At 43.5% G+C, this 72,089-nt stretch overlaps 2 protein-coding genes across 2 annotated transcripts; both read right to left on the reverse strand.

Moving 5' to 3' along the window:
* Positions 1-5,300: 5,300 nt before the first annotated feature.
* On the reverse strand, positions 5,301-37,487 carry Ercc4 (ERCC excision repair 4, endonuclease catalytic subunit). The gene is made up of 11 exons (XM_036195515.1): positions 37,257-37,487; positions 35,670-35,850; positions 28,159-28,354; positions 27,139-27,346; positions 25,009-25,189; positions 23,947-24,075; positions 22,842-22,952; positions 20,063-20,660; positions 17,913-18,005; positions 12,242-12,354; positions 5,301-9,299 (listed from the first exon to the last, which is right to left on the reverse strand). The coding sequence occupies exons 1-11, from the start codon at positions 37,461-37,463 to the stop codon at positions 8,566-8,568; spliced, it is 2,751 nt and encodes a 916-aa protein (XP_036051408.1). The 5' UTR covers positions 37,464-37,487; the 3' UTR covers positions 5,301-8,565.
* A 15,493-nt stretch (positions 37,488-52,980) lies between these two features.
* On the reverse strand, positions 52,981-53,553 carry LOC118590312 (jupiter microtubule associated homolog 2-like). Its single transcript, XM_036198223.1, has one exon. The coding sequence runs from the start codon at positions 53,551-53,553 to the stop codon at positions 52,981-52,983; it is 573 nt and encodes a 190-aa protein (XP_036054116.1).
* Between the last annotated feature and the right edge of the window lie 18,536 nt (positions 53,554-72,089).

Raw genomic sequence — 72,089 nt, forward strand, 5'->3', positions numbered from 1 at the left:
CTTGTTCTCAGCCACCCTTACCTGATGAGCCATCTTGGTGGTCCAGCATCTTTTTTTTTTTTTTTTTTTTTTTTTTTTTTTTTAGTCAGCTTTGTTCTTTCATCTTGGCCACCAGGCAGCAAGACTGCCTTTGCACTGATGTCTACTCCATCCCTTCTTTTGGCCCTCTCCCTTCCCAGGGTTCTCAATCTCCCAAGAAGTGGTGTCCCCAGGTTCTCCCCCTGTCACCCACACGGTCACTCACCCCTGCCTGTTTCTGATTGCCTGGCACTTCCGGCGAGACCCTCCGGCATTGTAGGTGCTTGCTGGTTCAGTGCCCCCCACCCCCGGCCCCGCCCCCGAAGTAGCGACTTTCTAAAGCTGGTCCTCTTGTGCTTCTTTATACTTATCAGAGGTCTACAACCCTGTTTCAGTGCTAGTGTCTGCTACATCTCCATACGACACTGGCTCGTCTCCAACTTACAATTAAATAATCAATAATCAAACTGTTCTTCCCTCAACAAAACCAGACCCTCTCCAGACTTGCTTTATTTTTGTTAGATATCCTTATCATCTCTCTAGTCCAGCCCTTACACTGGACATCATTTAGGTTTCCTTAGACAGTTTGCTGCACAGACTGGCGTGCATGCATGCGTGCATGTTTGTGTGCGTGCGTGCGTGCGTGCGTGCGTGCGTGCCTCTGTGTGTGTGTGTGTGTGTGTGTGTGTGTGTGTGTGTGTGTGTGTGTAATGCTTGCATGTGTGGAGGCCACAGCAGAATGTCAGGTGTCTACTGTTCTTAGCTTTACTGCCTTGAAACAAGGTCTCTCCTGGAACAGAAGGCTGAGCTCCACCCCTGTGCTGGGTTTCAGGCATGCAGCCACGCCTAGTTTCTTACATGGGTACTAGGGATTTGAACTCTCAGGAATCCATGTTGCTTTTACAGCAAGGGCTCTTACTTACTGAGTCTCATCCCAGCCCATAATACTTCTTCAGTTTATATCTTCCTCTCCATTTTTGAGGCCACATATATGACCCTCATTTCCTATTGTTGAAACTGTATGGTGATTCTGGAAGTAGTCTCACCAGCCCCCCTCCTCTAGTGCCCTGGAAAAGGATGGAAGAGAGATGAGTTTTGCAGTGGGTTTTTTATGTGGGTGTCCGTGGCTTTGATCTTAAAAAATCTCTTAGAGATTTAAGATGATTATCAGTGTCTTAGTTAGGATTTTATTGCTGTGGAGAGACACCATGACCATGGCAGTTCTTATAAAGGAAAGCATTTAGTTGGGGCTGGCTTACAGTTCAGCTGCTTAGTCTATTATCTTCATGGTGGGAAGCATGGTAGCATGCAGGCAGACATGGCCAGAGAGGCAGCTGAGAGTTCTACACCAGGATCCACAGGCAGCAGGAAGTGACAGTGACACACTGGCCAGGCTTGAGCTTCTGAGACCTCAAAGCCCAACCTTTAGTGACATACCTCCTCCAGCAAGGCCACACCTTCTAATGGCCTTGGGGCCATTTTCATTTAAACCAAAATCAGATACCCAGCACATCAAGTATTCAATGTTAGTTCCTTTCCATTTCAAACCCAGCTTCATTTGATTTTGTTTTGAGACAGTGACCAGGGTGGTTTAGAACTCACTAGTACCTGAGGATGATCTTGAACTTCTGATCCTCTTGCTTCTACCTCCCAGGCGCTAGGATTACAGTGTGAGGCACAATGCCCAACTTCAATTAAAGAAAGAGTGTAGGGGTGTTTTGTCCTCATGTATATATGTACACCACATGCATGCCTGGTGCCATAGAGGCCAGAAGAGGGTGATGGGTCCCCTGGAACTACAGATGATTGTAGCAGGCTTCCTTGGACTGCCAGGGCCCAAATCATGACAAGGAGGCATTATTAATTATGAATGCTTGGCCTTAGCTTAGGCTTGTTTCTAGTTAGCTTTTTTTTCAACTTAAATTACCCTATTTCTATGTGCTGCCCCAAAGGCTCACTTACCTCATCTACACACTGTCCATCCTGCTTCCTCTGTGTCTGGCTGTCTGGCCCCTGACTGGCTGGCTAGTTCCCCTTTTTTCTCTGTCCACCAACCCTGCCCATCCCTCCTCTGCCTAGCTATTGACCATTCAGCTTTTTATTATACCAATTAGGTGCCTTAGGCAGGCAAGGTGAAACAGCAACACATCTTTACATAGTTAAACAAATGCAGCATAAACTAATGCAATACATCTTTACATAGTTAAACAATTATTTTATTCCACAACAGATTGTGAATCACCAAGCTGGGAATTGAACTCAGGTCCTCTAGGAGAATAGCCAGTGCTCTTAACTTCTGAGACATTTTCCCAGCCCTTGCTCCTACTCTTTTAAGTCAGGATCTCCCTATGAAGCTCAGGCTGATTTCAGACTTTCTCACTGTTAAGCAGACTGGCCTGGAACCTGTGTTGTGTCTGTGTCAGCCTCCTGAGTGCCTCCAGCCTTCTGAATGAGCCACCAGTGGGAACCTCCAACCTCAGTGAACAGAGCTGTCAATGGCACACTTTTCTACTGAATAAGAAGCAGCCCCTCCTGCTAGCCCTTCTGGCAACCCAGCCATGCTGCTCCTACTTCACTGTTCATAACTCTTCAAACAGCACAACTCAATTCCCATCCACTCCTTTGCTAATCTGGTTGAATGGACCAAGTGCACCCTCCAAATCTGTCTGCAAAACCCTAGCCATTTGCCCACTCAGCTTAAATTCTACATCTGCTCTGATGCCATGGCCACTGATCCTTGGAGCCCTTGTGGCCTTTTCTGACTTTGAATTGCCTTTGCTGCAGGGCTGAGTGAACCTTGATGACCTGGACAGTGACAGCAGAAACAGAGGGGGCTCTGTGCCCTCTGTGATAAGTGCCTGATGTAGAAGGAAGACTTGGCCAGTCATGCTTCCCACAGCTCTCTCCTCAGCTGCTACTGGATGTAGCTCTGCCCAGAAATAAAGCTGCACAGGGAGACAAATCCCTGACTAGACAAGAGGTGCTCTCTTGCTGATAGATTCTGGACCTCAAAATGATAGGAGAAGGATCCCAAGTGTTACGTCAGATAGGCTGGGCCAACATTTCATTAGCCCTCATTGTTAACTATTTGAAAATATTTTGAAGAATTATATTTATTTATTTTGTGTATGGAGGTCAGAAGACAGCTCCCAGGCATTGGTTCTCTCCTACCACGTGGGTCCTGAGGACTCAGGTCACCAGGCTTGGTGGCTCTTATTTGCCATTGTCTGGAACCCAGGAAACACCTTTTGTCTAAGAGCAAGAATGGGTTTTGTTTAGTCTCCAGCCCTCAGTGAGCTATGTTCTCTAGTTGAACTAGATCCTTGTCACCCATGAGTCTGTCTCTTTAACATGGCTTCACAGAGAAGAACCTCTGTTAAAGCTAAGTTCTTGCAAACAGAGTGAGACAGAGACCCTACTGACACTTGCCACTGAGTAAGCACTACGCTGGAATTTTAAAACAAACTATAGTTCTTAAAGTTGGCATCACTGGGGCTGCAGAGGGATCAGCAATTGACAGCAGGCATTTTTTTTTTTTTCCCAAGCTGAGTCTGGTTTCCAGCACCCATGTCAGGCAGCTAACAAGTGTCCAGAACTTGTGTCCAGGGGATCTGGCAAGTATCCTGGGGGATCTGAGGCCATTTTCTGACCTTGGGCACTACACTCATGTGTACACACACACACACACACACACACAAAAAAAAAAAAAAAAAAATAAATCTTTAAAAATAAGCATTAACTTGTAGTTTTAAATATATTAACAACTTAGTACCAAATTATACTTATAGAATACTGATGGTCACACAGAAGGGGGTTATCTTGGGGAGGGAAGAAGACCCAGATGGAGGAAAGACAGATGTGGTACGAATATGAACAAAGTACCATGATATATATGTATAGCAGTGCTGTAATGACATTCTATATGCTAATTAAAACTTTACAATGTTTTTATTTTGTATATTTGTTTTAAAATTACGTATATTTTGTATGTATTTTATTATATAAATATATACACTTATGTATTTATATACTTATTCTGTTTATATTATTATACATGCATTTTACATAGTATATATAAGTAAACTTATTTATGTAAAATTTTATTTATATTATATATTATATAAACATCAACATAAATATAAAATATATAATTATATATCTATTAAAAATTCAGTTTGTGTATATATACACACACACACACACACACACACACACACATATATATATATATGTATTCAGCATATGTACATGCATCCTCTTTTTAAAAAGTGCATTTTTTTTTGTTAAATTTTATGTGTCTGGGTGATTTGCCTGCATGTATGTCTGTGCACTACATGTGTGCCTGGTGTGGAACAGGGTGCCAGATCCTCTGGAACAGGAGTTACAGATGGCTGTGAGCCAACATGTTAGTGCTGGGAATCGAACCCAGGTCCTCTGGAAGAGCAGCAGTGCTCTTGACTGCTGAGCATCTCTCCAGCCTACATCCTCTCTCTTTTTTTTTTTTTTTTTTTTAAATGAGGTGTAACTACTGGATGTATGATGCTGGAAACAGGCTTTATCCCTGGGAGTCATGGGAGCTAATGCTGTAATACTATTAAAAAGTAGTTTTCAAAAATTAAAACCACGATTCATAGAAAAGAAAACAAATAAGGTAAAGACTTTTTCATGAAATAATTTTTAATGTATGTACACATGTTCATGTCCATGCTTGCAGAAGCTGGGGGAGGACACAATGGGTGTCCTACCCTGCTGTGCTCCACATTATTTTTGAGACAGGGTCTCACTGGACCTGAAACTCAGTTTCAGATCAGCTGTTTTCACCCACCAACACGGAGGTTACAAGCACATGGAGCTATGCCCAGCTGCTAATTGACAGCTGAGGATTTGAACTCAGGTCCTCTTACTGGGGCAGCAAATGCTCTCACTCACTGAAGCTATCTTTCCAGACCTGGATAGCCCAGAGACCTAGGGTAGACCCAAACATGACTGGCAAATAAATAAACACATAAATAAATCAATGAAATGATTCCTAATGATATTCTGCTATACTCTAGATCATTGCCTTGCACAGTCATCATGCTTTGTTATAGCTCTGAAGTCAGACTGTATAGGCTGTATAGGTTTTATGACTACCTACTGGATGACACTGGGCAGATTGCTCAAGCTCCCTGGTCTCAGCTTTGTCACCACAAGGGAGGCTTACACACTGGCACCTTCACGGCTTTGTGCTGGGGTTAAATGGGGTAAGGCAGGAATGGCTGATCCACAGGGGCACAGCAGTCTCAGAAAGAAAAGGTTCAGCAGTTTGCCAGTGTTTATTCAAAGGGTAAAGCATCAAAAGAGAGCCAGTCTCCATACATTAGAAAGGGCTATGCAAGGACAGTCAAAGCAGAGGCAGAGACCAGGACACCACACTGGTGACCCAATTCAATCTATAATTAAACTTGTTTAAGAAATCATAAATCCCATTGCTATCAAAAGAACAATTTATCACTTCCAACTTTTGAGTTAAAATGAGTAAAAATACAGGAGGTGACTCTGTTTGGATGCCCCAGACGCCACACACTTGTTTTCAACAAATTGGTATTTCCAGAGGACAAGAGGACAAGAGTTTTTCTTCTCCACCTCCTTTCATAAGATGTTGCAGCCTGTGAAGAAGGGAACAACTGAGGTTAGTGTGTTGATGACCTAGAATGTGGATTACTGGGCACCAGACAGAAGCAGCAATTCAGAGCAAACCCACTTTAACCATCAATTCTGTATAATGAAAACCTTTTTTTTGTCCATGAAGCTGAGGAAGAAGCTGAACACACACACACACACACACACACACACACACACACACACACAAAACACACACACACCCCTCTTGAGATGTTCTCCAAGGCAACATGAAATCAAATTCTGCTGGGAAAACAAAAAGGCCGGAGTCAAGCCTCCTTCCTTCTGGTCCCTGCATCTCACTCAATACTTCCCAGACGTGATGGGGCGGGATGAGATCATTTCCAGTTCCTTGTGAACTAGGAAGGCACCATGAAGCACTCAGACATCTGCAGACCTACAGTCTGGTGATCGTTCACCAAAGGGACAGTCACTACTTGAGGACAGTATTGATGGTCACCACTTTTTGTTATTTGAGATCCACCTGCCTCTGCTGCCCCAAGAGCTGGGATTAGGGCTGTGTGCCACCATGTTTTGCTTGATGGCTATTATTAAGTAGGATATCTGCTCATATTATTTTAATAAGACACCAAGAGAGGTACTAGGATTTAAGCAAGTAAACTCAAAGGTAATTCTTCATAATTTTTAGGTGCAAGGCTTTATATAAACAGCTTGTAACCATGATGCTGACCTAGCTTTTGAAGGTCTTTTAAGAGCTACTCAGTAGCTCATCCGTAAACTGGGTAACTATGATTTTGAACAACAAGAAAGTCAAAGGCAGCAAAATGCTGCTGGGAAACAGACTTTCTCTTTGCAGCTTCCTGTTCCTTTAGCAAAGATTCTAAAAAAAAATAAACCCTGAGAAAAACCAAACAACTGATGGATGTACTGAAAGGGTTCCACACCTGGAAACAGGTGATACAGTCAGGAAAGGTGGTGAGTCTCTTCATCCAGGACAACAGAAACCCTCAGACCTTCATGCCCACTGCAGGCTGTGGCTGCTTATTCCCACACGTGCCACAGTGGACAGCTGACATGGGGAACTGAGGGACACTGGAAGTCAGTGTGTTAAAGACATTAAATGGTGGCTTTGAAAATTTAATTCTGAATGAAACACCCATCATAGCATGTGCTATGTTACAATTTTTGTTTTATGGGACAAACAACAGAAAGGGGTGGAGTTACACAAAGAGACTGCACCAGGAGTAGAAGTGACCATGCACCCATGTCAAGGAGGTGGGAGCCACAGTGAACACTCGGGTGTGTGCATCACCAGGCATTCTGTCCTGGTCCAGAAGGCAAACACATTTTTATCCCTGGGATGAAGCAAGTAGCTCAGATTCCTTTTCCACCTTAAGCTAACAACTTTCTAACTCCTCCCTATTTTCCACACCACATAACAGAAAGCTCCAATAATCGACTGGGTCTTGATACTCTAAATTCATTCAGGGCCCTGGACAGGATGACAGATCCTCCTGAGCTGTCCTCTACATCCTCCGATTTAACCAACCAAGGATTGGAAATACAGGAAACAAATGCATCTCTACTAAACATGCAGACTCTTATCGTTACCCCTAGGGCAACACCACCTGTCCTGCATCAGTTGCTGTAAGCCACCTAGAGGTGGCCTGAAGTTCACAGGAGGCAGAGGTTATAAGGAGGACTGCAGCACTCAGACTTTGCAACATCAGAGGATCCTGAAAGCAATTGCCCATGGACACTGAGGGACAACTGTACTCTTAAGTACCAATAAATCATGACGTCAACAGGAAAGCTCAGTTCAAAGTGCTTTTGATAAAGTCAGAGAAGACAGTATTTTTGCTACAAGGTCCACTTTTTAATCAGTTTAACATGACAAACCACAAGATGCTGACACTGAGGAAAGTTATGTGGTGTGGCATCAGCTCTTGAGGTAGAAAATTTACTGCTTATTACTGAACACCTGAACAGCTAGTACTTAAGTATCACAGTTTGCAAATGGCATGAAGATGTTGTGAATTCCGTGTTAGCACAGAAAATCCAATAGAAATCAACCATTTAGATTGGTTTGTGGGTCTTAAATATCTATGTATTTCTTTTGAATTATGCATTCTCTGCACTGATCTCCCATTTATCTACAATCGTTTAATGTGAAGGAGAAAAAACTACATCTAGAAAACACCTAGGCCTCCTTCGATCTCGTCTGGTCCTCATTTAGGCAGGAGAGCCAGTCAGCACAGGAGTGTGGGCACGACAGGGATGGTGCACTTCTGGTATGACGCTGGCGTCACTGACGTGTGAATGATGTCAGTGACATGTGGGGTGGGAGGAGGTCTGAAGATTCTTTGATGTGATTTGGGCTTAGAATAGGAATTTGGAGGTCAAACACTGAGAAAACCAAGAATTCTGGGGAGTCCTTCATGACCTCATTAAATCTTGTCAACAAACAATTTTTGCCAAAGCACTGGTTTAAACAACCAAATCATAGTACATGCTACATATACGTGATGACTAGGAGACTAGTGGGCTGGCTTGTCCCTGTGAGTGGGAGGTGAAGAAGCTAAACATGGCTGGAGAGAATGTTAGGAACAGCAGCCCTGTCTCAGCTCTACCATACCCTGTGTAGACAGTGCTAGGAACACAGTGTAATATTTTTGACCAGCCTGAGTAGCAAACATTGGCTCTGCCTGCTTCACGTGGCATAATCCCACCACACTTTATTTAAAATGGAACACTGCAAACCTAGCATAGACAGGGCACAGGGAGCGAGAACCAGCAGGGGGAGGTAAGGGCACATCTCAGCCCAGAGCTCTGGGGGAAATCATGGGGGATAGAGTGCTCATCCCAAAAGCCCTGGGGAAGAATGAACTGCTATGCAGTGATTAATGAACAGCAATCTGAATGCGGTCACTTTCTCACTCTGCCTCCAGACACCACGTCTACATAGGCAGTGTGGAGGAAGTCATGCAGCTGCTTGGCGTTTCCGGCATGCCCCAGGATGCTTGTGAGCCGCTCCTGGGACAAGGAGACCAGCTCTGCGATGTTCTTCACTTGATTCATCAGAGAGCGACAGTTCTTGGCGTTGATCCCAGGCATCTTTAACACGAAGTCTTGGGGCCCGGGGTTATACTTGTCTGACTCAGGCAGCGTTTCCGAGTCTGCAGTGATGGCCATGGCCGTGGCCGCATCAGGCTGAGGCTTGTTGTGCTTCAGCTCCTCGAACAGCTCCGCTGTGGCATGAGGCGAGGGGCACCAGAGCAGCCGCAAGCGTGGGAAGTGCAGGGTGAGGAGTGTGAGCTTGGAGCTCACATCGCTGCTACTCATATCCTGGAAGAAGGCACCGCGTGGCACCAGGGAGAAGGGCTTGCCCGCATCAAACTCGATGAGCAGCACTGGCCGCCGGTAGTAGCGTGACATGGCTAGGCACTGGCTGTACAGGCGGCCGCTGTGAAGCGAGCCAATGAGGTCGCTCACGCTTTTGCGTTCCACGCACAGCTCGGGTGTCAGGATGTAATCGCCCACCTCCAGCGTCACTGGCTCAATGTCGATGCCCCTCCGATGGATCAGGGACGGCAGCTCACTCCGAAACTCACGCATGTCCACCACAATACTGGGCTGTGTGCCATTATGCTCCTGGCCACCTATGAAAAGGGTTATTTAGGTCACGTCAAGAGATTCCATTTCTGTTGTTAAACTCGCATGGATGACTGGAACACTTTCTAATATTCAAAAAGATAGCTTTTATAGAGAAAACAGAAGTAGTTTTCCCCAAATTAAATGGAACCGATAGGAAAGCTAGACTGGGCTGGCAATTCATGACTTACAACGGCACACAAACACCTCTGCTCTGGTTCCTCTCTGGTCCCTCACGGGAACACTGACCACATTTGTACTGGTCTTTCTATCTCCAGGTCTTATGCACAGTAGGTGCTAAGTGGCCTTCTAAGCTGTGGTCATCACCTTTACGAGCAAGGGCAAGAGGCTTGGAACAGTTTCTTACACACTGAGGTGCACACCTAGGGCCATGGCTAGATTCTAAATTCAACAGGTGTGAGATGAAAGGCTCCAAAACTTCATTTCCAATGATCTCCAGAGATGATAACACTGTTGCTCTATGGACAACTTTATTTGGGTATGTGTGGTCTAAGTGTATGAGTGTGTGTGTGTGTGTGTGTGTGTGTGTGTGTGTGTGTGTGTGTGAGTGTGTGTGTTATGAGTGTGTGTGTGTGTGTGTGTGTGTGTATGTGTGTAAGCCCTTTGTGGAGGCCAGAGGAAGGTGATGAGTGTCCAATCTGTCCTTTTCTTCCATCTTATTCTCTCCAGGCAGGGTCTGTCACTGAACCTGGCATTAGGCCCAGGGATCTTCCTGCCCTTGCATAACACAGCAGTGTCCATGCAGCCCATCTGGCCATACTCAGCTTTTAACATCAGTGCTGGGAATTTGAACTCAGGTCTTTATACTTGAACAGCAAGCATTCCTACCCACTGAAGCATCTCCTCCACTTCAAGGGCACTTCTAAGTGTTAAAAGCTTTTATAGGCAGAATTATGCCCCCCAAGCACCCACACCCTAGTCACTGCTCATAGGGTTACTTAGCATGGTAAGAGGGCTTTGTGAATGGGAAGTTTTCTGAGGCTGGGTCACCCTGGGCCACTTGATGTTATGATTTGGATTAGAAGTGTCCATAGAGGCTCAGTGTGGAATCAAGGCTTGCTCCTACAGTCTTGCTCAGAGGGCTCTGACTTCATCAAGGACTAGTGCACAGATAAGTCATAGCTGAATGGACTGCTGGGAAAGAGGGCCTAATCAGAGGAAGCAGACCACAGGGGCATGCTACTGAGGGGTGTCTTGCACGTACCCTCTGGTTTTCTGTGTTTGCTGCCATAGATGAACAGCTTCCAGTTGCACACCCCTTCCACCATGGTGGCCTGCCTGCCTCATCACAGGCCTGGGAACACGAAGATGGCGGAGTGTGGACAGACACCTCTGGAGAGCAGGAGCCCAATCAATCCTCCCCTTAAGCTGCTTTAGCAGGTGTTCACCAGAGAACTGACTAAGATACCTGGGTAAACCCAGAGGCCCACAGGAGAGGAAGGGGGAGACACTAGGGTCAGAGAAGACAGCAGTGTGGTTTTGAAGACATAGGGAGGCCATGAGCCAAGAATGCAGGTAATCTCTAAAGCATTGGGACACACAAGGAAAGGGCTCTTCTGTGGAACCTAGGAAGAAAATAGCCCTGTGAATGTCCAACTCAAGGACATCCAGCTGGAATTCTGTCTAGCCTGCAGAACTGTAAGGAGGGCAATGTGTGTTTCCAAACACCATATTTGTGTACTGTTTTACAGCAGCAATAGGAAACTCAGAGGCTTCCATATGGCAGGCCTCTAGGAAGCACCTTATGTGCGGTAGGTACCTATGGCTTGACCTCCGTCCTTCACCCTGTCTTATGTAGTTCTTCCCAAACGGTCACCAAGGCAGGTAGAGTTAAGAATCTGCCTTAAAAAATAAAAAGGCACAGGTGTTCTGAAGCAGTACTTCATGGGGTGTGCAGTCCAAGGTCCTTCACCATCAGACGCTCCCACCCACGGAAGCAGTTTCTATGTTTGAAGCCAGCAGGCCACAAGTACACAGGACATGTGTGGAGAACAGAGGATAATTCTCAATAGGGGCTTCTTCTCTCCTGCTACCTAGTGGGACGGGACACGGACTCTGTCAGGTCATTATGCAAGAACTTCTAACTTACCTCTGAGCCATTTCTCCAGCCCTCTCTCCCGGCCCCTGACAAACACCTGACAGAACAATGTTCTTTGGCTCAGGGTTTCTGTCCACAGGCAGCTGGCTCCATTGTTTCTGAGTGTCACAGGGAAGGCTCGGTCATGAAAGCTATTCACCTGAAGTCCACTGGACTCTGAATGTATTTGACCGCATCAGAGGCTAGATCAACTTTAACCCTCTCATGTTACTTGGCTGACAGCAGCTGCTATGGGAAATGGAAGTTCTTGTGAATAAAGGTACACTTGGAATCCAGCAGGCCTTGGTGGCATGCCGAACATCTGGGACCAGAGAGATAGCAAGAAGCAGAAAATACTGCAGGGCAAGGAGGGCGCCCCAAGAAGTCCTGGCAACGCGTGACCCTGAGAGAACAGGCAGAGGAAGTTTGGGAAAGCTCCCTTCAGCTACTGTGTGAGTCTCCTGGCTTCCCTGGGTTACAGAACTTAACTTATCCATCTTTCCCAAGGCTTCACTGGTAGAATTCATCTGGAACCTACCCCAATAATTTCCTTTTCTTTATATTTATTATTTTTATTTATTTGAATGTGTGTGTGCCTGCATGAGTTTATAACACCACAGAGAGGCCACAGGATGGTGCTGAAGTTACAGGCAGTTGTGAGCTCCCTAATGTGGGTGCTGGGAACTGAGCTCAAGTTCTCGGCAAGAACAGTCAAGCGTCCTAACAGGTGAGCAATCTCCCTAGCTTGATCTGTGCTTTTAAGAACTGATCTAGAAAAACTCAACTATGTAGCTCCGGGGTTTCACAGCTTCTTCGAAGGGCAAAAGTGGCGCTAGGCAGGGCAGGGCTTACCGGCTTTTCGAGTGTCAGTGGGAGCGTCTGTGGACATTGTGCCTCTTGCTAAGTCCAGGTTGGTTTCATCTCTGCCTTCTCGTTCTTCGGGAACAACCATGCTAGCCTTTTCCCTGGGGGAACAAATATCATAAGCATCACTTGACTAATCTCAGCATTCTCAATGAATATTGTGGGATGTCTTTCTGTATGCTATGAATATGTACTACTATGATTGGTTAATAAAGGAGCTGCTCTGGTCTATGGCAAGTCAGGATATAGACAGGCAAGAAATCCAGGAGAGAGACAGGAAGAAGAAAGGAGAGGCAGAGGAGATGCCATCCTATCATTCAGGGAACAGCATGTAATGGCACACAGGTAAAGCCATGGAAGATGTGGCGGCATATAGATTAATGGAAACGGGCTGAGTTTAGTTTTAGCAAGAAAACTGAGCCATAGGCCATGGCCATGCAATTCATAATTGATATGTTTACTTGGGTCTGAGTGGCTGCAGGACTGGGCAGGACACAGGAAAACTTCCAACTACAGATGAATCTTTTGAAAAGTCTAATCTCTAAGGTGATCTACACGCAGGCACCAGGGGTGCATACCTGTAATCCTAACACTCAGAAGGCTGAGGCAGGAGGATTGTCTATGACACTGACTGTAATCATAAAAGTGAATGTAAGAAATGCATTAGAAATGAATAAGCACATGGGAAGAACTGAGCAGGAAGAGTCACTCTGCTGGGCTTTCCTTTCTCACCCTCTGGAATTCAAGTAAGAAGCTCTTTTGGTTTCTATCTTGTGACTGAGCTTTGCCTGGGCCTGCTGCAAGGCTAAGGCATTATCAATATTGAGAAACAAATCACTGAAGGTCAGACATTTTCCAGGGTCCTAAGTAGGGAGGGTTCAGTCAATGATTAAGAAAATGAAAGCAGACATGATAGGCTCTGACTGGACACCTCCAGGTGGGAGCCCCCATCAACACCATCAGTTTCAAAGGAGAATCAATGTCAATATAAGAATAAAACTTCTGTCAGGGACCAGAACAGATAACCAGCATCTGGGTAAAGAGACGGGAACAGCAGCCATTTCTCATGGATTTGCTTGAAAGCATTACGAAGTGCTCCCTGCTCTGTGTTAGGAGGTCAGGGTATAAAGGTGATCACTGGGCTGTCAAGATGGCTCAGTGGGTAAAGGTGCTTGCCACGAGGCCTGACTATCCAAGTTCAAGCTCCAGAACCCACTTTGGTGGAAGAGAACTGACTTCTGACCCCCACATAGTACACATGCACACAAGTATGAATACAGACACAGACATGCATGAAAACAAGTAAACAAATGTAATGAAGATGACCATATAATCCTTCCAGTCTTCAGAGTAACCCAGTGTCTCACACACATGGGTAGGGGGACTGTGTCACCTGCCAAGACTTGGCAGACATCATTACGTCAACTAAGTGCCCAACTCACCATACTGAGCTGCAGGTCCTCTATCTTTGAAACCACTGGACATGCGACAGTTAACTCATGAGACTGTGTACTAACTGTCTGATATATGCCTGATGTGACAGAACATGCACACCTGGGCCTTTTCTCTCAAAGCTTGCAGCAGAGTTGAGGAAGAAAAGCAACTATGAACAAACCCACAGAGCTGACAACTTCAGCAGAGACTGGGGCTAGGGAAGACAGAAGGAGCTGCTGAGACGGATGTGTCTGCACCAGGGTCAGAACAACACTCACTTCCCAGAGACGAAATAGAGCGGGACTCCACTTAAACACTATGAAGAACAGAATGTACGTGATCTATGTGGGCACAAGTGTGCCACAAAGTATAATTTGGAAACCTACATGGTATGGAACAACACTTTTGCTTTTCCATTTTTATTTCTACCACTTTCACATGTTAAGCTACAAGTCATATGGGGGGGTACACCCCAACTTCCTGATGAATCTGCTATATGTAGGTAGACAGAGATCTAGTTCTTATTGGCAGTGTGACCTGGAGTGACGCAGTGGCTCCTTGCCTCAATCTTTTTTTTTTATCTGTAAAATGGGGATAATGCCAATAGTCTACTTGAAAAGGCTAACTACAGGATGCATGGGATGTAGAAGTAATTCCCAGTTATCCAGGGTCACACTAAGAAGCTAAAGGTCTGTTTTCAAAGGAAGTTGGCACTGTTTCCACTTCTGAGAAAATTTACACCCCAGAAAGGAAATGTTAACCATAAAGCAAGCAAGTCTTGCTGAGCAGGTGCAAATTCGTCTAAGAGACATCTACTGCAATCACAAGCACCTGTCTCTTACCGCGTCGTCAATACAGCTACTCTAGCCGCCCTGGGACAGAGTTAAAATTCTAGACCTCTTTCCACATTTTCCTCGGGTACTGACATCTTCTATTGTTGCTTTAATATTTCCGATGACATTTTTCTTACTATGTAGCCCAGGCTGGCCCGGAGTGCTGGGATTTTCAGTGATATGTGAATCGCTCTAATAACGATGTAATGTGGGAAGGAAGAGTCAAGGAGTCTCTGGACGGTGTCTAGGCAAGCCCTCTTCGGCACAGTCAAGCAATCTCGACCCTTCACTGTGAACGGCTGACCCGTCCAACATCTTGCCCATACTCTCCAGCAACTGAATCTACATAACTCTAAGCCAGCTAAGCAGACCTTGTTTGCTGCCAGTCCGCCTGACTCATGCCTCCCTGGTCACTTTAAACAGCAGCCCAGCTTTTGTTCTTACACCCCCAGGAAGGTCTTGGCAAGAGTCTGTTCTCCTCCTGTCACAGTAAATTTTCTCCTGGTTCAGGCAAAGTGCAAATGCCCTGCTGGCAATGTACTCCAAATGCTGATTTGCGTTTTTAAAAAATAAACACTCAAATTCCTCAATCTTCTGGGAAAGTAAGAGTCCTAAGATGCTGAAGAGTGTAATCACTTAACTGCTGTGCAAAGTAGAAGATTATTTATACTGAATTTAGAAAAAAGTGATGCTAAGTTTTAGGTGAAATGCCATTAAAATGGATGTGTATTTCCTGTGGGCTGGGAATTAACTCAGGACACATACATGCTACACAAATCCTCTACCCTGATGATGCCCCCATCCCTGATGAACAGAATCATTTGTACAAGCCAGGAGAGACACAGCGGTGCATAACACATTGCCACTATTGACTCTAAGAACCCTTTTATCAATTAGGCTCCTTGATGAACCAGGCAAGCGGCAGCAGCTGCAAGATCCAAGTCTGGAGCACAAAGCCTAGGGGACTGTAGTCTCATAGCCTATCAGCTCCTTGGCGACAACAAGGTGTGGGAGCATTAACTGAGCAGGGTACAGTTGCTAAAGCTTGGCAAAGTTCCAAGAAAGGTCTGCATGCTCAAAGCTGGGCCATCGCTAGGTCCTGGAGACGAGCACTGAGCCTATGGAACAGTGCTTGGTGAGACTGTTGCTGTGCCTGAGGCTTTGGGTCAGAAGTACAAGTGCTGACTGTGACTGGTGGTCAATGCCTGACGCTGCTCTGGCAGACTGCAGTGGAGAGACGAGTGCCAGTCACATGAGTGCTGTGTCTATGGGACTGAGCCTCAACGAAAACGAGTGTCCCTGCTGCCATGTCTGCACGTACTGAGACACACGGAGGCAGGGTTGAGTGCACCTCCATGATTCCAGGCAACACCGTTCCTGCTTGTTTCCTTAATTTCACTCTTGGCTTTTCCCTGCTGAGTCTCACCTGTGTCCTTCTTCTGTGACAGACTTAATTGTGAGTCCTTCTAAGCAGATCATTGACTGGAGAGTGACCTTGGGGACCTTGGCACAGGAAAACCAATGATCTAATAAGGATACTTCAGCTCTAGGTGTTCATTTGTGGTTTGGTGACAATTACTTTGATCAGAGAAAAAAAAAAGATAAAGGATACTTTTATAACAATAAAAGAACCATAGGCAGGTGCTGGCCCTTACCTGATGGTGCCACATCTCTGACCTGTCTCCTAAACATCTCTCACATCTGTCCCCTCCTCTTCATTAACCTACCTTTGCTGCCACCTTCTCCCAGCAGACAAACTGCATTTCTCAGTTGTTTTTCTTAGACATCTCTACAAATGCATGAGCCTCATGCTACCTAGAATGTGTACTACTGCCACAGAGTCCTAAGGCTCCAGGCCTTTTGAACCTCTGGGCTCTCCCATACACCTGCTCAACGTGATCCCTTTCTCACTGAATTTGCATGGACTAGATGCGCAATATGTAACTTCACTGTTGGAGACTCAGTAGCTGAAGGTCTAGAGAACAGAAAGGAGGCTCTGTGAACTGTGACTAAGAAGAGGTTGTCTGTATAAAAGCTGTTGTTGTAATATTATATCTGAAATAGCTTTTTAACACATACACATACACACACCCCACAATACATGACAGACACAATCCCATGGTGCATTCCCATAGGCTAAGAGGACCGAGTAACAAAACCGTATGGCTAGCAGTTTCAAGGAAACACCACTACTTAGAAGACAACAAAGGAAGGGTGCTATCTACATACCACACTAAAGTCCTTCAGCGGGACCAGAGGCAGCAGCTTGTAAGTACCCACTTCAAGATATGCCTGTGCTGGGCTACCCAGGGTACACAGACACTGAGCACCCACAGCCAGCCTTGGAGGACACTGTCCACTCTGAGACTCTGTCTAGCTCAGTGTCAGGCTTACTGCCACTGTCTACTGCCAACGTCCAGGACACAAAAAGATGTAGGGCATTGTTTTCTCTGGCTTAGGCTTTCTCTGGCTCAGTTCTACGATGTCCAGTCTAACTGGCTTCTTAGTCCCTTGGGTCAATAGTCCACTGCAGTCTATTGATATGGCTCCTGGTCAGTCACCTGATCTCCCCAGGTACTTAGGGGTGAGAGGTCGACAGCCAGTATGTGACTATTCCATAACCAGCTCCTGTTAAACCAAAAAGCATTTTCTACCAGGATTGGCAATATGACACCCACTCTCAAAACCATACACACATTGAGGAAAAACAGCACACTCTTAAAAAAAATACCACCTTAGAGTGATTCTAGTTATAGTGGTCAGAAAGATTTTATAAGGAGGGAAAACCTGTAATTCAAAAAGAAGGCCCCTTGAGCAGAGGGTACGGGGTGCAGAGCTTCCCTCCTAGAACAGTGTTCTGTGGTGCGTCTGGTGCTGCACACTATGGGTAAAAAGCACTTTCCCTCACATATTTCTGATATGAAAAATCTGAAATTGAAAATGTTATGAAGTGCAAGTGTTTGGCTAGTCAATGCAACATCACAGGGGAAGATTCATGTCCAGCCCCATGCTGAAGGAACCTACAGACATGCCCAACTTGTCGCCTTCTACCTACCACATGTTCAGGATTGGATCCAGTCACTAACACATCTTATCACATACATGAAAATGTTACAGAATTTGAAATACTTCTAGTTCCAAGGATTTCAGGTAAGGGATACAACCTAGAGTCTACTCACTAAACTCACATTAAGCAACTGCAGGGGTAAGGGAGAGGGAGGGTAGTGTGTGTGAGGCAGGCCCCAAGTATCAGCCATCCCTAGCTCGAGTCTTCTCCCTTCCCCTTTTTCCTGCCCTCTCTTCCTGGGGGGATGTCCCATACTCCCACCCGAGAAGCCACTGGCCTGGGAAGGGCTAAGCTAAGCAAGGCTCCTGTGGGCCACCGACCTCACCTTATGAGCTTTTCAAATGCCTCCTTTTCTTTCCGCAGAGCGGTCAGGTAGCGCTGTTCTTCTGTGGAGCCTCCATATATAAGAAAGTAAACCCTGTGGGTAAAGACAGAGCTTTTTTAGGTTGCTAAACTGTAATTCTTAATCCTTGGAAGGGCTGCACAGTGATTGTCCGACAGCAGTAGCCCTGGACACTCAAGTACAGCAACCCGAGGAAGAGTGAGCATACAAGGCTCAGATGGAGCTACAGGAAGCCCACCTTAGCCCTGCTACGGGCTGTAGGGCTATTACCCAGTGAGCCACTTTTTCTTTTCACCAAATAGAGGAACACAGTTCAGGTAAATACTGAAATATAACTAGAGGACAGAAGAATTCTTTCTTCATAACTGTAAACACATAGAAAAGAGAACTACAAATCTCTTCGAGGCTTCTTTTTTCAGCTTTTTTTTCTTTGTACTTCTGCCAAACCGTAGCTTAGAAGTTGGATAGTCATCACGAGCACCAGCTTAGGGAAATTCAATGCTAGTGACAAGCAAACACATTAAATATTTAAGACCTTCACCTCACAGTACTTTCTCAGTTCCCTTTATTCATGTCACAGCAGAGTGGAGTCAGAAAGGTTTTATACAAACACATGGGTAGTCTCAGGAATCTCATTTCTTTTAAATGTATTTTGTCTCTAAAGGGCTTTGCTCTGGGGCTAGAGAGATGGTCTGTTCGTTAAGAGTGTTTCCTGCTCTTCCAGAGGACCAGAGTTCAGTTCTTAGCAACCACATTGGGTGGTTTATAGCTGCTTGTAACTCCATCCCTCACCCTCCATCTCTGGTGACTGGTGCACACATATACATACATCATTAAAAATAGTGTTTAAAAAACCAGAGAGCTTGCTTTTTCTCATTTGTGGCTAAGGCTGAGCTAAGTGCTCCACGCTACCTCTACTTTACTCCATTAGAGATATTCCCTTTAAGCCTGTTTTATTTTTAGCACAAACCCTCCCAGACTACCTTACTTTGAAGCATACGGGGGGGGGGGGGGGGGAGACACGAGTTAGGAGATTTCAGCTGCCCCATTGAATGAAGCCAAATCAACTTCCATTTCTGGGCCTCAGTTTCCCACTGACAGAGCAAACAGCTGAATCCCCAGGTCTCTTTTGCTCTTGACATTTGATTTCAAACAGGACAGTGTTCTGTTCTTAGGCAAGAAGTTTGGTGCACGTACACTACCCGGGAGCTGATGGCTAGCAGGCTGAGCAGCCCACCAAGCAACAATGTTTTTGCCAGGGCCTTCATCCCTGGGCTCCGTCTGAGCCGGCCTCTGCTCTGAAAGGTTGCCTGAGTTACCCTGCTACAAAGGTTTCTCTTGGCTCTGTTTCTGGTTCAGACTGAGTTCAGGATATTAATTTTGATGTTTATTTCCCCTTAGCTAGCTAGAGAGTAGCTGGAGAGTGAGAACACTGTATTCTTTGGGAGGCATCACTTTCTCATCTGAAAGATTGGTAAATTTTTAAGAGATACTCCTAGAAACCCAAGAAAACTTGGTATAGGAATTCCTTACTATAGTTTTATAAGAATGAAATCGAGAGTCACTTCCTAACAGCTGTAAGTTTTGAGATGGTGAGATGGCTCAGTAGGCAGAGGCTTCCTGTCCTAACATCTGTAAGCTGTGAGGTGGTGAGGTGGCTCAGTAGGTAAAGGCTTCCTGTCTGGGTGTGATCCCTGGAGCCCATAAAAGGAGGGAAGGCATTAACTAACTCCTGCAAGTGTCATGGTGTGCACACAGCCACACACATAATGAAGAATGTTTAAAACTTGACAGAGTGTTTTAGAAGATTAATAACATTTGGCTAAGTCATTAGCATATTACCTTTGATATTACACAGGACGTTATAAATTTCCCAGACTTTACAGATATCGTACCCTGTAAGAGATACACTCAGACATAAAGAAAGAATATGAGCAGGGCAGGAAAAAACGCCAGGGCTGCTGGAAGTTTGCAATTTAACAGGGGTGGCCAGACTTCCTCACGGAGCACTTCCCCCATTCATCACAAGGCGGTGTCAAACCAACCTCACGAGGGCCTGAAGATAAGAAAACCACCACGCAGGCCAAACACCTCTTGTCCTAAAGCCCGCAGAACCGCCAAGCAGGACTTGCCTCAGCGGTTTTCCTGGCCTGCTGGCCCTGTAGATCTCCAACTGCCTAACAAAGGTGAGCTCTGCATCATACAGAACCACGTATCTGGGCTCCACCTCGTGCAGTACCCGCGTCAGGGCATAGGGGTCGCTGCACCCCAGAAGCGGATGGATGATGGTCAGGGGCTCTTTCAGGATGCCATAGGCCGCATCAGATGACAAATTTAAATCGAAAGCTTCGTGCTCAATCTCTTGCCAGCAGCCTTCTAAGCTACTGGTGGCTTGTCTGTACCGGCCCTCCTCCGCAGCCCCATCCTCTGGCGGTTCCTCAGCAGCCCCCATCACTTGCGTCAGAGTCAGCTCTCGCTTCTTCCTTTTGGGGGCCCCTTTTTTGGTGCAGATGCGCTCTTTGTTTTGAGCGTCTTTGGGTCTCTTGTCAGATTTCATAGTTCTCTTTGGGCCATCCCCCTTCCTAAAATTCACCCACACTTCTTCGGCTTTGCTGTCCTTCTCAAAGGTTTTCCTGTACAGCCGCAGCAAGAAGGCGCCTGCTCCCATGGCCAGGTAGTCCCTTAGCTGGCAGCATGTGCGCTCATCGCTTGCACAGATCAGCACCTGGCCTGCAATCAGAGAGAACGCATGCTTGCTTGTTTATTTCTCGGCTCCTTTGGGTCGCCCTGGGTCCTCTGTCCCCTTCTATGGGAAGGCATCTTGCCCTTGTTAAAGAACCCAATGTACAAATTGTTCAAAAGGGGTCTTGGGCCCTAATCCCACACTGTCACCTTGGACTGATTCATGGAATGACGCTGAAGCCAGAATTGTTTAGTCTAATGGAAGCAGAGCCAAGGTACAATGGAGGCTTTAACGAAGCTTCTAATAACTGATTTTCTAGAGGCTCCTAGACGCCAAAATACATTTCAAATGGATTATATATTCAAATGTCAAATCTTAAATCAAAAGAAAGGATGGCCTGTCTTCACCCCCAAGATGGAGGTGATTTTCTAGTCTTAAAAGTGGAAAAATAGTTCTCAGAGAAGATTGTATCTAATGGTTGATTTTTAGAGCCACAAAAACAGCATTAGAAAGTCTGGAGACACAATCAGCAGATCAATATCACTATCCTAACTAAGAAGGAGCAGAGAAACCGGTGTAGTTTAAGTTGGCCAAAGCCACTAAGACACATGCGTTAAGAGAGACAGCTGAGAGCAGGGGCTTATTCATAACAAAATGTATGATGTCTTAAATTAATAAAATTGCTGTGTATGTGTAAAGCATGTATAGAGACATACAAAAATATAGAGAATTTCCAGTTAGTTAGCTAAGTAAAATGAAAATGAATTATATAAAAACCAGTGTGCAACAAGCCTATAATCCCTACACTTAGGAGGCAGCGGCAGAAGTTCCAAGTTCAATTACAAGACAAGTTTCCAGTTAGCCTCTTGAGAACTGTGTAATCAAGTTATAAAGATGCCATAAACACCCCTCAGGTTTTTTAAAGTTTTGATTACATTCATTTTATTTATTTAGTGTGTGTGCATAGGTAAGAAACCCTGTTCTCTTCCTCCATCATGTGGTTTCCAGGGAACGAACTTAGGTTCTCTAGTTTGGCAGCAAAGGCCCCTCCTAATGCTTTAAGTGTAAGTTTTTAGGAGCCATATGCCTGGCTCGCAGGCCAAGGGCTGGGCACATCCAAATGGCTTTAACAATGTAAAACAGAAAATGTGAAGAAACCCGGAGGGAAACACACTGATGTCAGCATCACATCTTCTGGTGTTGGGAGTCTGGCCCCACCCCCACCTCACTAGTCCTCACTTATCTAAGAGAACATGTGACCTTGGGTGTCAGACCACAGTGCTCTAAGTTCTGGGGAATTATCACCAGGATTTACTAATATAAGAAATGCCTTTTCAAAAAGATTTACTTTTTTATTTGTGCATGTGCCCAAATTCGAGTGTGAACATGCAGATGCTTTGGAGGCCAGAAGGCACTAGGTCCCTGGGGTTGGAGTTACAAGTGGTTGTGAGGTGCCTAACATGGATGCTGGGACTGAACCTTCAGCCTCCACAAGAGCAGTGAGTGATTGTAACTGCCGAGCCATCTCTCCAGCCCCTTCAGCCACGTTAGACACACTGAGCACAAATAGCCGGTTTCACTGTGGCACTCCAGAGTGTCATGACACTTTGTCCTTCTTTCCCATGTGTTCCATGTCACTCCGCTTGCCTTTATTACTTGGCAGTTCAAAGATTCAGTCATTTTCAAACATGTAGATTTACTCTTTCTCTAGTTTTATTCTGAATTTACAGTTCTGGCTTAGTCTACTGTGCTCATCTGTTAGCATGTTCCTGTTTGAAGGCTTCGAACCTGGAATTGTTTTTCTAGGGCTCAGTCAATAGAGGCATTTAAGCTTCTTTGGAAAGACACTTGGCTGGGGATATAAAACAGAAAAACCACCAGATGATTCCTTGGAGATTCTAGATTTAAAACCTGGTGAGTATACACATGGGAATTAGCTGAATCTTAAAGAGAGGTCCCAAGAAGCCAAGCAGTGAAGGCTGTGCTTGGTGAGCATGCAGAGACGCAGTGGAAAAAAAGCACAGCAGGGTGAGGCAGCCTTGGGAGCTGGTCGGTTGATGGACAGCTAATGTCGGGGTGCTGTGTGGTGGCACCTGCCTGGAAAATCAGAATGTCAAGGCCAGTCTCAGAGGCACAGCAAGCTCAAAGCCACGGTGGGTCAATAAGATATTGTCTCAGAAACAAAAACAAAGATTCAGCCAATGCCACCATCTCCCCTTTGTTCTTACCTGGGCCACCAAGGGCTTCGCTCTCCTTGTTCTCCGCTTCGATTTCTTTCAGGACTTCACTTAACGCTTCCCACTTGGGGTTGCTTTCTAGGACCAGCTCCTTTTTCGTTTCTGTACAGAAATAAAACATAATCGCATCCTGTGTGATGTTTAGTCAAAACCATGCCAAAGGCTTTCCCACAATAGAAAACTAGCACCGCCGGGAAAGGGCATGTCCTTGGGCCTCCACCATGCTACTCAAGAGCTGCTGCCCTGGAAACGCCTGCTGACAGGTCTACTGGGATGTGCAAAGGTGACGGGATGCACGGATAGGCTATGTGCATGGCCGACAGGGCCGGTGCTCCGCTGCCATGTGGGACACTGCACATAAGCATGGAATAGGTGACATCAATATTTATTATTTCAAATATGCCTGTGCTTTCTACAATCCTGAACATGGCTAAAAACAGGTAACAACTATTTTTTTCTTCAAGTATTCAAACAGATTATGAACACACTGTTTTGAATAGATCTTTAGACGAGGCAGAAACAAGCATTAACTATCCCATCCCAAGCCTCAGACTCTTCCTAGGTAGAAACAGTTACTTCTCTCTAGTGTATTTATAATATTTAAAAGTTGCAAAGAGGGCTGGAGAGATGGCTCAGAGGTTAAGAGCACTGGCTATTCTTCCAGAGGTCCTGAGTTCAATTCCCAGCAACCACATGATGGTTTATAACCATCTGTAATGAAATCTGGTGCCCTCTTCTGGCCAGCAGGAATGCAGGCGAACACTGTATGCATATTAAATACATAAATAAATAAATAAATAAATAAATAAATAAATAAATGTATGTTTCTTAAAAAAAAGTTGCAAAGAATGCTAAAATGTTTCATTAAGACTTTACATGACCCAAATAGTAATGGTTGAAATGTTTCTTATGTAGCAATAAGAACACTCTTGCCTTTGACACTAGGGTGCTCTGGTGATGGATCACATCTTGGTTTCACTGCACATACCTCCCATACACTACATGCATTTATATGCGGAACAGAAGATTTTAAATTGGCTTTAAGCTGACACCTGCTTCCACACCAGTGTGAACAGAGAGGTATTTAAGACCCGACCTTGCCCTTCTGCACTCGACACCTTTTCAGACATTTTGACCTTTTTGTTCAGTCTGGCATCTGGAACACGATAAACTCGTGCACGAGCATTCACGAACATGGAGGTGCTAGCATCCAGGAAAAGCCAACCTAATACAATGGTTAAAAAAAGGGGCTTCAATTAGTGGTAATTTTAAACACTCTAATGGGCACAAAACCCACATAGACCACTGGCTGCCATCTTGCTTTCACAACAACTGTGCCTCAGTTTCTTTTACTGCTATGGCTTCTACTTGACTAGACCAGTGGTTTTCAAAGTATGGCCCAGGGACTCCTTTAGGACTCCCCAAGAGGTTTTCATGGGGAATGAGATATCAAGACTTTCCTTATAATAACTCTAAGACAATTGTGTTGACATTTCCAAGGATGGTAGTGGGAAACTCCATTGGTAACTCTGAATAACCCAAGGCAGTGGCACCAAGTACCACCAACTAATGAACCCCTTTCTCGTGTGCCTTTGTAGTTCATTACTTTTGTATGCATACAACGCTGGGGAATAGTACATGTGCTAGGTATGTGCTCTAGCATGGAGCTCTATCCCCACTTCTGTATTTTGTTATTTAAGAAAGTCCCAAAGAAGCAGTAAAAATTAATTGCATATAATTTGACTCTAGGACTCAAGGGTCTTAAGTAGTTAGCCTGACAGTCACTGTACATGCATATACTTCTAAGCAAATCTCTTAAGTCTTTGACACTAGCAGATGAAATCCATCCCCTGGGGTCTCTTTGAGTAAAATTAATTTTAAGTTCCTAACAACTAAACTTCCAGAACATAACCTATTTCCAAGTTGGAGACTGTACTACAAAGTCTTTTCTGGAAATAAAACTGCCAGGAATGGATATGAATATTTATTATACAGGACAGAAGTTAAGTAGGCGGGAACATTAGCTTTCAATAAAGCTCTACGTCCTTGTGCAGTAAAGATGAAATGCAATTATAACATGCAGTTGAGTATAGCACTCCTCCCACTGACACTTACTCCAACCAGCTCCTAGAATAATATTAGTATTTTTATCTCACACCTGAATTCTGACCAAACGCCTTCTCTGTTGCTCTCAGAGAGTCCAGAAGATTCAGGAATGTGACACAGTCATACTGAGAGAGGTACTGCAGCAAGGTCCTCAGTATCTTCAGATCCTGCACCAAGGATTTAGTCTTGGCTCCAAGCTGGTGCCATAAAGGGTCCAAGTAATGGCGGATTGTCTGAGAAAGAACACAATTTACTACTGCTAAAAATATGTTCATTATAGCTTTTCTTAACACAGCCATACATTCAATAAGGGTTATTCACTGGATATGTAAAAACACATTTAAAATGCTAAATGCTTTGTTATTTATATTTTACTACAATAAGATTCCCTAAATATTTCTTTCCAAGAAAGTGGCTAAAAAGTTTCAGGTCACCAAATCCTAATAATGTTTGAAAAGCATAATCTTTTATTACTACAATTTGTATGACAGGATGGAGTTAATCTCCCTTAATTCTTATTAAATGACTGTCAGATGGCTCGGTGGGTAAGAGTATCCACTGTGCTAGCAGGAGGACCTGAGTTCAAATCCCTAGCACCTACATAAAAACACAGGCATGTGCCTATAACCCCAGAGCTATAGGCAGAGACAGAAAGATCTCTGGGACATTCTAGCTGTCAGCTTAGCTCTAGGTTCAGTGGAAGACCCTTTTCTCAAAGAAATGAGGCAAAGAAGTGATAGAGAGGTCACTCCACGTCCTCCTCTGGCCTCTACACATTCAGGAGCATGTACAACATCCACACACACGTGTACACAGCACACACACATACATAACACACAGTTGTGCATATACATGTGTGCAGACATACACAAACATGCATTCAACTCTACACTTTAGACAGAAAAGGCCTGCTGTGTATCAGAAAGCCATCAACTTGTTCTTATGAACAGAAATGGTAGCCTCCTGGGTCTCTCACCTGACAAGTGCACACCGAGCAGAAGTGGCACCTGGGTGACCTTATAATTCATGCTCCAGATTAGGATACATGTGACAAGGAAACATTCTACAACAGCAGACCCCTTTTGTTAAAAGACACATGGAACCTCAAGTTTTTCAGATGCAAGCTCTGTCTATATGTAGATGTGATTAATGCAAGAGTGTCCAAAACAACCCTTGACTCTTACCAGCCAGCGACATCAGACAGAAGTCAGTGTTGAATAATGCATTCTGCTTTTCTAGGACATATCTACTCTATTAGAACAATATGAAGATTTGTCATCCCCATGCTCTAAGCTGTACACACTCTAAGACAAAGGAAGACAGGACAGGACACACAGGAGCCATCCTGCCTATGAGTATCTCACGGCAGTCGAGCCTCTCCTGCACGGTCACCACACTGTTCCCAGTGACACCAAGACTGACTCAGAGTTTAAAAAACAGTGGCATGTTCTAAAAAAAAATGTGACCTGAAATTTTTTAAAGGTAGTATTTTGGATTTCTACAATTCACTACAGGACTGAATACTTACATATCTAATATTAAGCTATGGTTACACACACACACACACACACACACAAAAAAAAAAAAAAAAACCCAAGAAAAATTCCTTGAATTGAAGACTTGGCATTTTCTCAGTTCAGAATGTAATTTTGAGACAGAACAGAGGTCTCAGTAATGAACTGCCTTTAATTCAAGCACTCAGGAGGCAGAAGCAGGCATATCTCTGTGAGTTCTAGGCCAGCCTGGTCTACACAGTGAGTTCTAGGCCAGCCAGGGCTAAACAAGAGAAAAACTGTCTCAAAACAAAAACAAAAATACCCTCCACCAAAAACCCAACTTTCTATTTAAAAAAGACGTTAAGTTTAGGAATGTATAATTATGAAACATTCATGTATAGATCTGTGTCTCCAGATACCAAGACCCTGACATCATTTTGGAACCAAGACGACATCGGTTACACTCACAACTAGACGTTTACTCACTATGAAACTGAAGGAGTCAGCCTTGGCAAACACTGATGCCACTGCGAATTACCAGTTCCTCATAGGTAAAGCAGCCCCACTTTAAATCACCTACAGTTTAATCCCTACAAAGGACATGGTGACCATTAAAATGCCTTGCATTCTTTACAATGACATCTTAACTAGTTGTGCTGCAGAAGGAAGAAAAAGAGGAAGTGGACCTTGTCAAATGGCTTCCCAAGAGCATTTTCTAATGACAAGTCTTCCACTTCTAGTGACGGGTTGTGGCATTTCAGTTCCTTCAGACACGCATTTAAGATGTCTAGTATGGCTGTTTGAATGGAAAGCATGGCGGGAGTCATGGACACGTGAATCTCTACGACTTCAGGCTTGTGTTGTTCTAAGAACGAGTTGACTGCTACATGGAACCTAAGGAGACAGAATTTCCAAATTAACAGCTACAAACCAAATGGAAGCAAAATGACATGCTTAAGAACACACTGGGCCTTTCTGAGTAAGAGCATCACCCAAGCAAGGCAGGCTCAGAAAACCAGTGTTGGCCCAACTCAGGACCTGCTTTCCTACAGTGTGAGGGATACAGCCCCAGCCACTGAGTTCCTGCTACCTATGGCTGCTTTGTGTTCTTATAAAACAAAACAACCAAAAAACCCCTTATCACACATATTTTGTGTGTATGTGCCACAGTGCACGTGTGGTGATCATAGGACAACCATGTGGGTCCTGGGATTGGACTTGCGTCATCAAGGTTAGTAGCCAGCACGTACACTGAGCCATCTTGCCACCCTTACTCCAATTCTTAAAGTTACATGTTTTTAGTTACTTGTGGTGTGTGGTGTGTGACAGCCCATGGGCAGCTCTCTCCTTCCACGTGAGTCCTCAGGATTGAACTCAGGTCCTCAGGGTTTGGCGGCAAGCCCCTTTACTCCTTGAACCATCTTGATGGCTCTGCTTTTGTGCTTCTAACAGCAAGGCTGGGCTAACTGTGCCTTACTATCTGGTCATTTATAGACAGGTTTTACTTCTGAAATAAGGAATAATCAAATAAAAGAATAATTGTACAACTAGTATTCTTCACAAAATTGACACACACATGCACAAATGTATTTTTAAAAGGTCCTTATGGACAGGATGGCAAGTTTCACATGTGTTCTATCAGCTACACTAAAGTGCAGCTAGGTTAAGGCTCTTCTGCTCACAAAGCTGTCCCATGATGCCGTTACCTTGGCCACAGGTACAACTTCCTCACAAAAAGGTTCCTCATCACTCTTTCCACATGACAAAAACCAGTGTCAAAAGCAACAGCATTGTCTGTGAAAGCTTTGATGAAGCCACGCTTGTTCTTCTGGCGGAAGAGACGCAGGATGAAGGCTTCTTGGCAGGACTCGATGATCCTGTGTGCTCTGTACACGAGGATGCCTGTGGGAGGTTGGATTAGTCAGGCTTCTCTAGAGTAACAGAACGTATAAGATGAATCTTTATGTATATAAAGGGGATTTATTAGAGTGCAACAGTAACCCTAAAGAAGGCAGGGGCTGTGGACACAGGTGACTCCCACACTCACTCTGGCTCATTCCCCTTTTCTGGAACACCTACTTGAAAACAGGCAGGCCCTGCTCTAGGCTGGGTGCAGATGTAAATCCTTATTCTTCTGCAGAACTTGAAATAACATGGGTAAAATGTTTAATGTTACAAGTGCTAAGGAGAAGAAAAATCAGAGGGAGGAGTGTGCACAAGGGTGGTGTTCTAATCAGGGTTTCTGTTGCCTCGATGAAGCACCATGACCGAAAGCAAGTTGGGGAGGAAAGCAGTTACTTGGCTTACGCTTCCACATCGCTGTTCATCACTGAAGTCAGGGCAGGGACCTGGAGGCAGGAGATGATGCAGAGGTCATGGAGGGATGCTGCTTACTGGCTTGCTCCTCCTGGGATGCTCAGCCTGCTTTCTTACAGAGCCCAGGACCAGCAGCTCAGGAGTTGCACCACCCACAATGGGTACCACCCATACTCCTCCTCCTCCATGGACCACTAAGAAAATGCCCTACAGGCTTGCCTACAGCCCAATCTTACTGAGGCATTTTCTCAGTTGAGGCTCCCTCCTTTCCAATGACTCTAGATTGTGTCACATGGACATAAAACTAGCCAGCACAGGTGGTGACCTATGTCTTAACTTCAGTGATGAGTGTGCACACGGAAAGTGGAGGTGAAGGAGTGAGTCTCCTGAGTCATTTGGACTGTGAGTGTCTGGACCACAAAGGGAGCAGGCTGAGAGAGAGGAAAAGAGCAGAGGTCTTGAGTGGCACACAGTATGAACAGATGGGTCACATAAAACAGCTCCATTTTACAAGTCTGGGTAGCATCTGCATGCCATTAGATAAAGTCAGCTTTGAGGATACAGTCAACAAAGAGGCAAATTACACTATTTAAAACAAAAACCTTGACCAAGCAAACTCAATACAACTTTTTATTTTGTATGTAGAGGCAGGAACTTGATATTTAACTTAGCCTGGCCTTAATTAAATTCATGATCCTTTTGCTTCAGCTTCCTGAGTACTGAGATTACAGGTCTGCACCACCGTGCCTGGCAATCCATGACTTTTGTGGTCTGTGTGTATGATGACTCTGAATCTTAAAAACGAGAACAAGGGCTGAAGAGATGGCTCAGTGAAGAAAGCATTTGCCATGTGCCCTTAGAAACCACGTAACAGCTAGGCAAGTGTGGGGCTACCTGTACCCAGCACCAGGGAGGCAGAGGCATGGGATCCCCTGAGCAAGTTGCTAGCTAAATTAGCAAGGAGTGGAAAGCTCCAGCTTCATCAAGTGACCCTGCCTTAACAAATAAAGAAGAGAGATTGAGGAAGACACCTAATGTCAACTTTGGGCCTCCACACACATGCACACCTACACACAAGTGAGCACACACACATACATGTAAGATAAGAGATAATTATGTGTTTCTTAATTTAAATATAAGATACTAAAACAGGAGACCTTTAATGCACTACCATTCTTATTACATTTATTTCTTTAGTGTGTGTGTATGTGTGTGTCTATGGCACAGACTAGGTGGAGGTCAGAGGACAAATTCTGGGATTGGTTCTCTTCTTCCACTATGGAGATTCTGGCAAGGAACTCAGGTCAGGCTTGGAGGCGAAGTACCTTTACCCCCTGAGCCATTTTGCTGTTCCTGTTGGTACCATTTTGATGTTGTATGTTTAGTGACACATTAGAGAGAAGCAGGAGATCTAACAGAGGCCAGGTCGCACTCACCATTCTATGATGATTCACAGTCGTTTAGACCTAAATCAAGCTAATATACATTAATACATCCATGTACACACATGCACTTGTTTTGATATACATTAATACGTCCATGTACACACATGCACTTGTTTTGATATACATTAATACGTCCATGTACACACTTGCACTTGTTTTGATATACATTAATACGTCCATGTACACACATGCACTTGTTTTGATATACATTAATACATCCATGTACACACTTGCACTTGTTTTGATATACATTAATACGTCCATGTACACACATGCACTTGTTGGGGGCTCTCCTCACTGACTGGGTCCTGAAAATGATATAGTGATCCATGTGCTCTTCTTGTTATTCAATAACTCATTGCGGATCCTATTACTTTATTTTGAAATTCTGGATAAGGTACCTGGCTGGCAGTAAGATTTACTCTCCCTAATCAACAAGCAAGTGTGTGAAAATTCATTTACGAGTTCATGGACAAAGAACTTCCAATCATACTGGTGCACCCGGCATACTCACTTACTGCTCAGAAAATATTCTAAACTAAGTAGGTGGCTTTCCCAAGGATCCACGGGCCACATGTAGTTAGCCTGTGTTGAAACATTATACAGGGAGCTGGCATGGCCATCCTGTGCATACCAGTAGCTCCAGAGCCATAGGAGACAGAGACAGGAGGACCACTGGGGCTTGCTGGCTGCCAACCTGCCTCCAAGTTCAGTGAGAGACCCTGCCCCAAGAGTGTAAGGTACAGATCGAGCAGGATGCTCAATATCCTTTTCTGGCCCATGTAAGTACACAGGTGCACACAACTACACACATATACATGTGCATACCACACGCAAAAGAAACAGCACATACAATTGAAAACAATAAATCTGGACTTCCAAATTGTATGTGAGCCTTAAATTAGGACAATGTACCCTAAGAGGTTGTCATTGTTTTGGAATTCAGAAAAAAGGAGAAAACTAACCCTAACTCTAGGCACAGGCTTTGTGAACAGGATTCAGGTAAGCTTTCTGAGGCTGGGTCACCATGGGCCACTGATGTTATTATGATTTGGACATGAAGTGTCCCCAAAGACTCACTGTGCAATCAAGGCTTGCTCCTGCAGCTGTATTCAGGGGGTTCTGTGTGTTTTCATTTAATGTAGGGATTATTTTAAGATTAAAAAAAGGGCAGGGGGGAGCAACCTGACCAAGGTCATCCAGAAGGAGGGTTGATAGGCTCTACCATGTGCTTCCTGCTGAGTGAAGCCACTGGGGGTCCTTGCAAACCAGCATTATCAGTGCACAGTGTGTGTGTAGAGTGCTATGGGAGCCTCTCAGGAGACAGGACAGCATGGACCAGAATGGCCTTGACTTTGGAAGTTTCAGTCAAGAACTCACCTGTAGGCTGAGCTGGGAGAGGGTGTGATTCAAACTGTGCAGGCCTAGTGAGGGCCACTGACACGGTGCAATACTGACATCTAGTGGTAGTTTCTAGACAATGTTTTCATGTTAGCAACTTAAAAATCCATATTTACACACATAAAGCAAGCTTTGGATGCACGGATATCTCCAGCTACAAAGGATGACTATTGGTGCAGTTTACTAGAGTTTCATCCTAAGAGGCACTGTTTTTTAATAAAAACTACACACACGCACACACCACACACACACACATACACACACATACACGCACACACACACCACACACACATACACACACAAACATACATATACACACACACATACATACACACACACACGCACACATACACACACACATACACACACATACACACACACACGCACACACCACACACACACACACATACACACACATACACACCACACACACACACATACACACACATACACACGCACACACACATACACACACATACATACACACACATATACACATACACACGCACACACACACATACACATACGCACACACCACACACACATACACACACACACCACACACACACATACACATACATATACACACACACATACACACATATACACACATACACACACACATACATACACACACACACGCACATACACACATACATACACATACATACACACACACCACACCCCCCCCACATACACACACACATACTTACACACACACACCACATACACACATACATACACACGCACACATACACACCACACACACACATACACACACATACACACCACACACACATACACACACATACACACGCACACACACGTACACACACATACATACACACATACACACGCACACACACACACACACACATATACACACACCACACACACATACATACACACACGCACATACACACATACATACACATACACACGCACATACACACGCACATACACACACACATACACACATACATACACACACATACACACACATCACACACACATACATACACATACACACATACACACACATACACACACCACACACATACATACACACATGCACACATACACACCACACACACACACCACACACACATACACACACATACACACACACACATACACACCACACACACATACACACACACACATACACACACACCACACACACATACACACACACATACACACATACACACACATACATACACACACACATACACACACATACACACACACCACACACACATACATACACACACATACACACATACACACATACATACACACACACATACACACACATACACACACACACCACACACACATACATACACACACATACACACATACACACACATACACATACATACACACACATACATATACATACACACGCACACACACACCACACACACACATACACACACACACACACACATACATACACACACACACACACACACACACCACACACATGCACACACATACACATACACACATATACACACACATGCACACACACCACACACACACACACACACACACACACACACACACACACACACACACACACAGTGTATGGGTGTCTTGTCTGCTTGTATGATAAAGATGCCAGAAATACACATTAGAAAAAAAGACAGCCCCTTCAACAAATGGTACTGGTCAAACTGGATGGCTGCATGCAGGAGAATGCCAATAGATCTACATTTATCACTCTGCACAAAACGCAAGTCCAATGATCAAAGACCTCAACATAAAACCAGTTACACCGAACCTGGCAGAAGAGAATGGGGAACAGCCTTGAATGCACTGTCACAGGAGACAACTTCCTGAACAGAACACCAATACAGCACAGGCACTAAGATCAACAATTAATAAATGGGACCTCATGAAAACTGAAAAGCTTCTGCAAGGCAAAGGACACTGTCAATCAAAGAAATGGCCTACAGAATGGAAAAAGACTTTTACCAACTCCACATCTGATAGATGGTTAATATCCAAAATATATAAAGAACTCAGGAAACTAGATATTAAAAAAAAACAATCCAATTAAAAATGGGGTACAGATCTAAACAGAATTCTCAATAGAGGAATCTCAAATGACTGAGAAACACTTAAAGAAATGTTCAACATTTTTAGCCACCAAGGAAATGCAAATCAAAACTACTTTGGATTTCTTTTTGTTTGTTTGTTTGTTTTTTGTTTTTTGAGACAGGGTTTCTCTGTGTAACTTTGCGCCTTTCCTGGAACTCACTTGGTAGCCCAGGCTGGCCTCAAACTCACAGAGATCCGCCTGGCTCTGCCTCCCGAGTGCTGGGATTAAAAGTGTGTGCCACCACCGCCTGGCTGAGATTTCATCTTACATCTGTCAAAATGGTTAAGATCAGTAACAAGTGACAGCTCATGGAGGGGAACACTCCTCCAATGCTGGTAGGAGTGAAAACTTGTACAGCCACTATGGAAATAAATATGGTGGTTCCTCAGAAAATTGGAACTCGACCTATCTCAGGACCCAGCTATACCACTTTTGGGTATATACCCAAAGGACGCTCCATCCTACCACAAGGACACATGCTCAACAATGTTCACTGTGGATTTATTCATAATAGCCAGAAACTGGAAAAAACTGAGATGTCCCTCAACTGAAGAATGGAAAGAAAATGTGGTACATTTACACAATGGAGTATTTCTTATCAGTTAAAAAAAAAAACAACCAAAATAACATCATGAAATTTTCAGGCAAGGATCCAACTAAAAAGAATCATCCTGGGTTAGGTAACCCAGACCCAGAAAAACAAATATGGTATGTATTCACTTTAAGTGGATATTAGCTGTTAAGCAAATAATGAAGCTACAATCCATAGACCCAGAGAGGTTAGGTAAAGAGGAGGACTATGGGTAGGGGGGCATGGATCTCCCTAGGAAGGGGAAATAGATAGGTGGACTGAGGGTGGGTGAGGACAGGAGCAGAGGGGTCAGGAGGAGGCAGGGGTGGGGTGAAGGGGGCTCTACAGCTGGAGTGGGGGGCTTTAGGGGTAGGAATGGAAACCTAGTGTAATGGAAACTTCCTGGAATCTGTAAGGGTGACCCTAGAGGACTCTAGGAATGGAGGATACGGAGTCTGAACTGACCATCTTTTGTAGCCAGGCAAGTCTTCCAGTGGTGGGACTGGATTACATTCAGTTGAGATATTGGCTGAGGATGTCCTGTGGAGATCCCTAAACAACCCAGACTGAGCCAAGTGGTTGTGACACATGTCTTTAATCCCAGGAAGACAGAGGGAGGTGGATCTTTGTGAGTTTAAGGCCAGTGTGGTCTACAGAGCAAGTTCCAGGACTGCCAGAGATGTTACATAGAGAAATCCTGTCTCAAAAACAAAACACAACAAAACAAATATGACAACAGAAGAAGAACTCAGACTGATGCTAGGACAGAAGGTAACCCTCTGAAAACTGACAGCAGGGTCTCAGCCCACTGAACGTAGAGAGGTCAAGCTGGTGCGAGCTTGGAGCCTCCACTCCTACATTCTAGTCTCTTTAACCTGAGAAGGTACTCTGCAGGCTATGGAAGAAGAAACCTGGACACCAATCCAGGGCCAAAAACCTTGACCTACAATCTGTCCTGCCTGTAAGCTGTGCTGCGGCAATGGTGGTGCAGAACTTGTGGGAGTGGCCAACAATGTCTGACTTAACTTGAGACCCATCCTACTTAAATGGCTGGAAACTGGAGACTGGATAGTCCAGAGACATGCAGTAGAACCAAACACCAATGGTCTTAAAAAAAAAAATCAGTGAAATAATTCCTAATGATATTCTGCTAAACTCATAGACTGATGCCTTGTCCAGTTGTCATCAGAGAGGCTTCCTCCGGCAGCAGGTGGGAGCAGATGCAGAGACCCACAGCCAGACATGGGGAGAATCTAAATTGGAGGTCTTCATAACTACATGCTGAATAATAAGAACCGGTTTAGCATTCAGCAGAGGAGATAGACATAAATAGAAATGTTCACTTTGTATATAAGGAAGGTTTCAAATTCTCACCAGTTATTAAATCTGAAGGTATTCTATCAGTCAAGAAATCAACCACAAGTATTCGACTTGTTGCGAATATAATACCACCTTCTGTGTACACTTCATAACGACTGTTACTTGTGATTTCATTTGTCACACGTCGAGGGAGGTGTTCAACTCCTTCTATCTTCAACTGATTGATGAAGTATTCCTAAATAAGATTAAACTCATTAGTGAGCTGTTTAATACAGGGCAGGACACTTTTAAAATAGGCTGCAGAGATTTCAAATGACGTCTCCATTATCAGATTTGTGACCATCACAGTGAATATACAAACTAAGTTATTCCTTTATACCAATCAGCCTATTGGGTTACTTTCTGTTTTGTTGTGCTTTGGTGTTTACACTACAAAATAATTGTGTTTCAGTCATTTTTTGCATTCAACACCAAACCCCAAACAGAACCTTTTAAAAGCTTGGGTTAAAGGTGTTCCACTACCTAGAAACTACCCCACTAAAGCCAGGTTTTTCAGCCAACCATACTCTGTGAGGTCAGGGATTCCTCTCTGCAGACAATGCTTTAGACTGTTAGTGCTGCATTATTAGTTACTGCAGTATTAACGCATCCTAGAGAGATTTCAGAATTTCCACAGGTCCCATGGTTGATAGGCTCTCAGTTCAATGCCACTTTCCCGGGCATCTTGCATTGCATAAAGTCCCATGCCAAGCACTGGAGATACCAAGGGGAGTCCAATAACGCCTCTTCTCAGCTGACACTTTCTTCTTGGCCACTCTATCTAGAGGATCACCCATCTCTTAACATTTCCCAGCAAGGTGTGCCACATTTCGCTGTCCTCGGGATCACCTATTCTCCCTAACCTGGATTAACGTCTTCCAATACCTTAGCTTCCAGTCCCTTCTCTTCCTAACGTTATTTCCCTAGTCCGTCTTCTTTTGTGCAACATTAAGGTCTACTTTCCTTTTTGTACCCCTCTCAGAGACCCTGCCATCCCCATCATTGTCCTTTTATGGACCCCACTCTTCTGTCCCCGAAAATACCCTTTAATGCTTTGCTTCCAGGCTCACACATTATTCCTACAGCTTTATTCTGTATTATTCTAACAGCTTCCCGCCTTTGAAGCGCAATCCATTTCACTCCCCTACCTCAATGTGTACCCTAGTCACCCTCTCTTTTTCACTATCAGAGTGTGTGGGAGCCGCATTCTTAGTGTCCTCAAGCTGTGGGCCCTGTATCTCTCCCAGAGAGCTCTATTCAGTGCCCTCCCTGTCAAGTGAGAAAGCCAAGACTTCCCGGGACGCGCTCCCTCCTACGCAGGGTCCTCCCGCAGTGTCAGAGCCCTGGGTCTCCTTCAAGGACCAGCACTCAATGCCCTCCCAAGTCGTGGCAACCACTTGGACTTCCTGGGGTTCCCTTCCCTCCTTCGCAGCGCCCTAGAACTATGTAGATGCCCTGAATCTCCCTTAGGGACCTCCATTCATTCCCTTTCGTGTCCCGTTTGAGACCTGCGCTGGCTCGGGGACCCTGCAACCGTACAGCTTCGCGCTCACGCCGCGCCGGTAGCGGCCCAGATGTCCCCCACCCATCTCGCAGTCGCACCTCCTCGGCCGGCTGCGTGTTGAGCACCAGCACCAGGCAGGCCGGGTGACAGTGCAGCCGCAGGAAATGGTAGAGGAGCCGGTCGGCGCCGAGCCCGCGGGCGCACACCACCAGCCCGTCGCTGTCGAGCAATTCCAGCACCAGCTGCCTCTCGTACTCCAACAGCGGCGCCATTGCCTTGCATAAGGCAAGGAAACCCCGCTCCATAGGAGCTCTTCCGGGGCCGCGGCCCATGAGGACGGAAAGAACCGAGCCGAGCCGAGCCGAGCCGAGCCGAGCCGAGCCGAGCCGAGCCGAGCCGAGCCGAGCCGAGCCGAGCCGAGCCGAGCCGAGCCGAGCCGAGCCGAGCCGAGCCGAGCCGAGCCGAGCCGAGCGCTGGCCGAATACAGCAAATGAACGCCGAGGTGGGAGGATCGACCGGCGAAGATAGCAGCACCAGTTTGAGTAGGCGGGACGTAGCCAGAGAGAGCCGAATACAAGAAGAGAGACAACCAATTGTAGCCGAAGAAGAATCGAGCTGAGCCCGAGGGCCGGAGGCAGCCGAACTTAGCCGGGAGGCGCTGAAAGCCTTGAAGGCCTTAGCGCGCAGAAAGCTGTCCTGTTTAGGCGGTAACCGGGTGGCTTCGAGTTTTGGTTCTCTAGACCCAGAACATAAACTAACAAAATGCCAACAGAGAAGTCTATTTATCGTAACCCTCCAATATCGACAGTTCAGAGTGTTATCTGTCAATATTCCAAGCGCACTCAGAATCAGCACCTCTTTCCCAGCGTGCGGTTTAGTCTCTACTTTTGTAATTATCTCCTTCAAAATTTTTGAATAAGCACAATACTTTATGCATTTCTGCTTCTTGTTTGCAAAAATCTTGAATATGCTGTTTCTCAAAGTCACAATCAGGTGCCAGCTGCAGCCGCGTTCTGCCTTCCACTAGAGGGACCTCTTGGGTCGTGTTTGTAACTGCCTACAAATGCTAGGTAAGCAAATCTAGGAGAACGTCTCTCTCAAATCCCCTACCCCCCTTTATTGTTAGTCCATAAGAAATACAAGTGAAGCGAAAATATGACTGTTCTATTACCCAGGAATAACCTCGGTTAACATCATGAAACACACACACACACACACACACACACACACACACACACACACACACATTTTTATCTATAGGAAGTAATAAATGACCTGATTTGAAACCTGAGTTTTGGTTTATACAGGTGTCAGAGGCTGTAATCCTCGCTATTCCAGATGCTGAAGCAAATTCAAAGTCAGCCCGAGTTACAGATGTGGACCCTCCGACACAAAGTATAGAGTGCTGGGATATAGTTCAGTGGTAGACCACCGAATTTGTCACTAATAGTTCACAAATCTCTGATGTAATAATCTTTTAAAGCCCTTTATGTGGCGGAGTTTTCTGTAATGTGGATGCATATGTTTGTTTATCTAATTATTATCTGAGAACATTCAGCGGCTCCCACTTCTCTCCACAAGCATTATACATAGCATTTCACTAGCTGTTTTGTAGAGAAGTTCAGCCAGACCCTCGAGGTACATTCCTGGAAGTGAAAGATTAATGGGATAAAAGGAAACATTTATCTGAGTTTTCGTTACCTTTATTACATTGCCTTCCAAAATGTCTACCAGTCCCTTCAAGTCAGCAGCCTCTAGAGGATCTGTTTCTCTTCCTCCTCTGCTTCCTCCAGCATTTACCTTACATTTAGTCACATATTCCCAAATTCCCCTCAGGTGGAAGGGGTGCCTGCAGACACTTTACATGCAGCATTTCCTGTGAGCCATGCAGTAATTCCTGTAGTTCTGCAAGTAGGTTATATAACCAGGCAAGGCCACAGAGCCAGGTGATTTATTTCTTAGCTTTTATTCTGAATATAGTAAGTCGGGATTCAACACACATTCAGAGGTAGGTGGGTGTGTGGGCAATAATGCTGATATTTACACCCAGTTCCTCTCATACTGTGGCAGGCAGAATAATGCAACCCAAAAGATGCCTGTGTTGAATTCCTGGAACCTTTTATGCTATTTTTCATGGCAAAGGGGACTTTGTAGATGTGATTAAGCTAAACTCTTGAGATGGAGAAATGATGTCAAATTATCCAGGTGTACCCAATATAGTCATCAAAGTGTTTAAGGGCAAAGAGAGATGTAAAGGGGGAACTGAGGTCCCTGGAACCTCAAGAAATATTACAGCCGCCTCTCACAACCCATTTTGTACATCAAGTGCCTAGAGCTGGGAGAAACTGCATTTGTGTTATTTTAACTTCTGTAATCTATCACAGCAATACTGGAAAATAAATGCACAAGAGTGCTGTGGATATCGCTCTGTGTAAATAAAGTTCTGATTGGCCAGTGGCCAGGCAGGAAGTATAGGCGGGACAAGAGAGTAGAGAATTCTGGAAAGTAGAAGGCTGGAGAGGGACACCGCCAGCCGCCACCAGGAGAAGCAACATGTAAAGACACTGGTAAGCCACGAGCCATGTGACAAAGTATAGTTAACAAAAATGGGTTAATTTAAGATAGAAAAGGTAGATAACAAGCAGCCTGCCACGGCCATACAGTTTGTAAGTAATATAAGTTTCTGTGTGCTTTATTGGTTGGGTCTGAGCGACTGTGGGGCTGGCGGGTAAGAGAGATTTGTCCTGACTGGGCCAGGCAGGAAAACTCTTAACTACAAATGGCGCCCAACGTATTGGCAAGAATTTCCACCTAAAACATGAGAAAAAAGATTCTAAGATGGAGCTAAAAACAGCTTCCTAATTGTCTCTCTCAAGTTAGCAGCAGCCTGCCGGTTTGAACTACTATGGCGGGTTCCTGGCGTGTGCGTCTGACCTGCAGTGTGGCGGGAATGAGGAGTCTACAAGCGGCACTTTACTCTGCTGTGTGGTAGATTTAGCCTTTGCCAGTTTAAAAAAAAAAAGTTTCTGGGCTATGCACTGCTTTGATAGAACTGCTTCTGATAGTTGATGGTATACATGGCTCCAGACCCAGAGCTGGCTGTAAACTGTACCACCGCCATGTTGGGAAGCAGGGGTGGGCGGAGCCAGCAGCCACAGCAGTGTTTCAGTCTTACAAAGATGGATATTACACAGAGAATCTGGTTTGTGTTGTCTTTGGGATTTTTAACTACAGAAAAAGATTTGATTGTAAAAGCTGTTGAGTTAAACAAATATGTAAATTTTAAAGGTACTTTGACTTCAAAATTTGGATATAAGGATATGTTGCTTTGGAAAAGAGTCTCTGCTTTTGTTTCCACAGAAAGCCAGAGGCTGTGGATTTGTTACAGATTAAGATATATCAGGTTTGATCAGCCAAGACCACCGGAAAGGTCTCCAATGACACCATGACCCAGATGATCTGACATCCAGAATGGTTTCAAGACAACTGGCTCAGAGGTTCACCCTAATGGACTACTCTATAATCCTAAAATTTTCTTTGTATCCCCATAAGATACAGCGCCCCCCTCCAGCAGGAAGTAGTAAGAGAAACTACGCCCACAATCCCAAAATTATCAAGCTGGCTTTGGAGATGGAATTGGCTCACTCCTTCTCTAAACCCAGACATATTGCTAAAAGAAAAGGTTAAGAGATTCTTGTGTCCCAAATCAGAAGAGCCCTCTGGTGTGGGACAGAGAAAAACCAATATTTTTCTTTAAAGCAGGTTGATTGTAAATGAGATCTCTTTCTAAAGAAGAAAAGGGGATAGGATATAGATATAATAGGATAAAAGGGTAGATTAATGAACTTCTAAAAGAGCAACAACTCATTTAAAATGTTTTACATTGGTATAGATTTTAGTCTATTGATACAAACTTAAAGTTAATTTTGTTATACTGTGTGTATATTTCTACTCTTGTTTAAGATATTATGTTTATATAGCTCATTTAAAATTGTAATGGATAATTAAAAATAGATTAATAATTAGTCATCTATGATAATCATACTTGTAGCCATGTTAGTTAAGTCTTCTAGATATACATAGACATATTTCAGATAGATAGGTAATCTTCAAATACTTCAAAGACCTACAGAATATGGCATTTAAAATACTTTTAAAATTTAGACTTTCTGGACAGTGAGACATGTCTGCTCCTGGCAGCACCGATTTACTTCAGAGAGGAGGATGGGCACTGAAGACATTTCATATGGAGTTTATCTTCACCTTGGCAAAAATAGCCATTTGGACAAGAAACTGTTCTTGCCTGGACTGCTTGATCAACTTGACATGCAGGACCCATAGAAAGGTGACCACTAAACTTTGCTTGACAAAATGGTCCTTCAGGTTCCTGCTTCGCAGAGGAAACTGCCAGACATTCTACAGGACACTGGGAGAAGTGACCAAGAGACTCTAGCCCTGTGGGCTGAAGACAAATGCCCCAACTTTATAAAGAAACATTAGGTGACTGTCCAGGCTGCCAGCTGTCTCTGTCTACTCTTGCAAGACTCCTGAAAAATGCTTACATCCTTCTCCCAGTTCTCAGGTAATATTATATCCTTCTGAGGTCTTTGATGTGGTTGAAGGCTAGATAGTTATAATTTCCTCAGTTATGATACAAGATAAGTTAGATATAAAACCGTAGACTCACAAATATAAGATAGGATATCTTCTTTAATATTGAAACTGTATTTCTTGCTAGATAATTGTTTTGTTATATGTAATTGTACTATGTAAAAGTTAAAACCTTCCTTAAAAAAAAAAAAGAAAAGGGGAAGTGCTGTGGATATCGCTCTGTGTAAATAAAGTTCTGATTGGCCAGTGGCCAGGCAGGAAGTATAGGCGGGACAAGAGAGTAGAGAATTCTGGGAAGTAGAAGGCTGGGAGAGACATCGCCAGCTGCCGCCATGAGAAGCAACATGTAAAGACACTGGTAAGCCACGAGCCATGTGACAAAGTATAGTTAACAAAAATGGGTTAATTTAAGATAGAAAAGGTAGATAACAAGCAGCCTGCCACGGCCATACAGTTTGTAAGCAATGTAAGTTTCTGTGTGCTTTATTGGTTGGGTCTGAGCGACTGTGGGGCTGGCGGGTAAGAGAGATTTGTCCTGACTGGGCCAGGCAGGAAAACTCTAACTACACAAGAGTTTCTTATTTTGACTACACTGAACTTTAAAGATGAGGTTCCTAGCTTATCAAAACAAACCAGCAAACAGCATGGATAGGGTGCTGGAGAGATGGCTTGGAGGTCAAGAGCACTTACTGCTCTACTCTTCCAGAGGTCCTGAGATCAATTCCCAGCAACCACATGGTGGCTCACAACCATCTATAATAACATTTGGTGCCTTCTTCTGGTGTGCAGGCATACATGCAGACAGAACACTGTATACAAAATGAATCTTTTAAAAACACACTATAGACAGGAATATATAAGGAATATAAGCAACTGTCCAAGCATATCTATAGAGTGGCTGGGGTGTAGCTAGTAGGGAAAGTGCTTTCTGTGAAAGAATGGGCACCTGTGTGTGGCCCTAAAACCAATGTGAAAGAACTGGAGGATCCCACTGCTGGGAGGTAGTGACAGGTTGGTCCTGGGGCTTGTCATCCAGGCCAGTGAGACAGCCTGTCTCCAACACAAGGTAGTTGTCAAGATGTTTGTCACTAAGCCTCACTACTTGAGTTTGGTCTCAGGGATTCACATGCTGGAAGGAGAGAATTGACTCCTGAAAGTTGTTCTTGGACCTCCACATAGCTATAGCATGTAATTAGAAAATACAACCAAGGTGGACGATTACTGAGGATTGACATTCAAGGTTAACTTCTGGTCTCCCTCCACATGTGTGCACACAACACATATACATGAACATATGTGTGAGCCCACACATGTTATACACAATAGCCATATAGATATATAAATGCATTAGTATTTACTCTTCTAAAGAATGTTAATTGGGCATACAATTGTCCTGTACCAAGTGCTAGGGTCTTATTAGGGTACAAAGCAGGCAAAAATCTCTGCCTTATGTTCTTCTGAGGAACTAGTGTATGAAGGAGCCTATTGATCATATCATTATGTTAACTGTGGTTCTTAATTGTCCAATCATAAGAAAGTACTTGAAAGATTTTCATGCAGACTATTAGAGAGCTATTAAATTCTGAATGTGGAAAGGGGCCAATATCTAATATATGCTGAAGAAAGAATAAATTGTAAAGCAAAAATGGATAACATAGTCCCACTTGTCTAAAAATATCAGTAATATTTTCACAGGGCTGCACGGAAAGTGCTGAAAAGAAAGCAAATCTCTCAGCACAAGCTGCTGCCTTTGGGAGTTAAGGCTGGAGGTCAGCATTGCCTTTGAAACTTTGCATTTTCTGTTTATTCCCCTCTGTTCTGTTTGCCTTCCTTCCCTTGTACTTACATTGCATTTATAATAAAAATGAAAGGAGAATCTTCCCAGTTACTGTGTAAATACTTCATCAGCACCAAAAATTTTACTCTGTGAAGTCTAGATTTAACGTGTGCCTGGTGGGTAACAGCTATTTCTCATGCGGGCATCTGAGGAGAGGTGGTGGATCTTTGTACATTTTGACTGTTGGATTTACAGTTCACCTTTAGTCCTTCGTAAGCAGAGCAATGGTTTTGCTCCCATGCTACTATCACAATAATTCTCTAAGCCTTTATTTCTTAGCCTGCTTTTCCTCCTCCCTTCCCACTCTCTCTCTCCTTCTTCCTTTCCCTCTCTCCCCTCATCCCTTTCTCTTGCCTCTCCCTCTCTTCATTCTAAACAGACCCACATCTTTCTTATTTTGCCCATGAAGATATAGGCAGGCCCTTATTGGCCTTTGACATAAGGCTGGCAATGAGATTAAGCATCATTTTTATCTTACACATCCCAGGCTCATCTCAGCAGCCAGAGCCAGGCCACTGACATCTCTCTCACCATGTAGTCTTTCAAAATTTCAAAATCCCTTATCCATGGGGATTGGCTCCATTCTCCCTCCCCACACACTGCTGTAATATGCAGATGCTTAAATCCATTATATAAAGTGGTGCAGTGGGCCAGAAACATAGGCCATATGCTTACTGAGCATGTGCAAAGCCCTGGGTTCAGTTCTCTGCCACAAGGCAAAGATGTTAACTTGGAATGGCGTGGTCTTTGCATAGACCCTCCGCAGTCCTGCTGCACAGTTTTGACCATCACTGGAGACTTGTAATACCTAACACAAGGCACATGCTGCTAAACATTTGCTATAGTGCATTGCTTGGGAGATTGTTCTGACAATAAAATGCCTGTTTGTGTCCAGTACAGTTGCCAGTCTTTCATGTCTGTGATTGGTTGGATGCATGGATGTGCAGTTTAGAGATACAGGGCAGTGTAACATTAAAAGCTCCTTAAATCTGGACCCTTCCAGGATGGTCACTCCTGGAGTTCTCACTCAAAAAGAAGGTGCTAACCAAATGTTTTAATTTGTCTCTGTTGCTATGATAAAATATCCTATCAAAAACTAATTTAGGGAGAAAGAATTTATTACAGCTCACAATTCCAGGTCACAGCCCACCTCTGTGGGGAAGATAAGGCAGGAGCTCAGTTACATCACACAGTCAGGAGCAGAGCATAATTAATGCATGCTCATTTGCTTGCCTGCCTGCTTGCTTATTGTACTCAGCTTCATTTCTTTACTCACAGAACCCTGCCTATGGAATAGTATCACCTAAAATGGGCTGGGTCTGCTCACATCAATTAACTTAATTAAGATCAATCTCTCATAGATACCCACAGCCAACCCAGTGTAAATAATCCTTCTCTGATACTCTCTTCTCAGGTAATTCTAGATTTAGGATGTTTATGGAGGCAATAATGTCACAGGGTGGTGTTTGTGTCAAGTTGACCAAGTTGACAAAAATAAGTCAATATTATTATGTTATTATACTATTAATAACTGGGTGCAATGAAAGAAAGTTCAGAGGTCTCAAGAGTGCATGATAAGGGCTCTTCTGGTCTGGTTGTCTAGGATGGATTGTCCAAGGATGTAGTGTGTGAGTATAACGTTGAGTCCTTGCTAAAGAGGACAAGGAGAGAAAAATGTGTATTGGGTAGAGGAACCAGAAGCAGAAATTCTCTAAGACAGAAAGGAGACCAACTAGGAGGCAAGTGACTGCTGGACTTGCCAGATTCTAGGGCCAGGTCACCATGGGGCTTTGTACCTCTTGCTGTAGTGGTTTAGGGACTCAGCTAGGGTGTGGAGTGGGATTAGCACAGGGTGAATGTTTGGTGATAAGGCATTACTTGATTCTTGGTAGACAAGTGTTTATCAGGCTCCTCTGTTGGGAATGGGCAGGAAATAATGATGACAAATACAATACCAAAGCTCTGTGAGAGACTTACCATGTATCAGACAGGAGACTAAGCACATTCTCCCATGTCTCTGCAAAGGTGGGGGTTTTATTCTCTTCACTTGTCAAGAGAGGAGAATAAGACTCAAAAATATTAAATAGGTTTCCTAAGTCTCCCTGGGTAAACATGGAGCACAGAGCCCAGGATGCCTGCCATACCTGTTATCCACCCTTTCCCACTTGCTGCTGCCTTGGATGTCTGACTTAAATCAATTGTATTTTATATTTAAACTCGAGACTCAGATTGTTTCCATCCCTTCAGCACAAAGTCAGAAGGGTTTGTATCAACATGTCATAACTAGAGTGGATTTTATGTCCACTGATGTTTACAAGGCTTAAAAAAGATTTATTTACATGTATATTTTGCCTGCACCACATATGTGTGATGCCCAAGGGCATCAGAAAAGGGCACCTGATCCTCTTGGACTTGAGTTATAGCCATGTGAGTGTTGAGGGATGCCTGCAGTACCGTCATAGGACGTTTATATGGGTTAGCAACACTTGCAAATAAATTGTGTCTTGTTAACCCGACAACACCTGCAAATGTTTAAAGTAATCCAGTAGCCATCTTTAGACAGATTATACTTTCAACATATGTTTTCAGACAATGGTTAACAGAGAAATGGACTAGAATGGTCTAGTGAAATGGTTGTGTGTTGTGTGTCTCTGTATTTGTTCTGGTTTTGTTACAATAGCCAAGTTACAGAATCAGTCTACATGTCCATCAGTGGGCAAAAGGATCAAATGCATGTGGTAAATATACACAATGGAGTTTTTTTCAGCAACAAAGAAGAATGTAATTATGACATTTATAGGCAAATGTATAGAGTTGGATATCATCATGTTAAGCAAAAGAAAACGCCTAGAAAAATAAACATTGTGTTTCTGTCATATGCAGAATCTAAGTTAAGAAGAAAAAACAAATGAAAATAGAAGGGGGACTATTTGGAAGGGGACCAGGAAGTGGAGGGACAATTGCAGTGTAATGTGGGGGGAACTCTGACGAAAGCACAGTATGCACATGTAAAAGTAATTAAAACGGGAAGAAACACCCTCATAGAAACACACCTAGAATAATATTCCACCAAACATCTAGCCAGATTCCGTCTCATCAGGCTGACAGAAAATGAACCATTATAAGATGCAATGCCTCTGAAGCTCTGCCCAGGGTTGGAGGGCCACAGGAGACCCTGCTGTGTGCACCATTTACAATAATTCTCTGAAAATAGGGGACCCATGTTAATTCTCTGTAGAGAAAGTCACTTGCACATTGACCTGTGTCCACTGATAGGAGATGCTGTATTTGGTATCTAACCACTAGGAGGCAGAGGGAATCTAATCATTACATCTTTTCTCAGAAATAAGAACTTCTGTTGACTAATTAAATTAAGCATTTTGTTTTTACACTCTTTGACAAGCCATTCATCATTAACAGAAAAGGGGCGAGAAAAGCAGGAATAAAGCTGAACAGGAACATCAGTCACCTGCCCATCTTGAGTACATGGTAGTGTTCTTATAGATCAGGAGTTAACCTGTACAGATTTACCGGATGCCTTGAGGAGGCTTTTCTGTGCAGAAACTAATGTGAAGGCAGGTAAGCTTTGTGAACTGTTTGCCCTTTTTTGGGAACATCATTTTCTCTTACTGCTTTGCCCTTCTTGGCATTTATTCTGGGAAAAGACAGAGGGAAGAACTGGCCACACAATTTGTGGAGCTCAGTTCAACATGCAAAGTGCAGGGCATCCTGTTAAAAATAATTATTTAGGGCCTGGGGAGATGGCTCATTCAGTAAGCCTGTAGTGGGTAGCCATCCCAGCCTTGGCCTGGAAGTTCCAACCCCCATTGAGGCTTTGGTAATGGTCACGCCCACAAGGCAGGGCAGAGGGAGGAAGCGAAAGAGGAGAGATCTCTCTTGGTTCTGGGACCCTGGACGTTGGGAGGTAGACCGAGCAGAGTTCTCCAGAGAACACCGCCAGACTGCGCAATACCTTTCCCAGACCCTGCAACCTATTCCTTCATTTGTAAGTTACCTCACAAAATAAACCTCCCTTTTAACTACGTGGAGTGGTCTTAATAATTTCACCAATAGGTGCCTGTCTTGTAAGCATGGGGACCTGAGTTCAGTTCCCAGAACCCACAGTAAAAGTGCTGGGCACATCACTGGGGAGGTGAAGACAAGAGAATCCCTGGGACTCCACTGGTTAGCCAGTCTAAGTCTGCTTGGGGTGCTCCAGGCCAATGAGAGCCCTTGTCTCAAAAAACAAGGTGGATGGCTCCTGTGAAACAACACAGATTGTTCTCTGGCCATTCTCTCTCTCTCTCTCTCTCTCTCTCTCTCTCTCTCTCTCTCTCTCTCACACTCACACACACACACACACACACACACACACACACTTATTGGTATTTTCAAGATAGTGACAGCAGATAAATCAATTGAACAAAGGTTGTTTCTGACTGTAACTACACAGATTACTCACCTTGGAGTCCATTTCTATGACAGATGAAGGAAGATTCATATAGACATATAGAGAGCATAGCCTGTGGGCAGTGTTGTGGACAGATGAGATGTAGGTGAGGGTGGCCTGTAGACTAGCATCATCCAGTACACAGCCCAACCCTAAGGGAATCACCAGTCTATAGTGTATCGCATACATAGGAAGAAGGGATCTTGGAAACAAGGGGTGGGTCCAGTGACTCACAAGAATTTATGAATTCTTTCCACACAGAAATGATTTTGTTGGTTTAGTGGTCTGGATTCTCAAGATGGAGTACTTACACTAGAGGGAGCAGTAAAAGCCACTACAATGTTCTTGGGCTCTTGAGGCTTCTTGTGCTAAGAGTAAAGAGTGAGCAAGGACCTGGCCACCATTTTGACCAGTATAGCTATAACTGGTTGCTGGAAGAGTGCTGTGCTTATGTGATACAAGGGAGAGGAGAGCGCAGTTGACACACAGGTCATGATTTCCATGGATGTCTTTTGATTATTATTGCCTCAATTTTGCTGGGAAAAGGACAGGAACAGCAGCTACTTCTAAGAGTGCTTGGAACTCTTGATGATGGGAGTCTCTGTCTTCTCAAGCATATGTGCTATCCATGGTGGGGAATCAAGAATAGCTTCTGGAGGGAGGAATAAAGGGAGGGGAGAGGGAAGGAAGGAAGGAAGGAAGGAGGGAGGGAGGGAGGAGGGAGGGGGAAGAAGGGAGGGGGAAGGAGGGAGGAAGGAAGGAGAAAATAAAGAAGGAAGAGTGGGGGAATGAAGAAAGGAAGAAAAGAGGGAAGGAAGAGAAGAAGGAAGAGGGAAAGGAAGAAGGGAGGAAGGGGAGAGGGGAGAAAAGAAGAGGGAGAGGAAGGAAAAGAAGAAGGAAGAAGCTTTATTGATGGATGGAGTTGTTATGGTTCTCTTCCAAATTCATCCCAGAAAAGGTGCCCAGTGGAATCTTGGACAAGCTATTTCCAGATTTGATTATGTTAAGCACACAACCGAGCAGGAGAAGCAGGAGACAGTTGTGGGTACTGTACAGTACTGAGCAGATTGCTCCACTCTGGCAGTGCAAATAATTCCCTCAGCTGCTTGGGTTTTGGCAGCTCTTAGCCAAACTCTTTTGAAAGATTTGCCTTCAGCTAAAAAGCTGCTTTGCTCATGATTGGGGTAGGCCATATATGATGCCCTGTTTATGTGAGGATTAAGCTGTGGTTCCCATCCCAATTCAGGGTGACAGAAGGGTCAGCTCAAGTCTCTCCTGGAGTCCTTGTGACTGCATGTCAGTTCAGCTCCTCCACTGAACCAGTTCTTGGTCTCTGTTTCCTCATGGATGTTGAGAATTCCCCAAAGGACTTCATGTATGCAAATTTGTTTCACAGAATCAGCTTTTGGGAGACTGTGATGGTGAGTGAATACATTTATCAATTATTAAACATTTTATCATTATTATATACATGCATACTGCACAATAATTAGAATGTACAGAACAGTAAGAGATAGAGAATAATGTCAGCCACACTCATTGCTTTGTGGGCAGCTTTTATTTTTATTTAAATGATACCATAAATAATACTTTATATTTTGTCTAGTGACATTTGGGATTTAGTTGAGACAGATGTTGAATGGCTAGCAACTGAAATGGATTCTGGCTTATTAAAAAGTCCAGGGGTTTGTGGCAAGCTATTGTGTGATTCATGTAATTTCCAAGAAGATGAATAACCAGGTTACTTAAAAGGAAGCAGGCTGGGAAGATGGCTTATTCAGTTGAGTGCTTGCCACACAAGTATGAGTATCTGAGTTTGATCCCCAGAACCTGTGCCAGAAGGCTGGGTGCAGTGGTGTGCATTTGTAATTCCAGCACTGGGGAGGTGGAGTTAAGTGCATCCCTGAGACTCTGGACAGTCACCCTAGTCTAACTGGTCAGCTCCAAGCTGTCAAGCAACCCTGCCTCAAAACACAAGGTGGATAGGTAGCTAGATCCTGAGCAATGACACTGAAAATGGCCCTCTGGTCTCCACACAATGTGAAGACACGTGTGTACCTCACCCTGCAAACACTATAGCAGGGGTGGGGTGGGGGCAGAGAGACAGGGAGACAGAGGGGAGAGAGAGAAAGAGCAGGAACCAAGGACAATAGAGAACAAGACTGCAGAAGGAGCTTGGCTCTGTGGGTGCAGGATGCATTCTCCTCTGCCTCAGATTCAAGAGTGTGTATGAAAGTGTCTGTGAATAAACCAGCAGCTAGGGAGTGGGGGAAACTTGTAGTGAACTTTTTTAGGGTCTGGAAAGAGAAGCAGCAACCATTTTTTTTTCTAGAAGTTTCTTTTCTTTGTTTCCGTCTTGCCTGTTGGAGGCTGGCTAGCACCTGAAGACCAGTGACTGTCAACAGAGAAGGCTGAGGTAAGGTACCTGAGTTGCCTGCCAGCTCTATGCATACACAGAGCTTCTGGACTTCTTGGATTCATTGAGGGATCTCTGGGCCTCCCACCTCTAATATTTTCCTCTTGCTCTTGTGAAGATGAATCCACTAGCCATCTACCTGCCTAACTATGGCTTCTGTGACTCTGGACCTTGGCCATCCATTTTCTGCAGATCCAAGTTTAAAGACAGCCATGTTTCCCCTCTGCCTCCAGGACTGGTCCCTTTCACTTTTGTATGCTTCTGCTCTGAGATAGTTTCATATGCTACAGTTCTCCTTTCTAAGGCATATAAATTGGGAATGGATATTGAATTTTATAAAGTATTTTCAAACATCTCTTGCTATGGTCAAGTGAATCTTCTCTTTGATCTATCATAGGAATGGGCTGGGTTTTGAATGTCCTAATATAATCCATACTTGATTTTCACATGCCTTTTAGATAATTAGGTAACAGTGCTTTTGGAAGCCTATAGAAGTACATGTGAGATGTAACCATAGTAACCAAAGATGAAACTCCATTCCAAGGCATTTCAGCTTGATCTGCTGGAACCTGAGAGTATGTGGCTGGGTTTCTTTTTTCATTGTATCCATAGGTATCTTTTTTTTTTTTTTTTTTTTTTTTTACTTAAGAAAGCAGTTACAAAAGGAGGTTTATTTTTATCATTGTATTATTTCCTTATAATCTAAAGACATTAGTGTTTGGGCTAAATAAAGCAAACATTTATGACATTTTCTTAAATGGAAAAAATGCTCTGAATTGCAAATGACATCCTCATGACTGAACCACAACCTATTTGAGTTGTTACAGAATTACACACATAATACATGTTTCTTGGCATCAGGATACAGGACGGCTGAAGGGGAAAATCTCTTTGGTTGACAAAGCCATGGTCAGACCCCCTCAATGAACCAGGTGTAGGAAGCAGAACTTGGCAGGGGGCTCCTGCAGGCACTTAAGCATCTAGGTCACTATGAGTGTGACTGCAGAACTGTTGCTTTTCCAAAATGTAAGGAGGACATTCCTGGCATCTGCTGGGAAGCTCCATAGGCACTAGAAACAAAGGCAGCACCACTTAGAAGCCCTTCTCACAGATGCCCACCAGAAGGGGAACCAAGGAAGTAAGGCTGCAGCCCTTAAGGCTGACAGGAGGGACGGACATGTACCTGACATGGAGTAACCTAACTGGCGGCAGCATGACTGTGGTGCCCAGTATCTCTGCTGTCCGACGAAGCTGTGACTTACTGCCAAAGTCTTTAACGCCAGGCCTAAGGAGCACCGTTCATGAACAAGGTTGAGAAGTCTGGCGCTCTCTAAAGGTGGCGTAGGCAGCTCCCATGCTTCGATGTACTACAATATCGTTTTCGAGGTGTCAGAAGCACAGCTCATGGGTATTCAGCAGTTGATCCTAAGAACACCTCTGCAGATCGGTAAAGAAACCACCCAACCCAGTGTCCTTCAGCAGGTCTTCCTTCCAACTACAGGAACAAAGCAAGACGGGAAAAGCAAGAATTCACCTGGACATATCTGAGTAGTTCTGTAAGCCTCGCAGAGGCCAGAGGCCTCAGGTACAGGAAGAGACGTGGCAGCAGGAGCCCTCACGGTGGGGACCGAGTAGTTCTGTAAGCCCTGCAGAGGCCAGAGGCCTCAGGTACAGGAAGAGACGTGGCAGCAGGAGCCCTCACAGTGGGGACCGAGGCCCAGACTTAAGGCTGAGAGGAACGAAAGAAACAACCCCATGCAAATCTGACACGGCAGAGCCAAGCCGACACACAGGAAGACGGGCTGCTGCCCAGACCTGGCCGTGGTTTTAGGTGCAGGACAGGGACAATTCAGAGGCTCAGGGTGTAAAACCTTCCACTCAGGACAAGACTGAGAATCACTGTATGACTTTCTGTTGACTGCTACCAAACAGAGCAGTCACGTTCCAACCCTGTAGGGATGGACTGAGGGAAAAAGACAAGGAGACACTAGGGTGCAGAGGTAATCTCAGAGGTGGACACATTTTGGTGACAGGCATTTCCTGAAAGGAAAGGCTATGTAGACTTCACTTGGTCTTTAAGCGTTTCTGTTTGTGTTTCTCCTCCATTCCACAGTGAGGGATAGGTAGTCTGGGTTTTTTCCCCAACCAAACCATTCTTAGATACCCAACAGCCAGCAGACTGCTGATACAAGGACAAGATAGACCCTAGTGATCCTTCTGCTAATGGGTCATCTCTTCTGCCCTCCCCAGAACCTTACTGTTCCTCACAGAACAGCTAGAGAGGAGGCATAAGAGTACCCCATTTTATCCCCACAGACATGTATCTTGGCCGTCTGGAAGGCACGGTGCTTTCTGCAGCTCTTCCAATGGCAACAAGGCCTATGAGCAGGCAACCCCCCACGCAGGACAACCCCTCTCCCACCCCGACTCATTTGGGTTAAAGGAAGCACTAACATTCAATATCCTATCTCTGATGTTTGGTCTGATTACAGGTAGAGCAGGAGCCTCTCAATAGAAGGAGATGCTCAATTTGCCTCCCGGTGGGTTCAGGACCTTGTTGTGGGAACAAGGTCGCGGTCCCAGTCTGGGCTCATGACTGTCAACCATAGGTGTAGGCTCTGCTATCTTGGTATGGTCGGCTTCTTTTGAGCTTCCCTTCTCGCTCTGCTCTCCTCTGGGTGTGGAGTTTGTTGTAACTTTCAGGTCAGATTTAGAGTCTTCACCTTCACATAGCAAAACGTGATCCTTGGGCTTGTTTGGGTGTGCCAGGGGTGCAGTGGCAGTGACTGGGGACCCAAATATGTCACTAGTCTTCCCACCAGCGGGGTTTAGACGTTGTCGAGTCTGCACAGGAGTCGATTCATCAAAGATACCACTTCCTTTGCCCCCTGGAGGATTTGTCCCCTTGGGTATGTTTTTAGGTTCTTCAGTTGGTCCAAAAATATTAGATGCCATCCTATTAGGCTTGCTTAAAGGAGGACCTTCTTCTGGACTTCCAAAAAGATTGCTCGATTCTCCTCCTGGGGGCTTCACAGATCTGGAGCCTGACCCACCAGTCTGTGCGTTGGCGCCCTGGAACATGTCGGCCGCTGCCCCGCGCCTCCCCAGCCTCTGCGCCCATAGGTATCTTTAGTGTCTATCTTTTCCCTGTAAAATGGGTAAACGGAAATGGAGGACATCTTGTGAGAATGTCTCACTAATTAGCTGAGTTTCTCTATGGCATAGTCAGAGATCAGAGAGTACTAGGGCAAAGATGTTATTTAATTAAGTAGATTCCTGAAAAGATCAGAGCAATTTGTCACCATGGGTTTTTAAAAAACACTACATAGGTAATTTTGTTGGAGTTGATGCTTTAAAATCTATGTGTATTAAATTATGTACACTTTGGGAAAGTACACTTTCTTCCTTTAGTTTTTATTTATTCTTTATGCCAGCTCACATTAAACTATATAATTAAGGAGTTGGAGAGACAGTTCAGTGGGTAAGAACACTGGCTGTTCTTGCAGAGGACTGGGTTTGGTTCCCAGCATCCACCTAGCAGCTCACAACTCTCTCTTATTCCAGTTTCAGGGGGCCTGATGCCCTCTTATGCATATAAAGTACAGGCAAACAAAAATAGAGAAATCCTTTAAAAATTTAAAATATGTTATTGAATTAAATCAAAATATATTTGAGAGAAACTTCCCTGTACTTCTTTCTCCAGCCAGGTAACAAACAAAAAAGGAGGAAATTCTGGAAGTGGGAATGTTAAAACGTGCAGAGGATTTATTTTGAGTTGACAGTAAATCAGAAGGAAACATAAATAGGGATTCAATTTGCTTTCAATATAGATGCATTTTTAGTTCATACACATATGCACAGTGTAATTTTGTGCTTTACCAATGAGGAGCACACAGAGTACGTGTGAACATAGCTGTAAAAGCTCAGCCTAGCTACGTATGTGTACGATAATTGCTGTGCTTTGTCATTTTTGTCCTAATTGACTTGCATCAATGCAGATTCTGACCTTGATGTGATCAGCAGTAAATCATAAAGTCTGTCTTATCTTTGTGTGTGTGTGTCTTGCTCCCAAATATAGACCCCACCATCTCGTGGGGATATGAGAAATTGCTTACTTATTTTCATGAAGGAAATAAATTGCTTTCCTATGATATTAGCGTGGTTCTTTAATCTTATTAGATAAAAAATTTCAAAGACTCCAAAATGATTCAAATGAGTTAATAGCATCTTAATTATCTCACATCATTTTAGTGGAAGCAAGAGTGTGTCTCTGGGGTGTACTTTGTCTCTGTAGGAAAATTACTGATGGTGGTCTAGGGAATGGCTGTTCATCCATGTGCTGAATTCTTCAAGAAGAAACAAATGACTCAAGCCAGATATACTAGCTGGGCTCAGATGAGAGAGGAAACATTTGTGACTAGGAGGAAGGACCAGATGTTAAGGGCAGAATGGAGAGGTGCTGAACAGTTTGCTCTCTAACTAGTCAAACCACATATTTTAATTGTCTGGGACTAGTTTCTCCTGTAGGGAAGGAGTGGAAAATGCTTAGGTGACAGACAGTTACTGCCAGATGCAATGACTTTGATGTTGCTGCTTTCTTTGTGTGAGAAAAATCAACTGACATGTGAAAGAACACCAGGTGCTGTGGTTTGGGAGTAAAATCTCCTCCACAGGCTCAAGTGCTTTGTTACTTGGTCTCCAGATGGTGGGATGTTTTAGGAGCTGCAAAACGTTTGGGTAATAGGCATGGTGGGTGGAGGGGCTCCTAATGGTTGGCCTTGAGGATGAGAACCTCTTCCAGCTTCCTGGTTGGTTATGATGTGAGCAAGTCGCAAGCTTTTACCAACATAGAATAAGCCTATTATGACAGTCTGTATCCCCTGAACTATGCACCAGAATAAACTGCTGCCCCCTTCAGTTTTGCCTGTCAGAAATTTGGGCACAACAATGTAAAGTTACTAGTACATCAAGATGGAAGATTTGGATGAAACTCAACACTCAAAACTGGCTGTGCCCTATGAGCAGAGGCACCACAAGAAAGGAGAGAACACATTTACAGATATTGCTGACTATCTTGACACTTTGTAGAACACTACATTTGTAAGCATTATATTTGTAGTGTTTGTGGGAAGAAGGTGAGGACTGGAGAAGACTGTATGGAGAGGAATTATCAGACAGCTGAAATCTGGTGGGGACATGTTCACTGCTCATGTACAGAAGTGTACTGCAGAAAACAGAATCAAATGGAGTGGGAAACATGACACAGCCTCTCCTCAAACTCAAGGCGAAGAGAGAGTCCAAAGACATAAATGCTAACTTAAGAAAAGAAGTTCAGACAGAGGGACAAGAGTGAGAATTTCAAAGGAAGGAAGCAGTAGCTCTGGAGAAATAGTTCAGAGGAACAATAGAAGGTAAGTATGTCTAAATGGACAAGAGCTTAGGTGCTACATTTATGGTTTACCAGTGTGGGCAAAAGTAAACCAATGAAAAGAAGTTTAAAATAGTTTAAAGCACACATAGCACCAGGCCTAGGAAGGACTTTGGGTAGATATTCAGAACTGTCACTAGACAGGAGAGTGACATCGCTGATGTGGCATACCACTCACTGTACTATGTGATTTCAGAGTGGACAATGAGGGAAAAATTCATCTTTGAATCCATGGAATTGGATATTATGATGAAATACCTGAATTTTAAGGCAAAAGAAAAATGATGCACACCTTGAAAGATGGCTCCAAGGGGAAGGGAAACAAGAACTAAGCATTTCCACCTCAGAAAGTCAGATAATCAGGCAGTGGAATAAGGTGTGTGGAATCTGGAACAAAAGATACTTTAGTACACACTTCCTTGGCTGTTGAAGTAGGTATGCAGCAGAGACATTCTCAATACATCCCTCTAACACATATGTCCCATCATGTTCCAGACAGCCAAGAGATGAATTGAATGATAATATTATGAATGTAGAATTCATGATTGAAAATAAAGTTGTAATTAAATTAATGATGTTTTTATTAAAAATTATTAATAGTATAACTACAAATTAATGAAAACATTTAGAAACCTATTAAAGAAAAGCAAAAGCATGTAATAGAAATGTATTAATTGATGTTCTCCAGAGAAACTGAGACAAAAGATGCATATATATTTACTGTTTATCAAAAGATATTTAGGAAGTCAACTCATGACTACAGATTGGATGTCTGAATTCATTCCATGGCCTGGGAGGTTCTAGACTCAAGAAGGTGTGAGTGAAGTTGAAAGGGAGACCACTGGCCAGGCCAGTGCTGCTTGCAACCTTGGGAAGCCAAGGAGGAGGATCGAAAGTTCAAAGTCTGCCTGGATTACTGTCTTAGGGCTTCTATTGCTGTGAAGAGACTCCATGGCCATGGCAGCTCGTATGAAGAAAACATTTAATTGAGGTAGCTTGCTTATAGTTTCAGAGGTTCAGTCCATTATCATCATGGCAGGGAGCATGGTGGTGTGCAGGCAGAGCTGGTGCTGGAGAAATAGCTGAGAGTCCAACATCTTGCAGGCAACAGGAAGTCAATTTAGAAACTGGGTGGTATCCTGAGCATAGAAAACCTCAAAGCCCACCCCCACAGTGACACACTTCTTCCAACAAGGCCACATCTACTCCAACAAAGCCACAGCCCTTACTAGTACCACTCCCTATGAGACTATGGGGGCCAATTACATTCAAACTACTACATTTACAGAGAGAGTTCAAGGCTATCCTTGGTAAGTTCAAAAGATTGAAGGAGCTGGAGAGACGAGTCAGCTGTTAAGAGCACTTGGGGTTCTCCCAGAGGACCCAGTTCCCAGTGCTCACATCAGGCAGCCCATAAATAGCCACAACTCCAGCTCCAGCACTCTGGTACCTTCTTCTAGTGGTGTCTACACACACGAAGAGTACTGTGTTGGTCAGTTTTTTGTAATCTAGGGAGAAGGAACCTCTTCTGAGTAAATGCCTCCATCAGATTGACTTGTAGGCAAATGTGTGAGGGCATTTTCTTGATTAATGGTTAATGTGGGAAGACCCAGACCACTGGGACAAGGGCCATCCCTTGGCAGGTGGTCCTGGGTGGTATAAGAAAGCAGGCTGAGCAAGTTGTTTACGCAGAGTTCCTCCATGACCTCTGCTTCTGTTCCTACTTCCTTACATCCTGCCCTGACTTCCCTCAGTGACAGACTAAGCTGTAAGATGAAATAAACCCTTTCCTCCCCAAGCTGCTATTGGTCATATTATTTATCATAGCAACAGAATGCAAACTCGGAGGCATGACAATTAATATGAGCACTTCAGTAATCATAACTAGGGCCTAAAGAACAGTTTGTAGAACAAAACTGAGAAATGTCTAGCAGATGAATGAAGGAAGGTGTTTATGTTAATGCACCAACAAACCCACCCTAACCTAAACCTACAGCCAAACAAGTCTCCCCATGCTGCTCAGCCTTTCGTTTACTGCGACCAATCAAACCCCCCCCCCCCCATGCTGTGCACTCTCTTGTTACTGTACTTTGTAATTTACTGGAGACAATCCACTTATAAACAGAACAAGTTTATATTGGCGCAGCGTTTTAGTTCTTTGCTATGAAGAAGCAGAATAAAACCACTCAGCTCATTACTAGAAGACAGAAGAGAGGAGAAAGAAAGGCCTGAGTCCCATTATAAAGGACTCACTCAGTTGTCTTAAGACTTCAAACTAGCCATTACTCCTTTGAAAGGTTGCCCTGCCTTCCGGTAGCATCGTACTAGTGAGCAAACTTTTACTACACAGACCTTTGAGGGCCTCAAAGTACAGCACTTTCCCAAACAGAAGAAGAATCTCTCCTAATCTCCATAGGCTATGTTGATGTTTTTTAGTGTTCCTGTGGCTGGTCTCCAGCTACCAGGGTGACCTTATCAAACATAGAATTAGGAAAGAGGTGTGTACAGCCAGTTCTTGTGAACAGTACACCCTGAAGACTCATATATGTACTAAACTCACATGCTTGGCCTTGCGCCATGGTCTTTTTAAAATCAGCATATATTAATTGTATAAAACAAGGTTTTATTATGACGTTTGATACATGTGTATAACATAGCCATATCTCATCCTTTTTGCTTATGCTTTCCATTTATTTATTCATTTAGAGAGTGAAGTATCACTGTGTAACTCAAGTGACCTGGACCAGCAGACCAGCAGGTCATTCTTCAGACACAGGTCGCAGTGATGGGGTGGGGGATGGCTAGGAGGTTGGAAGATAAGAAGGCAGTAAAGTATGGGATCAGAAGGTCTTGCACAAGCTATGTTTTATGCCAAGCAAGCTTATTCAGAAGTACAGCATCTTATACACTATTTACAGGAGAAAAATGGATACGGTCAGCAGTAACTATCATACACTGGGACAAGGTCAGAAGGAAGTGACCAAGCAATGTTGAATAAAGGAGACACAGTATCTCAAGTACAATGCAGACTGAACACACAGCAGCCTTGGGACTGATAACTTCAGTCTCTTCAGGAAGAAAGTCAGGTTCCCCGGAACTGAAACCCTAACTCTTTTGAGGCCCTTGCCCCAGACTGGACCTTGCCAAGCCTGCACTGGGCAAGGATACAGAACTCGGTACCTTTTGTGTTTTCATCAGGGCCTCTGAGAAAGCCTAGGATGGGTCTGGCTGATAGTTTTATGCAGCGCTGTTTACCCTGCAAGGAAAAGTCATGAGGCACAGCAACACTCACAGGAAGCCATATGGTCCTGAACTGGGTGAGGATGATCGGACTGGGTATTGGGGACCTGAAAACTCCCCGGAGCTGGGCAGCCTGGGAAAGTCAGCAGTGCAGTGGTGGAAACCACAGCCCAGCGGTCCTGGAACCTCCCAGTTTTAGGTGACTTCTGAAGAATCTCTTTCTCCTTTGCATGGCTCACATTGCTCAGTCAGTTCTGCTCGACTGTGAAGCAGAACAAAGAACCCTGGATGGTGAAGAGAGAGGAGACAGTAGCAAAGGATCCATCAAGAATTCCAGTTTTTGGTTCAGAGATAGAAACTCAGAGAAGAGCAACAAGAAGAATGAACACTTCTCTGGGAAATGCTCCCCAGAGTCTGTTAACATTCAGGTATGTGGCTGTGGACCTCTTGCAGGAGGAATGGGAATGTCTAGATTGTGCTCAGAGGGCACTGCACATGGATGTAATGTTGGAGAATTTAACAATCTAGTCTTTGTAGGTCAAAATCAAAGAGTCCCAGATGATAGGAATTCTAGCCACGTCCCCATGACCATTTTGCTTAGTCATTTTCAGGTCCCTAAGTCTTGCGTAATCTGAAATGCATGGTCATGTAATTTGCATGCATCATGATCACATAATCTATGTGCATGCATGACGTAACTAGTAGGTCCATATGCACATGAGAGGGGAAGTCTAGAAAAGGCAGATCCCACATACCCTCTCCCTCTTCTGTACACGTCTCTCAAATTGGCCTGAGCCCACCCTTTCCTGTCCCTCTTTTCTCCTAATAAACTCTTACAGTTGGTTTTGTTGTGCTTTGTGACTTTTCCTTGCAGGGTAAACAACCTGCATAAAACTAATACTGGCTCTCAACATTCAGGCTGCCCCTGAAGTTACCATGTGGCTCAGGATGTCCTGGAGTTCCCAGCTCTCCTGTTTCAACCTCCAGAGTGCTAATATTAGAGGCATACTTGGTCTATTAGTTTAATTTTCATTTTTGGTATATATATATATATATATATATATATATATATATATATATATATATATATATATGTGTTTTGTTCTTTTTTTCAAGACAGTTCAAGACAGCGTTTCCCTGTGTAGCTTTGCACCTTTCCTGGAACTCACTTGGTAGACCAGGCTAGCCTCGAACTCACAGAGATCCACCTGGCTCTGCCTCCCGAGTGCTGGGATTAAAAGCGTGTGCCACCACCGCCCGGCCTGGTTTTATTTTTTAAAACATTGTTTGAAATTCCTAATCATTTGACGGGAAATTTAATCCATTTATACTTTTTGTCGCAATAAACATGTTTGGTGTTCTGTCGGTGTTCTATCTGCTCTCTTGTTTATGATTACAGCTGGCAGGGAAATGTACCTATTTATATTTATCTTTGCAATAAACATGCTTGATTTTGCCCAGTATTTTATGGTTACCATTTTTGTTCTTCTTCTTAGAGGAAATTGACTTTGATTGCCTTGTCCCCTTCTTGAGGACAGCTCAACTTTATCTCTCATATTACTCATACTCCTTGAAACTGCTGCCAATGTAGATTTGTAGCTCTTATTAGAACTTAGAGTTTATTGATTTATTTTGTTACTTAATCTGGCACTTATATTTTATCTCTTTTTAAAAATTTTTAATTAAAATATAATCATATCACATCATTTTCCCTTTTCCTCTTCTCCACCCTATCTCTTTCCTGTAGCTCTGCTCCCTCCCAAACTTATGGTCTTTTCTTCTTTAACCATGGTTGTTACATATTCATAAAAATGAACAGATACAACCTGCTGAGTCTGTTCAGTGTTGCCACTGGGTAACCAATCGGGGTTCATCCCTGCAGAAGATTAATTCTCTCTTGGTTATTGATTGCTTGTAGCTCTTCACCTAGGGTGTGAGAGAACCGAACAGACACCATGACAAGTTGCCCAGTCTTCTCTCAGAAATCAGGCCTCAATTTTAGTTTCCTGAGACTGAGCAAGCAGTTTCTGAGGAAGCCACAAACTAAGGACAGTCAGTCTTCAACACCCCTGAGAGCAAGGATGAGGGGAACTGCATGTACCAGGCCTGAGCCACAGGATCCACAGTGATAACCAAATCAGGACAAAGCTTGAGACTTGTCCAGGCCTGTCCCAAAATGGAAAAACTACAACCTTAAACAGCCCTTGCTAGCCGTAGACAATTAGAACATACTGATATGATTGCCACTTGCTTAAGCCAATCATATCTGAGATGACCTAACTGCCCTAGGAACACCCCTTAGCTGTGCTAAAAAGGACCCTGCAAGCTTCTCCCAGTGTTGTTGCCATTTTGCCTTTGTATATGATGGACGGTGCCAGCATATAATAAATGCTCTTACTGATTGCATATGCAGATGGTGAACTTTTGTGGGACTTCTCCAGGACCCTAACAGGGTGGGCCTCGTGAAATTTCCTTCATTCAAGTTGGGAGGCACAATTCAATGTTGGAATTATTCAGATCTTGTTTAGGCAGCCATGTTTTTGAAATTTTATGGGTATAGTTTTCTTACCATAGCTAGATGGCACAATCTCACAGAAGACTCCCTGCTTCTCTGGCTCTTACAATTTATTCACTTTTTTTCCTGGGCTGTTCCCTGATCTGTAGGTGCAGGGATCGTGTCCAAGATGTAGATGTGGCTGGGCATCCCATGGCCAGCTGTCTATTGCATTTTGGATAGTTGCAGGCTTTCTGTAGTTGTCTCCATCCACTGCAAAAAGAAACTTCTTTGATGAGGGGTGAGAGCTGCACTTATCTAAAGGGTTTAGGGATACATGTTTGGAATGCAGTTAGTTTAGATAATTGTTTAGGAAAGTAGCACTAGAAGGTGTCTAAGACCCATGGCCTCATTAGCCAGGCTAGGTTTCCACTACCATGCATGATTTTCCTCCTGTCAAGCTGGTTTTGAGTCTTATTAGACAGCTTAGTTAATGCTAAGATACAAGCACCACTACTGCACATTTGGGCATGTCTTGCCATGCTGGCCATTGTTGTGGTTCATAAGCATCACAGTGAGGTAGGGCTATTGATTGCTTTCTTCCACAGCAGCTTGCCTAGCACTTTCTAGTACCATAAAACCTAGTTTTCAGGGAGGAGGCTTTCAGGCCAGTTCTAGCTCAAGCTTTTTGTGTCCCATGTCCAAGGTGTGTGGTATCTTCAACAATAGGGACTCCCCTTCAACCACTGGAAAGCAACTAAAGGCAGTAAAAATAACCTATATTGTTTTTGGAGTGTCTTGGACTTCCCTCACCAACAACTAAAATGGGCATTACCCAATGCCCAGCACTGAAGTTTTTGTTAGATAATCTATGCCTCTGGCAGGGAATATTGTCATCCCAAGTGGTATAACTTAATTTAAACTGTATGTGAATGTGTATATGTACATGTATATACATACACTGATATGTAGTTTTAGGTAAATATAAAATAATCTCTCACTGTATCTTTTTCAAGAATTCTTAATGTCATTTATCCCTCCTTCCTTCTCTTGTATTGCCCTTTCCTCTCCCCTCTGCAACTAAGGCTTTCTCAAGTTTTCCCATTTCCCTTTCATGTCATCTGCATCCCGCTATTCTCTTTTCTATGGTCCTCCTGCCACTCCAGGTCCCTTTGAGGTTTCTTGGCTTCTGCAAGTACTCCAGATTATGTACACACTGCTGAAGATATGGAGCTAGGAACCATAGAATAGAGAGAACATGTGGTTTGTCTTTCTGGGTCTGGGTTACCTTCTTTTCTAGCTCTATTAATTTACTATTTACTTGAATATTTAATGATTTCTGTTTTCTTTACAGTTGAGAAGTATTTCATCATGTACATGTACCATGTTTTTGTTATCAGTCCATTGTTTGAGGACATTTATATGCTTTCATTTCCTCACTGTTGTGAATAGAGGGGCAATGGATGCTGCTGAGCAAGAATCTGTAGACTAGGATGCTGAGTCCTTTGGGCAAATAGCAAGGAGTGGTAGAGGTGTGTCACATGATAGATTTATTTTTAGCTTTTTGAGAGTTCTCCACACTGATTTCCAAAATGGCTGAAACAGTTTTCAGTCCCACCAACGGTGAATTGGAGTTTCTTTTCCTCCATGTACTTACCAGCATTTGTGTTGTTTTATTGATCTTGGCCATTCTGACTAGGATAAAATGAAATCTCAAAGTTGTTTTGATTTGCATTTCCTGAATTGCCAGGGATCCTGAACATTTTGAGTTATTTCTTAGCCATTTTTATTTCTTCTTTTGAGAACTCTCTGTTCAGAACCATAGTCTGTTTTTTCAAATTGTGTTAGTTTCCTGACTGTTTTTGAGTTCTTTATATATTTCATATATTAATCCTCTATTAGATATATAGCTGACAAAGATTCTCTCCTATTCAATGGGTTTCCTCTTTACTCAATTAATTGTTTCCTTAGCTGTACAGAAGCTTTTTAGTTTTATGAGATCACTTGTTAATTGTTATCCTTAATTCCTGGCAAATGGAGTTCTATTCTGAAAGTTCTTTCCTACACCTATAACTTGTAGGTACTACCTATGTTTTGTTCTATCAGTTTTATTGTTTCAGGTTTCAAATTGAGGTCTTTGATACACTTGGAGTTACTTTTTGTACTTGGTGACAGATATGAATCTAGTCTCACTCTTCTACATGTGGAGCTTTAGTTTACTCAGCACCATTTGTTGAAGGTGCTCTTTCCTCTAGTGTATGTTTTTGACAGCTTTGTCAAGTATCAGGTAGCTGACATTACATGTACTCATGTTGGTATCTTCTATTTTATGCCGTTGGTCTACATGTCTATTTTGTACCAGTACCATACTGTTTTTATTACTATAACTTTGTAATGTACCTTTAAATCTAAAAAGATAATCACTCCAGAATTGTTCTTTTTACCTTTAGGATTGCATATGCTATTTAAAATATTTTCTGGTTCCATAAGAATTGTAGTTTTTTTTAATTTCTGTAAAAATTATTGTTGGGATTTTGATTGGGGTTTTATTGAATCTGGAAATTACTTTTGGTAGATTTTTTTCTCCCCTCACAATATTAATTCTATCAGTCCATGACATGGAAAGTCTTTCCATTTTCTAGTGTTTTCTTCAGAGATCTAAAGTTTTCATTGTAGAAATCTTTTACCTCATTGGTTAGGTTTATTCCAAGATATTTTATTTTCTTTGGGGCTATTATAAATGTGAATGTGCCCATGATCTGCTTCTCAGTATGTTTCTTGTTGGCGTATAGAGGCATGCACTGATTTTTTTAAAGTTGATCTTGTATCCTGGTACTTTGCTTCAATTCAAGTGGAATATTTAGGGTATAATTTCATATGTCTGCAAGTAGGGACAACTTGACGTCTCCCTTCCCTACTCGTGTCCCTGTGATTTCCTTCTTTTGCCTACTTCTCCAGCTAGCACACTGAGCACGATGTTGACAAGGAGGAGACAGGGAATAGCCCTCTCCCACTCCTTGTTCTAGTGTGATTGTTTGAGAGTTTTTCTCCATTTAGAGCATTTGCTGTGGCTTGTCATATACAACTTCATTATGTTGAGGGATGTGCTCTCCAGTTCTCCTCCCTCTGGGACTTTTATCATGAAGGCATGCTAGATTTTGTCAAAGGCCTTTCCCGAGTCTATCGAAACTATCATGTGATCTTTATCTTTAATTCCTTTATATGAGTTATTACATTTAGTGACTTAACACATGTTGAACTGTTGCTGTATCTCTGGGATGAAGTTGATTTGACACATGGATGATCTTTTTGACACGTGCTTATATTTGGTCTGCAAGTACTTAATTGAGAACCTGTACATTTATGCTCATGAGGGACGTTGCTCTGTCGTGTTTTTACCTGGATTTGGTGTTAAAGTATACTTAGAGGAGCTCCTTTTGTTTCATTATTTTTAAAAATAATTTAAGAAGTATTGGCTGTAGGTCTGTTTTGAAAGTCTTCTAGGCCTGGGCTTTTTTGTTTTATTGTTTATTGTCAGGAGCTTTTTTGCTGTTTCAATCTACTTATTGGTTATGAGTCCGTTTAGGTTGTTGATCATCTTGCTTTAACATTGGCAGTCTGGATGAATCTAGAAATCCATCCATTTTTCAAAGATTTTCCAACTTAATGGAGTATAGGTTTTTAAGGTATTATATTCTGAATTTCCTGTTCATTTCAGAGTCTGTTATTTTGGGTCATTTGAGCCAACTTTATTCTCCCAAAGAGCCTCTGTTGTAGTCGCTGATGCCTTGTTTCCATTCCATTCATTTTGGCTCTAATTTTTACTACTTCTTGCTGTCTACTGGATGGGGTTTGGTTTGATCATGCTTTTCTGCTTTCTTGAGTTGCATCATTAAGTCCTTTATTTGTGCTCTTTTTGGCTTTTTAGCACAGGAGCTGCTGGCTATACATTCCTTGAATAGGACAGCTTTCACCATGTCCCAGAAGGTGTGCTGTATTGTATTATAGTTTCTGTTAGTTCAGGAACTTTCTGACTTCTTTCTTTGTTTTTCCTTTAACCCATTCATCATGCAGGAAGTAATGAGTTTGATCTCCATGGGTTTGTATACTTACTGCTGATTTGTTTGCTGTTGATTCTGTCTTTCTGCACTGTTAGATAGAATATGTGGATTTTCATTTTTTTCCCTGAATGTGTTGATGGGTGGGGGTTCTATTCTGACCTTTCATATTATTTGTGTTTTAGGGATGAGACCTAGGCATGTAGATTCCGTTTGTTGGCTGTATGTCTGATGTGAACACAGCAGGCATGGCTGACACACAGGATATGATTCCTAGGCCAGGCCTGGAGATTGGGGAGGGTGCAGGTGGAGCATTGCATGTTTGAGCCACAACATTTGAGAACTGGAGTGAATACACGTGGGGTAGAGTTAAAAGGACAGCCTTACTAGACTGTACTGAAGCAGTCCAGGATGTACAGCTGGACTGGGCCTGGAGGGTGGATATGGCATGCAGTGCACTGGGGCCTGGAGGGTGGATACAGTATGCAGTGCACTGGGGCCTGGAGGGTGGATACAGTATGCAATGCACTAGGGCCTGGAGGGTGGATACAGTGTGCAGTATACTGAGGCCTGTAGGGTAGATACAATGTGCAGTGTACTGGGGCCTGGAGGGTGGATACAGTGTGCAGTGCACTGGGGCCTGGAGGGTGGATACAGTATGCAGTGCACTGGGGCCTGGAGGGTGGATACAGTGTGCAGTGTACTGGGGCCTGGAGGGTGGATACAGTGGGCAGTGCACTGGGACCTGGAGGGTGGATATGGTGTGCAGTACACTGGGGCCTGGAGGGTGGGTATGGTGTGCAGTGGGTAAGGCTGGTGGACAAAGAGGGAGAGTCTGTCTTCAGCTCTTACAGTTTGATACTTATATTTCATGGAGGCCTCTTGATTTTATCAACTTCTGTATCAATTATATCTGCATCTAATTATATCTAGTATGAATAGATACAGATATTAGACAAATACTTATTTGCTATTTACCAAGTAGCTGTATCTGCATTTATAATAGGAACAGATATAGGTAGGAATATAAATATAAATACCTACTTGGTATTTGCCAACATTCTTGTTTGAAATCTGTTCATTTCTTTAGAAAACAACTTCTAACTGGAGCTTTTCTCTGAGTCTGGAGGGTAGTGTTCTCTTTCCTTATGTTCAGTGTCTTTTATAAGCCTCAGATGTGAATCACAGCTTTGCAGGAGAAAAGTCTTTGCATCATTTAATTAACAATTCCACCAAAATATTCTTTATGAATAGCAAGATTAGTGACTTTTTATCACAATGGATTATTGACCCCAAGTTATAAAGCACTAGAAAAGTACATTTGGTCTGTTTTGAAGTCTTAGAACAAAAACAGTTTATATATATATCTCATTATATATAGAATTTATTTTCTTCTACTGGGAACAAAGTCTAGTTATAAAGGAGTTATAAACATAAGTAGATAGAAAATATTTGATATAAAAATTGTCTTATTGTGGTAATAATTATTTTTTATTTTTTTAAATTAGAAAATTACATTTATTTGAGCATTTCCCATATCCTACTTAGAATTTGATATTTTCAATCCTAATCTATAATTCCAAGATTTTAGCAACATGAAGCAATTTAGAAATTGATTTTACTTTTAAAATAAAAGGTAATGCTTCTTCACAATTGGCCTGTCCTGTTGCCTTTCTCAGAAGCTCCAAATTACAAGTACATCAGCACAAGAAATTTATTACTGTACATGGATCTATGCTTACACTCCAGACCTAGCAAGCCTCCCAGGGAAGAAGAACAAGTTTATAAAAGATGTATGCAGCTTTCCAAATGCTGTTTGTTTCAAAGTGTTCCTATAGAGAAACACCAGTGATGACTATTTTTATAGTCTTAGAAGACACATACATTGCAGGCTCTGGAGTGAGAAACACCTGCTGGTGTAAGAGGAGCCAGAGAGACTATATTTTGACTTCAGACCAAGTATCAATACCAGCGAGAACACCTGTGCTGAGAATTAGTCAGTTTCTGCCTGCTGACTGCCTGCTGTGATGTTCTCTGCTGTGATGTTCTCTGTGTGGAGACTCTCTCTTGGTCCCTGTGTGCCAGCAAGGTACACCAGCTTTGCACATTTGGAAGAGTTCTGTCAATTTCCTCCTACAGGGGCTGTGTGCTCTGGACGACTGACAACCTTCAGTCTCATGTGCCTGAGTTAAGAGTCATTGTGTCTGCACTGCCATGGTAGCTGCATCACCTACTCTTTTTGTTGCTGCAATAAAATACCTGACAGAAGCTCTTAAGGAAGGGAGAGTTTATTGTGGCTCACAGTTCTGGGGGATACAGTCTAGATCCTATGGCAGGAGGCAGCTGGTCAACAGAGAGCTGTGAATGCCAGTGCTCAGGCAGTTCCCTACTTTTTTTTCTTTCTTTTTTCCTTTGCAGTATGACACCCCAGCCCAAGGAGTGATGATGCTCATGGTTAGACTACATCTTCTGATCACAATTAATCCATTCTAGATGACTCCTGATTGACATGCTCGAGTCTTATCTCTTTGAGGATTACATATTTGGTTGAGTTGGCAATCAGTGTTGACTATCTCAGTGTATCACAAAGCATCTATTAAGTAACTTGCCTTTGGATGGATTCTCCAGAAACAGATGCTGAGATGTGGGTTCATCAGAGAAGCAGATATGCTAGGCACTACATGGAACAAGAATTTGTTTAGGGGTTGTCACCCAGAACTAGATATGGCTAGCCTCTGGTTGTTGCTTCAGTGTACAGCACTGAGCTGACAGTCATCAGAGCAGGTAGACAGGAAGCCATCTTGGCTGTAAAGGGAAAGGTTTCCTCCTGGAATCTGTGAGGATGAGCTAGAATCTGTTGGTTTCTGTCCTGGTTTCATATCTGTTACTGTGCAAAACACCTTGACAGAGAGCAGCTGAAGGGAGAAAGTGGCTTATTTGGTTTAAAATTCCAGGTTACAGTCCATCATTGTAGGAAGGACTCAAGCAGCTAGTTCCACCCATAGTCGATAACAGAGAGAAACAGATGCACACATGCTCACTTGCCTTGTGCTCTGCTTGAACTCTCTAGTCTGATACAGTTTAAGATCCCCTGCCTAGTGAATGGTGTCAAGCATAGTTATCTGGGTCTTTCCATATCAACTAATTTAATGAAGACTATCTTCTAAAGACACGCTCAAAGACCAACTCAGTGTAGACAATCCCTTATTGAGAGTCTCTTTCCAGGAAATTTTAGGGTGTGTCAGCTCTGACAGCACTGACCAGGAGCTGGGAAACTCACTAAATTAGACCTAGAGGTCAGGCAGTGGTGGCACATGCCTTTAATCATATATCACTTGGGAGGCAGAAATCTGTCTGGATCTCTGTGAGTTCAAGGCCACACTGGGCTACATGAAAGAAACAGAACCAGGCAGTGGTGACACATGCCTTTAATCCCAGGAAGTTAATATGGCAGGACACAGAAAGGTATATAAGGTGTAAGGAAACAGGAACTCTCTCTTGAGGCTGAGGATTTCATAGAGGTAAGCTAGTGGCTAGCTGTTCTGCTTTTCTGATCTTTCAGCTCAATATCTGGCTCTGGGTTTTTTTTTTATTATTATAAGACCTTTTAAGATTCGCATTACACTCAGCCATGTATTAAATATGGCTGCATATAGGAGGAAGAAGGTGAGATCATCTCAGAAGGAGTCTCTGTAAGGAAGAAGTCGTCCTGGAAGCTGTGTTCAATATTTTCTGCACATACTGTCAAAATGCATATCTAGACCAGGGGAAGTCCTTGCCATTCCTCTGAGCCTGACTGGAGGAAGGTCTTGTCATTTACATAGGTCTGAAGCACTGTGGTCCTCTACATATCCATGCTTACGTGTACAATATACATTCACTCAGGACTTCATCTGCTCCCCACACATAGGTGCTTGGCCTTGCTCTGACCATCTCCATGCAACATAGCTGTTTTTTGCGTTAGTCTTCCACAGCTGATACTAAATTCACCTGTGGTCAAAGCTAGTCCAGAACCACACAGGGAAGGGAATTTTGGGGAAAATAGTTCTAGATTAGCTAAGTGGATATAGTACACTTTGTGGTGCTGCTTGTGTTAGCCACATTCTGTCACTATGATGAAAATACCTGATATCTTACTTATTTGTCTGTAGATGTATCCGGCTTGTTAAATAAGAAACACAGAACCAATTGCAGAGTTAAAAACCACGAGGTCAGAGCAAGAGCGGAAAACCTTACCCTTCACTGCTTCTGCGATTCTTCCTCTCTGCAAGAGACCTACTTCTCTGTGTCCTGTCTATTTAAAAACTTTCTGTTCTCCTCTCTCATTGGTTGTAAACCCAGCCACATGACCTCCTCGTCACTGCCTGTTTGTACAGACCTCCAGGTCTTCTATGGTTGGTATTGAGATTAAAGGCGTGTGTCTGCCATGCTGGCTGTGTCCTTGAACACACAGAGATCCGCCTAGCTCTGCCTCCCAAGTGCTGGGATTAAAGGCGTGCCCCACTACTGCCCGGCTTCTGCTCTGGCTTGCTCTGACCTCAAGGCAACTTTATTGACATACAAATAAAATCACATTTCAATACAAATAAAATATCACTATATTTCCCCTTTTCTATTTTAATAAAAAGAAAAAGGAAAAAGTTATAACTAATATTAAAAAAACTATATACAAAAGTACAATAACTATATATACCATATATACAAACAATAAATACCTAAACAATGTCTAGTCCATTTGTATTTGACAAATTCAGAGAAAATAATTCCATTATCTATCCTATTTTGGTAAGTCCAGAATGTACCTGATTCACTTTTTATCCTAACTTATATAGCTAACAGAACTGTCTTATAACGTCTTTCAAATTTATACACTTACAGCTCTTAGTGAGTTTTTCTGAAATCCTTAACAAAGATAATTATAACTATAACTAACTGATCTTCAACTCCCTCAGAGACCCAAGAAGGAAATAATACTACCTAATAAAAATAAAAACAAGAAGTGCATGCAAGCAGCTTCCAAAAAAAAAAAAATGTGAGTTGACAGAAACAACCAGCTGCCTGGACAGTCACCTGAGGTTTCTCCGCAGTGTTGGGGCATCATCTTCAGCCTACAGGCTTAGCGTATCTGACAGACTCTTTTGTGAACTAGGATGTATACAAGGTCAACAGTTTGACCTCACATTTGGTGAGAGCAGTCCATGTACCAGAAACACCTGAATTCCATTAGTGTCATGTCATGATTCAGGATTTTAAATTCTGGAAATTATTAATTTTTTTTCAATTCAGCTGTCCATTTTTCTTGGCTGTGTATATGTGGCTTCATCTTGACATCCTGTTCTTCTCCACATCCCTCTATTAAACGCCAGTCTACTGTTGAGAGGGGTGAGCTTAGTTATTCTTCAAGAATAACTGTTTCATCTGCTGTTCCATTGCACATCAGAAGCCATTGGCCCACTCCCTGTTCAGCTGCCTTCGAAGAAAAGGGCACGGTACCTTTTACAGATTGCAAAGGTCACTCACTTCAGGGATGGTGCCATATTGTCCTGGCTTCAGAAGATGCCTTTTGTTAAAGCCACAACCACACTTGTTTTGGCAAGAATTGGTAGTCCTTGGTTTCATGTCCTGTCTGTCCTGTTTGTCAGCAGTTGATTCGAGGATACTTTGTTGTCCAGTGGCTAACTTTTGCCACAATGAAAGTTAGCTCCATATGCAGTTTCTTTAATGCCCATATTTTCTCTGAAGTAGATTGGTACTGCCAGGAGCCGTCATGTCTCATAGTCATAGCAAAAAAGAAAAATTCTTAAGTTATTAAAACATTTTAAATGTTTTACATTGGTTTAGATTTTAGTCTATTGATACAAACTTAGTTAATTTTGTTATATTGTATATTTCTACTCTTGTTTAAGGTATTATGTTTATTTAGCTCATTTAAAATTGTAATGGATAATTAAAAATAGATTAATAACTGGTCATCTATGATAATCATACTCATAGCCATGTTAGTTAAGTCTTCTAGGTATACACAGAGATATTTCAGATAGACAGGTACTCTTCAAACACTTCAAAGGTCTACAGAATATGGCATTTAAAATACTTTTAAAATTTAGACTTTCTGGAGAGTGAGACATATCTGCTCCTGGCAGCACCGATTTACTTCAGAGAGGAAGATAACTATTGAAGACACTTCATGTGGAATTTATCTTCACCTTGGCAAAAATAGCCATTTGGGCAAGAAACTGGTCTTGCCTGGACTGCTTGATCAAGTGGACATGCAGGACCCATAGAAAGGTGACCACTGAACTTTGCTCAACAAAATGGTCCTTCAGGTTCCTGCTTCACAGAGGAAATTGCCAGACATTCTACAGGACACTGAGAGAAGTGATCGAGAGACTCTAGC

This window comes from Onychomys torridus, chromosome 8 (genome assembly GCF_903995425.1).
Source record: "Onychomys torridus chromosome 8, mOncTor1.1, whole genome shotgun sequence".
NCBI lineage: Eukaryota > Metazoa > Chordata > Mammalia > Rodentia > Cricetidae > Onychomys > Onychomys torridus.

Bases quoted from the DNA above. Each gene is read 5' to 3' on its own strand.
- Ercc4 (XM_036195515.1), bottom strand. From the start codon at position 37,463: ATGGAGCGGGGTTTCCTTGCCTTATGCAAGGCAATGGCGCCGCTGTTG. The intron at 27,347-28,158 runs GTAACGGCATCA...CTGTCTCCTTAG, and splicing joins AAGTTGTACCTGTGGCCAAG to GTTCCATGTAGCAGTCAACT. The intron at 22,953-23,946 runs GTCGGGTCTTAA...ATTTCTGTACAG, and splicing joins GTCGAGTGCAGAAGGGCAAG to AAACGAAAAAGGAGCTGGTC.
- LOC118590312 (XM_036198223.1), bottom strand. From the start codon at position 53,553: ATGTTCCAGGGCGCCAACGCACAGACTGGTGGGTCAGGCTCCAGATCT.